This window comes from Leptinotarsa decemlineata, unplaced genomic scaffold (genome assembly GCF_025532065.1).
Source record: "Leptinotarsa decemlineata unplaced genomic scaffold, Ldec_3_MD MMD2_tig00026354_RagTag_RagTag, whole genome shotgun sequence".
Classification (NCBI taxonomy): Eukaryota; Metazoa; Arthropoda; class Insecta; order Coleoptera; family Chrysomelidae; genus Leptinotarsa; species Leptinotarsa decemlineata.
This window is the reverse complement of record NW_027412702.1, coordinates 11,361,004-11,433,092: the sequence shown is the minus strand read 5'-3', so window position 1 is coordinate 11,433,092 and position 72,089 is coordinate 11,361,004. Positions and strand designations below refer to the sequence as shown.

At 33.9% G+C, this 72,089-nt stretch overlaps 1 long non-coding RNA gene across 1 annotated transcript; it reads left to right on the top strand.

The window, feature by feature from the left end:
- The first annotated feature begins 45,428 nt into the window (after positions 1 to 45,428).
- LOC111509836 (uncharacterized) lies at positions 45,429 to 48,155 on the top strand. The gene is made up of 3 exons (XR_012467801.1): positions 45,429 to 46,314; positions 46,413 to 46,561; positions 48,028 to 48,155. It is a non-coding gene; the product is annotated as an uncharacterized lncRNA (long non-coding RNA).
- The last annotated feature ends 23,934 nt before the right edge of the window (positions 48,156 to 72,089 follow it).

Here is a 72,089-nt window from a genome sequence, read left to right as displayed (position 1 = left end):
CAAATCTTGCAACTGAATTTTGAAGCACTTACATTCAACCAAAGCCCCCTTCAGTCTCCCGAGTCATGCCGAGAATTGAAAATATCGTATAGTCATGAATTCGGATCCCACATTATCGAATGAAGAGGTTATTTTGAAGTTTTTGTCGAAATCATAAGACAGATTCTTGCAGAAAAGAACAAACAATGTCATGTGCTGTATGAAACTTTTTTGCTATTCAACTGGACGAAGAAATAATCATTTCTTTGACATGAAAAACACCCGATGAGTTTGATTTATAACATAGCCCTCCGGCTTTCAAATTTTCAATTACATAGTTTTTTTATTTCTAGTGAATCTACTGAATTCTTTTGCAGACGGTGGATTCCAATTTTCAGTGATGAGAAAAAGTTGATCATATCTCACATGCATAGTGAATTCTTTCAAACTGATTTCTTCAAATATCAGTTTTGTAGGGAAAATAATACAAAAAAAAAGTTGCATATGCGAAGACTGAAATAAAAATTGCTTCAAATATTGCGCCAATATGTCTGTCGGTCTGTTATAATCTGTTTTCTGTTAACCAGCTGTTGCCCCCCTAGGAAAGACAACTCTCAGAAGTCTAAACTTGTGTGTGCTAAGAATTAACGGGGTGTTACCTTTCAACCTGCGACTCCTAGCACAGCATCATATTTTCCTGGTACAGTTTGGTAGTTTCCACGATACAATCAAGGTACTACCATGGTTCTAATTTCATAATTCATGAATGTTTCCAAAAACAGAGGAGATTATGAAAGCTAAGCATTAGAAGCATACTCAATTCAATTTTTAGATTCATCGTCCATTCCATAATGTGAATTTCATTGATCAGAAAAACAACAATAAGGAAATATTGGTGGGGTAATTATTATTAAGAATTATTGGAGGGATGCTCAGGTTTGACAAATGTGCAAATGTCGATTGTTGGGTAAGATAAAATAATCCTCATGAATGGAGTGCGATATAATATAAAACTTGGCAGCCATTATGATTGTTGTATAACCATACCTTTATTTCTTCTTATGAATCTGCATAAAAATTTCGAGATTCTTGGAATAAGGTAAGTTATTCTCAAATGATGTAATTGAGGCTTCTCTCAAATACTCAATGCTCTCTCCTAATGAAATATCAAAACCAGAAATCTCTTCATTAGTACCCGTATAACGTGCTTGAACATTTTTCAGTTGCGACCACCTATTCAATTTTATTTTAGTAGGTAAAATACATTTTAAATCATTAAATCCTCGTTTATTTTCACCAGGGAAAACTTAGACCTTCAATTCATTGGATATTACAATTTGAGAAGGTAATTCAATATATTTTTATCATCAGAATCCACATTCAACCTATAGAAATACAATTCATTTTCTGTTCAAGAAACTTTTCAAATATCAGTTTTCAGTTTCTGGGTATATTCATCAACTAACCGTTTGAAACTCCCAATAAGGTCACTTCTTTCGAATTCCTCAACTATATTATCATTATTTCCGATAAGCTTTATTCAAGATTTGTTCTCAGTAAAGCTCCTGGTTTCGAAAGGTATTTAAATTTAGAAAGATTGGTGGTACGGTTTTTGTAACTCAGGAGACCTTAGCAAGACATTTTGATTTCATCCATCTGGCAAAGCAAGTGGATTGTATTCAATAATATCTTAATTATGAACATAGGTTATACCTATTCACCACCAAACTAGAAGATGAAGTTGCAGACATCCATTTCTTTCTCACTTCTTCATCAATTATAGAGGGATCAAACAATAATTTTTTTGATAATCTATCAAAAAATCGATGGCCAGAACTTCTCTCTCCTGACACTTTTTCAGTACTTCTAAATCCTTCCATGGTATTGCCTTAAATACAGAAGGCTATCTAGATAGTTACCAGTATCCCAAGATTTTGATTTTCTTTAAGTGTTCTAAGATCAATACATGAAATTCAACTTTTATGAACTATGTTATAGAGCAAATGATTACGCATTGAATCCGAGTAACTAACTACTACAAAAATGTACATATAAAGCCTTACGAACTAATCTATAATTAATTCAATATTGGCAATAAGAACAGTGACTGCCATTTTAAATGAAAGGGACGAAAATTTACTGATTCGGGGTACTAATAAATCTGGGTATATAAGAGAAAGATGCCTTGAAAACAGAAGTTTCAAAGTGAGGAATTGTAAAAGATTTTATGTAATAGAAAACAAAAATGCAATAATTGTATTTTTTATATCTTACCAATCTATGTCAGAAAATGAAGAAGACTATAAGCCTGACGCATGAATTTTGCATCAGCTGAAGTCAGGGTGGTTTAGTTGTGGGAAAACAAGGGATTCTCACAGCATGATCTCACGTTATTTTGTCAATTATAATTGGAGTCACAGACTAATATGAGCCAAATATCTTTCTCATAACTGAAGGATTTTTAAAAAACAGGTTAAATTGTGTTTGTATCTTTCTCGAGCTACCTTGCAACCGAGAAGTATGGCTTCTGATTTACTCGAATTCATCGTCAAAGAAAACTTTTTGGATGAGGAAATCAAAGTTTGAAGATTCGGATTCATGTATAGGATATTGACGTTAAGAAGAGAATGAATTCATTTTTGGTAATTTTGTATATCCAACATAACAACCTTAAAATTCCCAATGAAATGCGTTCAATAGCAATGAAACTAGCAAAATTTATTTTGTAAGTTGCTCAACTGATAGTAAAAGTTCAGACGTTGCCGAATATAAAAAAACTCGAAAACTGTCAGTCTATTCAATATTCCTAAAGCATTGTCGAAAAAGTCTGAACAAATTTGTATTTTACTAAGTAAGTTAAAGTAAGTAAAGTTAATAACAATAAAATAAATCAACAGTACAAACATATTTCAAAGTTCGAAATAGTGCACATGTTGGTAACTTGGTAACTTGTCATCTTATGATGGCATTCTCTTCTTAACGTGAATATCCTATAGTCTTTGAAAAACATGGAAAGTTGTGTGCCATCCGCGAAATAATGAACTGTGAAATAGCGTATATATTTATGAAACTGTCAAAAGTAGATAGTATACAAAAGGGGTCCGAGAATCGATCCTTGGGGTACCCCTCTTTTTATAGTCTCAGGATGAGACAAATTTAAAAATAGACTAAGCTTTTGCAGGTAGACATTGCCTGACTACTTCCACGACAGCAAAATCCTATGAAATGTAAACTAGCTAGTAGAATCCGGTGGTTAATTTTGTTGATGGCATTGGAGTAATCAACCAGCACGAGAGTACATAGTTCCTCATTATGTAGGGCAGCAAATCTGCCACACTCACTTTTAACAAAGCTGTTGGTGAAGCTGAATCCATGCGATAACTGGAAAATTCAGCAAGATGCGTGTACACTATTCATACATTCATCACAACAATCATTTCATGACATATACTTCTGAATCAGAGTTGTGGGCGGATGGAAAATTACTATCTCAATGAAGTCTGTCAGCACCGTCATCTTCTCAATACCAATTAAAATCTTCCTGTAATCCACTCACCTTTACAGGACAAAATCACACCCTCTCGCCTTCAAGCTGTCTACTTAGATTGATTTATTTCTTCATAATTTGTCACATTATGTTTATTTATTGGGTCATTAATTGTTAGATATATAGGAAAGATATTTACCATGTACTTTGTCCATATATAATGAGGCTAGAAAGTGATTTGCGTGCGTTATTTTCTAATGCACCGATAGGCTCATGGAACTGATTGCATATGCATTCGGTGAACGGAGAGAGTGAGAGATAAAATAAACGGTTCTATTACCGTGAGTCATGTATCGGATAACCTAAGGCTCTTCTACATGTTGTTTCAAAAACTTAGGGGAAAGAACCGTCCAGAGTGAAATATTAATTGACTAGTGGCGTACTGACATGATTTCATTGAAAAAAAAAAGATGGTGGAAATTCAAACATTCAGGAACTATTTAGGAATTACTAGCGACCCCACAATTTTCTCTGTCATAGTGTCAGATCAGATTTAATCAATAATGATGACCATTGGTAACATTCACTCAATCAAAAGTATGTCCAGAATGGCAAATTTAAATTTTGGAATAGGTAAGAACCCATATACCTGAAAACAACATTGAACTGATACAATTTCAAACTTTATTCATCACTCGTAACGCATCGTTTTTTGAAGCTCCTTGGATTTATCATCTCGCGCGATAGTTTTGATTTTTCAATTATCTACTACTAAGATATTAATTTGACTTGTTTGGTATGAAGGACGTGAAATGTTTCAAGTAGGTTAGGTTAGGTCCAAAGTGAGTGGGTCTATTCGACCCGCCACCACAACCCGCAACGGTTTATTGTGGCTCACACATATTCACACTCGACCAAATAAACCCAGCTTCTTAACGAAGCCGATTAGTTTGTCTGGTGAGTGGTCTTTCAGGTCAGATGGTAAGGGTACGGCTCTGCCGAACTCTCAAAACCTGATTTGTTCTCCAGCAGGATAGACACACAGTGTGTGAGTGGGTCTATTCGACCCGCCACCACAACCCGCAACGGTTTATTGTGGCTCACACATATTCACACTCGACCAAATAAACCCAGCTTCTTAACGAAGCCGATTAGTTTGTATGGTGAGTGGTCTTTCAGGTCAGATGGTAAGGGTACGGCTCTGCCGAACTCTCAAAACCTGATTTGTTTCCCAGCAGGATAGACACAAAGTATGTGCTCTGCTGTTTCATCATTTTCCAAACACAGGTGACACACACTGTCTTCCGACAGTCCGAGTCTCTGCATATGATGATTCAAATGACAGTGAACTGTAAGAAGGCCTGTTAGACATCGTAGTTCATCCCTACTGTAGTCCAACAAATGTTTGGTATCAGGCTTCGAAGGGTGAATAAACGTCTTGGAGTGAGCCAATCCTGAAAGATTCTGCCAGAAGTCCATAAATCTTCTTGCCATCCAGATGTTCAATATTTGTTTGGCAAAGCCTAAAGCCATGCCAATGACAGGTTCTGGTCCGATGAAGCTGCTTGTAGCACCCTCCTTTGCAAGGGAGTCAGTAGCCTCATTATCTCCAATGTTTCAGGTAACCAACATATTTATTTGACAGAGATCAATATCGAATGAAACTTGTATTTCACTATACAAAATATACTTCTGGCGTTCAGTACAGAAAATATTCCATTTACATAGAAAAAAATTGCAAGTACTCAAACCCATTCCTAATGGTACTCAAGTCGTCCACTTGAGTACCCACAGTACGTTGTGGCTTGTACTATATATTGAGTTAGAAAAATGTATTTCCGTGGAATTCCTTGGAAGTAGTTACATCGAATTGGTTTCTCTGTGAAGAATTGTTATTGATATATTTGTTTTTTCCCTAGCTAGTAATGCGTGCTAGTGAAATGTCAGATATAAATTCCTTTATAACATGACCCTCAAACTGATAGTAATGATACTTTGAGTACCGGGTATTTAAAACAAAACTAATCGATACTGAATACTTCAGTAAACATAAGAAAATACTCGATTATTTTGAGAAGATAAAATATATTTTTTTCACTACTAACCTGAGAAATTGCTATTATTTACTCCATTCCCCTAACGAGAACTAATATTTCTCACCCTTGGTAAATAATGATAATAAAAAAACACCTAGTGAATATTCAACGAAAGTCGTTTTTTGTGGAGGAAAAAATCAGTTTTCCATCGACCTTTTTTGGGTATTTGTTACCTTCCACAATCTGAAAAATATATTTGGCATGTGTCAAAATTTGACACATGCCAAATTTTTACATAAATAAAGCCAGTCTGATTAGAAACACGCTCCACTCTATTTGATATTCCGATATATTCAGCAAATTGTTAGAAAATTACTAATGCCAAAATTAAAATTGTTAATATATCAATGTTAGTAGTGAAAAAAATTCTATATATACCTCGGCTGAGAAAGCCGAGCTATATATAGCTCACTTCTCACCCTAGGTATATAGTATACTATTGTATTGGTAGTTAGGTACTCTTGAAATATATGGAGTATTGGGACTGGATAGATAGAGGCAACAGCTTTGGTACTTATAAGATTGAATCTTTCTCTTTGAAGATGATCACTTGGTGATCGAAACACGTGTCGAGGTGTTTAAAATAACGATTTGGTGTTGGGAAAAAACTCCAGTAATATTTAGCTTTGGTACTTGTCCAGTTATATATCTTGTTATCATTTTGAATATTGGTCCTGCTTCAAAATATTATCATTTATTCAGTCCCACTTAATTGCCCCTGCTCTCTTCCTGAATAAACAAAAGGCACTGAAAAAATTACTATAGAAAATTTTTGAACTAACAGAAATATGTATTCAAAAGTACAGAAGTCAAAGTGTATTTATTTTGAAACTAATTTGAGATGAGGCAAGTAAACCTTTGTGGAGAGATCTATTTGTGTATTGCCCATGTTTCGAAATGTAATAAGTTCCCTAGGGTTTTAACGTGAGAAAAAAGTACCTGATCATATATTATATTTGCAACTCTATATTGCATCAGTTTTCTGAAAATGAATGATTTTTCCATCCATACGAAACTCTGCCAACATTACAGCCCGATGTAGTTTGAAGAGTCAACTTAAGGGATTGTTTTAATTGTGGTGTGGTTCAAACAGTGTTACTTTTAAAAAACGTGAAAGCATCAAAGAGCTCTACTAGTAAACACGAGGAATTTGTTATTCAGAGGTTTAAGATATTCAGCCTTCTCTCTCGAAGAGGTTCTTGGGTGGAATGTTTCATATTTTCAAACACAACAGCGTCAATACTAGAAAAGATATTGAAGGGCTGAAAAGATATACTTTTTCTATTAAACAGTTTTTATGTACAAAGTCGAAAAGAAAACATTGTTTCGTTAATGTTTCAGGTTGAAAACCTTCATTTAACTCCAGTGGAAGTTTTGATTTATGTTCGTTTGCCATATTTTAGTTATAAGATGGAATTGGCCGATACTTGATGAAAATCCATAACTAACTATTCAAAAAACACTTTATTGTGAGATTCTCAATTGTATTTTTTGAATTCAAATTTTCGTCTAATATCGTTTATTTGTATACATATTTGCTTACTATGAATACTTTTCTACCTGTTTCCACACAGGGGAGCGCCTGTGTGGTCTTCGCTTCCTTCTGGAAATTGCAATCGTAACGAGAACCTGCACAATTATTAAAATGCAAACTTATTGCCTCCGCAGCCCATATAGTTTAACTCGATACGCAAATCAGAACGAAATTCCTCGAACCCGCGACTAATAACGCGTTCTTATATCTTAATACACGCGTAAAAATGATAATTTTATACCGACCATTAAGATACAATGAGCAAAGTAACCTATTACTGTCAATTCCAAACAATATTATTAATAAGGTCTATAATTTCGCAATACGCGTCGATTCGGTTAGGGCTCTAATCATTTATCATTAGTTGGATGTGGTTTCGCGATTAGGTTCGATTGCTTGTACAGAGAACGTGCAATAATTTCTACCACAAGAACTAGATATTTTCAAACAATAATGGTAACTGCTGTAATTTCCTTATTTATATCAAACTGAAAGGCTCCTCAAACATAAGGGTTGATCATAATTCGAAACAAAACAAAAGAAAAATTTGACAAACAATAACCGTTAACTTTTTTTCAAACACACAATCTGCTTCTTTATTATTATATATGCCACTATTATCTGCAGAATCACCAATGAGGAAGAAATAAATGTTACTCAATTAAATGATTCACTAAGTAAGGAAACAGACGAAAATTTTCATCAAAGTTAATCAGTTATATTTCTTTTTGTGAATTACATAGAACAACATGTAACAACTCACGACGAATTAACGATATCATCATTTTCAAGTCACATTTCACATATTAAACTAACATTGCGTGCCTTCTGGTGGTCCGAAGAGAGGAGAAGCCTGCCTTACGCTGACGTATGCGTGAGAGAAAGAGAAGCCCGACAAACTGGCGCCGTTACGCGTTAGGTAACGAAGCGGTTCACCCTTCCATAAGAAGGTATCAGAACAGAGTAAGAAATTAACTTTTATGAAGTTAATTTCTTCCATCCTTTCTTCAGATATTTCGCACATTTTTTGTCCGAAGGATATGAAAAAGAAAGTCAAAATGCATTTTTTTTTTCGAAAAATAATCTTTCCTCAGAAACATTTCCTTTCAATTCAAATGAAATCACCTGTTTCGAGATTTTTCGAGCTCTTCAACTTCTAGGCACTGTCTTCCTCCCTTCAGGAACTTGTAATGTTATCCAACGTTCTGGTTATCTTGCCCATTTACACCTTCTATAAGCAAAATTATCCAACCACCCCGGTACGAAATGCCCGTCGGCGTACCTGACTTGCTTTACTTTTCTTGCGGTTCGCTCTAAATCTTCCTATCTCTCACCCACTCGTCTGCAAGATTGAGACCGTTTATTTATCTAGCAAGCCTTGAACGGCGCCGCTTGCTCCAATCTGTAATTGATTTTCGACTTACAATAAACGTATTGTCTTTGAAACGTTCGATATGATCACCTGCCATCGAAATTAATTCGAAATTTAATTGCATCACGCCGATATTAATCCACTTTTTTTCGTCGGATCGTGTGATTGATGCTTCTGTTAGTTGTTCGTTAGAGATATTAGGGTTAATGGTTACCATTTAGATGTACAGTGGTTATATTTTTGTAACGAATTATTCAAGAAAATATACTGTTGAGAAAGGTTTAGCCTTCACATTTTGAAGTAGACGGTTTCACTTCATATACTTATTCAAAACAATTGAAAAGTTTGAATCACAAATGGATCAGATCTGATTGTATCTCATCTCAAAAATTATCAAACTCTTCACTACTTCTTAATTTCGAAGAACTCAGTACAATATTGCTTCAATATTAGGTTCACACGTGAAATTGAAAACAACGAAGAGTTACCATTATTGGATGCCTTGGTGATTGGTCTTGGTCTAGAATTTATTAATAATAATAATAATATGGGTATTTCCTTTAGCTACTACATATAAAACAAATTTGTCAAAAAAAGAACAACATTAAGACATTGGAAAACCGCCGAAGATCAGATGGTCTGTATATAGTGATAGACCGACCTCTATTATTATTCTTAAGCGTGTCTGTAGAAAAAATACCAATACTTTTACATACATTTCTTATAGCACACCATTGTCCACAGCACAAAATAGCAGGTATAAGATTTTCATGGGCTTGATACGTTTCCATTGAGTAAAGAAAGGTACGATATTGAGAGAAATGTTGCCAGGGACCTGGATACCTGTTGCTGAAAGCAACAGGTATCCATCAAATATTGTAGATAAATTAGTTAGGAAACGTAAATTCAGGGATAATCTTCGTGAATCTTAGACTTAAAATAAACATTGATTGATCAAAGTTCACTGTCTTTTCGCATACACTAACTACAATTTTGGAGAGTTGAACGTAGAAGTCGTCTTCAGAACGTCTCGCTTACTCCAACAAATGTTAGTTAGGTAACCTTAAAAACACGATGTTGGAAAATGAAAAATTGGGACTGTGACGAAAAATATATCGGTCAGACTAAGCGGGCTATTAAAACTCGTTTCAAAGAACATGTAGCAGAAGTCCGATTTCGGAGACCACAAAAATCCAGTGTCGCTCACACGCCATGAAAAAAAGCCATAGAATAAATAAGAACTGTCTGAAATTGTTGAGATGGGTACATGACACTAGATTTTTGGATGCTTTCGAAAGTCTGGGAATATCAAAGTGTGGCATGAGAAGTACGTACAGTACAAAGGTCTCATTCCAAACAGCCAAATGTTTATCTTTTTATGAATTGCTCTGTTAAAATTAGTGTGAAATCAGTGAAACCAGTTTCAGAGTTAGGAATTAGAGTACCCCATTTCCTGAAGACGCCAACTTGGTTGATGAAGGCGCGTCGGGAAGAGTGTTGCAGTTCTGGGGTTTGGAAACAGAGCTTGTTTTGAATTTACAGGATAGATTACTAGGAAGACACTTCCTCGAATTCTAGACACACTCCTCTCAAATTTGAAGTGTTTTTTCTATTTGAAGGACTTAACAGCTCAGTTCTCCAAACTCTCCTATTACTTCAAATTATTGTCACTCAAAGGTGGATTCGAGATGCCTCTGCGGGGGAAATACAGAGAACCCTTTTCCCTCACTAGAACAAAAATGTTATCCATCGACTCACGTTTCGCTAACCAAATAAACATCATCAGGAGATGACTGAAACTACTTCTTAATATTTCTTTATGCATCTAGACGAGTCATTTTCTCTTATAATAAGAGTGAAAAAATTATTTCGTAGTATTTTGTTATTGTTAGTATACTTATTTACTACCTGAGGAATACCATATCTTTACCTGTTTTCTACCTGAATTTACGTAAGAATTGGAACAATGGGCTATTACGAATTGGACCTTTATCACTGTTAATAGATCTCATTCCACAATTTTTGATTTCTAATCTTTCCAAGACATCTAAAAACTCAATATCATCTGCATGTATCAAAAATTTCAAGCATTCCTCACTTATTATGTGATCATTTTCTATGCTATGCTCAAAACTTGACTTATCTGGTCTATGAAAATCGAAAATGTTAAACATGTTTCTTGTAGTGCGAGCTATGACAGTCCGTATTGTTTGACCAATATATTCTTTACCGCATTCCTCACAGCTTATTTTGTGAATTCTAGACTTTTTCTTTTCTGTTGTCTTGTCTTTCGGGTTGCCCAACACTTGTTGAAGTGTACGAGCAGTCTGGAATGCCTCTGCCATTGTTAATTTTTCAAAAATTTTGATCCAAACGTTGTTGTATTTTGGTTCGTATGGAAGAACTATGAATTTTGATTGGATATACATCAAATGTTAAACCTTTATCGGAGTTTCTTATAACTAGAACATCCAAGAATGACAACTCTTCGCAATTTCCAATTTCATTCGTGAACTACATATTTCAGGATCTGCTATCTTTGTAATTATGCGAGGTATTAATTTGTCTAGTTGCATAAATCGTGAAATCTACGAATATTTCCCTTTCTTCAGAAACTGGATAGGTTTTTGCGGCCATCAATGTGGGAAACTTGCTCTTTGGACATCCAACAACCTTAATATCGACCAGTCACCTGAAATCTCTTCAGCATGTCATAACGACTACTAGAAGATGCATATTCCGGCGTGATTAGCTACCTGTCACTTGAGACTCCTGAGAGGATCAGGAGAGCATCTTATGAATAAATATAAGGGCTCTCTTTTGTAAAACAAATACCCCAATCACCATAAATTGTATCTAATGTATCTCCCCAGAAACAAATTCCATATCTTAGATGAGACTCTGTTAATGCGAAGTTGACAGCAAATGACACTGACAAACTCAAATCATGCAAAATAGTCTCGTTGCAGAATACTCAGATGACAGTAACTTTTCTAAACTCTTCGAGATATGTATGCAAAATGTTATGTACTCCCATATTCAGCATGGTTTCGTACAACAAAGATCATGTATGACAAATCTTGCATGTTTAAATCAATATCTCTGTACGTACCTGGACAAGCAAAAACAAGTCGATGTTGTTTATTTAGACTTTCAAAAAGCCTTCGATCAAATAGACCATCTCGTTCTTCTCAGCAAATTGACAAAATTGGGACTCTCTAACCAACTGCTTACTCTAATTGAATCATATCTAGTTAACAGAAAACATTTCGTCGAATATGAATCTGTCAAATCGGCCCAGTACGTAGTTACATCTGGGGTACCACAAGGTTCCAATCTGGGACCTCTTTTATTTTTTATTTTTATTAATGACTTGGCAACCTCTTTGAATATTCCTAGCCTACTATTTGCAGACGACCTGAAACTATATTATAAAATCGACGACATTACCGACTTCCAACGTGTACAACATGAATTCGATGTTATATCAAATTTTGGTGTGATAATAATCGGCTACAACTGAACGTACCCAAATGTAAAATAATATAATTTACAACAAAAAAACGAACTTTAATGTAAGACTATTCAATCAACAAAACTACAATCAGTGTACATGAGATAAAAGATCTTGGTATAACATACGACAGTAAATTAACATTTACAACACATATGAGGAATATGACTCCTGATGCAAATAGGATGCTTGAATTCATTTACAGAAATGGCAAAAACTTCAAAAGTATTGCCATTTTAAAATTGTTATATTTTGCGTGTGCCAGATCTAAGTTAGAGTATGGCTCTGTGTTATGGAATCCAGTTTACGACCACCAAAAAACATCAATTGAGAGCGTGCAATAGAAGTTCCTAAAATACTTATGTTGATGGTCAATACTCCACGAGGAGCATCGATCATAAATGGATATTGTTGACACGATTTGATATGACTTCTTTGGAAAATAGGAGATTTATCCTTGGTTCAATAAAATCTATGAACACTGCGATATTCATTTTGACTCTCTGAACGCTTCGGTATCTTGTATCCACAATCACTTTTAATAATACTATAAATAACTTTTGTGTCAATACTGTTAAATTGCATGATTTGTAACTTTTTGTATTATATACTCATTTTTCATTCCTCTTTTGAAATTCTACTTATACGAATATTTTATTTATACTTTGTTTTAGCATTTACTTATATACATTTCTATCATTCCAGTATTTTTAATATTTTTTCCATATATACTCTCTAATAATAGCATTTCCTGTAACTGGGTACTCCTGTTGGAAATAAATGGTATTTTTTTTATGACAAATTTTTATATGATTTCGATTTGCATCACACCACATTTTGCTGAGCGTAAATCAGCCTCAACATTTGTACTGATTCATTAACGCTTCTTGAGTACCATGCTATCGTGGTATCATCAGCAAATGAAGATAGATCATCCACTTTTCAGCCAAGGAAGTGGCTGGACTAGGAATTTTAGGACACCTACGGCCTGATGACAATTGCGGAATTAGCCAAACGTCACACCCATGCTCAAAATATCTGGCGATGACCAGGAAAAACCTGCGCTTAAAGGATTTCCGACTGGCCACTGTCAACTTAGTAAACACCTCCATATTATAGGGTTAGTGGACACACCTCTATGCCGAATGTGTGAACAGGAAGATGGAACTGTCAGGCATGTCTTATGCGAGTGTCCTGAATTATTGTCAATAAGAGAGTGTGTGTTCGGCGAGTCTTGGCCTACACCTGCCGATATAAAGGATATGTCTCCTAGTGACCTGTCCACCTTCCTGGAAAGGGCAGGATGGACGATGACCTAGGAGGACACCTCCTGCTGTGGGCCTACACTCACCCTCCCTACTCTACAGATACAGATACATCCATGTATATCTGTAACAACAATGGGCCGAGGAACAAACCCTGAGGAACTCCACCAAACTGGATTTGGAATGTCATTGTTGCCGAAACTATCTGAGTGTGACCTGACAAATATTATTGAAACCATTTCCAAGCAATATCCATGAAACCATATATTTTTAATTTTCACAACAAAATTTAAAATCCACTTCATTCTAAGGTATGTCTCCTTATTTGTTCGATTGGTTTGGTGGCGTCGTGAAGGAGGCTCTATTTCTGCAAATGGTGGTGAATGTTTTGGGATTTCGTCAATGCTTGCTTTGCTAATTATATTATTGTTGAGTTTAGCTTTATTTCAACTTGAATCCATGCGTGTTTAACGTTATTGGAATGTGGTCGACAATGTTTTCTATTGGATGTTGGAGGTTTAGACGTCCACTGTCTGATTCAGCAGATTTTTAACCTATAAGAAAGTGGTGAACTTTGTTAATATTTGGATGAAAATGGATGTCCGATCCTTTAATATTGAAAATTGATAATCGATGTATATGTAAAAAAGTTCATTACCAAGTCAAGGTAATTTTTCATGATATGAACGGTAACATTGTTTAGTACAATAATAATCATTAAATCGGAGAATGACCTAATATACATAATCAACGGTATGATGAAATATGCCGACAATAACATTTTTCGAAATATTTCTAGGATTATTGAAACATTACGCTCCGGATTACTAATAACCTCACGGCAAGATTATATTAACAATCAATAAGATCATTTCTGAAAAATTCTTAATTACATAAAACACCCCAAGGTGAATCGTAATAACCAACTCATTCGATAAAAAATCATCCTGAACGACGAGAATAGAACAACGGCGGCAACAATACTTACTTAATTATTTGAAACAATTACACAATAACGTGAAATAATTTCGAAAAAAATATCTTCAACCTTGTCCGAGTTAGAAATCGCCCGAAACGAAATGGCAGCCGGGTTTTTCGAAGTATCTCTATACACATTTATATATATATTTCCGACACACCCGCACTTGCGTGGTGGAGAAAGGCCTACTTCGTTCCGAGATAAAAGTTAATAATAAGTGGCAGAGAAAAGCTATTTATCACCAAGGAACAAGATCGAATATTCGGCCGCGGGCTGATTTGTTTCTTAGTCAAGGCTTGTTTATCTTTATCATTTCAACGGTAACTAGATATACATGATTGAAATACAACCTGAAATGAATTCGTTCCTTCAATTTCCAATTAGAGATCTGCGTTTCCGCAATGTACCTGAAATGAGTTCTGTGTGAGACCGTTCTGAACTGTTGCTGCGTTACTCACATCTAGATTTAGCGTGAGGAAGTGGATAAATCAAACATGTTTTTGTATAACTGTCATTAAAAGTGACATTTTTAATAGTTGTCATGAGTATTAAAAGATGATGTTTACAAAGTAGCGTATTAAAAGTATTTTTAACACGATTTCTTTTTTCGACCAGATAGCAATAAACAAAACAATTATTCAATTTTCAAGGGAGTTTTATTATGAACAATAGATATAGATACAATTAAATTCTGCTAGAAATATATTATATACATTAATTTCATTATTATTATTTATGAACATTAAAAAGAGTAATTATAAAAACTGCTGATTTTAATAACCTCTGGACTTGTTCAAACGTGAGAGTATTTGATATTTTGAGCCTATAACTGCGCAACCTCTGCTGCAGGCAACAAGTGATGCAATTGGACCCAGGTTTGTGTTTAATAAACCCTACAAAATACAAATTAAGCAGAACACAGAGTCAGATGCTACAAATGTAATAGGGATTTATACAGACGGCTCAAAAACCGAAGAAGGCTCAGGATGTGGAGTGTACTCCAGGTCACTAAGCCTAAGGATTAAGTGGGGAATGGGAAGAAATACCAGCGTGGTCCAAACAGAACTGGCTGGTATCTCAATCGTCACAAAAGAAATAAGCAAGAAAAGAATTTCTGGCAAAAACATAACAATCTGCACTGATAGCAGACAAGCACTATTAGCCTTGAACAGACACCGTGTTACTTCAGGGCTAGCACTAGAGTGCCACCAAGATTTAGCCAAAGCCTCGGTAGATAATAACATTATCCTGAGGTTGGTTAAAGGGCACGACAGGAGTAAAGGTAATCGCATTGCCGACTCTTTAGCCAAGGAAGCGGCTGGACTAAGAATTTTAGGACCAAGTGGCACCCACGGCCTGATGACTTCGATAATTGCGGAACTAGTCAAATGTTACACCCATGCTCAATCTTTAAAGAGATGGGATGAAATCAAAGGATGTAATCTTGCCAGGATCACCTTGGGCGACCCTGGGAAGCTGGCGCCGAAGAAATATCTGGCGATGACCAGGAAAAATCTACGCCTTGCAGTAGGATTTCTGACTGGCCACTGTCAGCTAAGGAAACACCTACATAATATGGGGCTAGTGGACACACCTCTATGCAGGATGTGTGAACAGGAAGATGAGACTGTCAGGCATGTCCTGTGCGAGTGTCCGGAGTTATCGTCAATGAGAGAGTGTGTGTTCGGCGAGTCTTGGCCTACACCTGCCGATATAAAGGAGATGTCTCCCAGCGACCTGTCCACCTTCCTGGAAAGGACAGGATGGACGACGACCTAGGAGGACAACTCCTCGGGGGGATGTACAATGGGTCACATGTGGCCTACTCTACAGATACAGATACAGAAGGTAGAGGTCGACATCCGATTGTTTATTTTCTGATGACAGATGAAAATATTTAAGTTCACCACCAGCGCAAATAGACGATCTGAGGCTTGAAAATACATAAATATAACGATGGAAATATATACAGATATATCAATGCATGATAACTAAAGTGATTATACTCTTCGGTAACAGGTGAGTAAATGTAACAATATATAGTACAATTTTATAATAGAAATACTTATACACATCACGTAAAATCGTCTCTTTCGATTTATAGGAATCCTACTAGTACTGCAATCTGTAGAAGACAGCATTTATGAAAGTTTTGTGTGCTCTACCTGATAGAGTACAATTATATGACATCTTAAAGGTAGGTAAAAAACATAATATATATTCTATAACACCACTAATTCCTTTTTTCCTTTCCAGAGATCGGTTAGGCATCATTACGGTTCACATATGAAAAACATAAACATGGTTATCTATATAATGTGAATTCATCCTTTGAATAAAAAAATATTAGTATAACTCGCTTTAGTTCATGATAAGGTACTGTAAGTTGAATATGTTTCAAGTTGACCAAGTGAAACATAAGCTACACCTTGAAATAGCATTTGATAAGGATGGAATAATGCATGTCAAAAAAAATACTATAACACCAGCTAAGAAAATTGGAATATGCGATGTCGTACTGCTGGGCCGATTTTTATGGTAAAAATTCAATTGAAGCTATTTTAGCAGCCTCTTCAATATCGTCATGCCAGACATTAAACACCGGCAAGAAATTTAAATGTGACTTTAAATAAAACGCGTGAGCTGTAAACAATACTGTTTGTTGGTATAACCAGGTGATTCGGCCACACCTGACACGGCCACTTCACAGCAAATGCGATAACATGAAAATAGTTAACTGACAAGAGATGTCAAAATGTGTTTTATAGACATATTAAATTTATCTATTTTATTATGAAAACAGGACAGTTGTACAAAACACTTTGTATGATATTCGTATTAAAAGTAAGTTTTATTTTGTTCATGAAATTGCTCAACTCGATACGCTCGTTTCGCAAAATTTTCACTCACAAAATAAAACCTCACTTTCAATAATCATATCATAAATAGCTATTTTTCATCTATTAATGAAAATTCTTCAAATATTTGTTTCAAAGGCTCTCAATTAGTTCACAGTTAATGTATTCTTTGACAGATATTTTTTGTGAAGCAGTCAAAGCTCTCTTTTGCGTGTATATAACCTTCCACAATCTGAAAAATATACAAAGCTGAATCAATAGAGAATTTGCTGAAATTCATTAAAGAGCAAACTGAAAAGTTTATCCCGAAAAGTTCACCACTGAACAGTTGAATTAGTCAGTAACTTGTATTCATAATTTTTTTTCTAACAGCTAATCAATGAAAATATGTCGACACTAAATTTTTTTAAAATATTTCTAGGATTACTGAAATATTATATTTCATTTAAATAGATTTTGATATGTGTCAAAGGAAATAATTAGGCTGTTTGCAATTGAGGCGTCGTTCCCAAGTGACATTTTTTTAAGGTTTGAAAACGGTAAAGGATTATTTCCCGAAACGTCAAACATTAGAAGAAAGCTAAATATCGAAATTTCATTTTTTTCTATTGAAAATTCAATTCGTAGGCAAAATTTATGTCAACATACTGACTAACTGGACTATTTAGTATTTCATTTTACGCAATAAGTTTTCTCTTAGTTGCACTTCGGAAGATTTAAGATACTCATATTCAAAATGTAATTTATAATGCTCATATTCCTTCTCGAATTAAATATATCACTACAATTCGGCCATCCTGCACCAAAAGGCAAAAAATATAATTAATCATTCAATTAATCTGTGTTGCCAACGCAACACAAGTCGATTAAATCCGTCAGTATGAAAAGGGGGTCCTCGGGATTCGATGAAGTCGACGAGGCCGTTCAATTGGCGAAGGCCAATATATATATATATTTATATATATATATATATATATATATATATATATATATATATATATATATATATATATATATATATATATATATATATATATATATATATATATATATATATATATATATATATATATATATATTAATATTAAATTTCACAAAAAGGATTTGAAGCTTTATATCTTCTATTTATTATCTGCGAGCGCTTTCGACAGTTGGTAGTACTGTCATCTTCTGGCACTCCTCAAGTTTTGAGGAGTGCCAGAAGATGACATACATTCAATGTATTAAACAAAACCATACACATTCCTAGAGAAGATCTAACACAAAGAAGAGTACCTGATGCAGTACAAATACAGGCAAATTTACCTAAAGTACCTGGAATACCTGTGTTGAGACGCTCTGACCGTATAAAGAGGCAGACGACAGGCAGGATGACAAGTTCAGTTTGAGGAGTGCCTAGAAGATGACAGTACTACCAGCTGTCGAAAGCGCTCGCAGATAATTAATAGAAGATATAAAGCTTCAATTCCTTTTTGCAGAATTTAATATTGAAATACTCAAAATAAAGGAAAATTAGTTGCATCAATCAAAAAAAAAAAAATATATATATATATATATATATATATATATATATATATATATATATATATATATATATATATATATATATATATATATCTATTTTTTCGGGGATTCGGTCTGATTAGAATAAATATTTACTCTTTTTAGCTGCCCGAGCTTTCGCTAATGTTTATTAGCTTTATCGAGGGCTGTAATATAAAAAGGACATGAAAAATATATATATATATAAAACATAATAACGGATAAAACAGAATACCTGTGCTATTTGAGAATATTCAATTTGAAAATTTCAATTTTGAAAGAAGTCTAAAAAGAGTAAATATTTATTCTAATCAGACCGAATCCCCGAAAAACTACTATTCTATACATACATACGGTCGTTACACTATCAATTATATATATATATATATATATATATATATATATATATATATATATATATATATATATATATATATATATATATATATATATATATATATATATATATATATATGGCCATAACCGATGAAAGTGGCGATCCCATTGGCATTGTATATTGTCTCCAACTGTCATTTCCATAAACCAGCAATCAAATATATTGCTTAGTTGACAACAGTCAATTCTGCTGACGAGCGGCAATATTTCGAAACTTAGGTGGTTCAGCTGCTGAATGAATGGGAACCATCCGCAAGATTGTTTTCAAGAATACTTGCCAAAAATGTCCGTAAGATATAATACGATATCCGTCGTGGTATAAACAGAGAAGTAGTTCTCCGGCACGCATTGCAAACTGGACGATTCATGTCGATACCGCCTGCTCCTTGAGCCTGTCTCATCTCAATTCGTCGGCCCGAGCAGAACACCTGAAGCGCATAAACATTCCACCGTTTACATCCTCATTAGGATCCCTTCAGCTTGTAAGAAAACACTTGCACCTTGTAGTCGTCTTTTTGTCGTCCATTCATGATGAAAAGTCGTCGAGTGGTTAGCGGAAGAACTAAAGCTCATCCTGTAGATGAATCGGCCCCGTCCATGCGAGATCACGCACTCCTTTTGATGCATACGTGATTACATCTATGGAAATATCGGTGGATGTCTACTCAGCTGGCTGGAATTTTTTTGTCGGCCGGGAGTTTTAGACAAAACGGAATTTTTTATCGGCTCGTCGGTCAGGGCATTTTTGTGGTGAAAGCATACGAATAAGATTCGATAATCATGGAAAACATACTTTTTTCCAATTGGCATTAAAAGCCAATTTTGGTGACATTTATTGATCATAGAATTGATATTTTTAAGGTCTAGGCATTAAAAATAACTTTTTCTTAAATGTTTAAAAAAAATTATTTGAGTGCTTACGCCCTGCCCTGCATAAGCATAAAAAATACTCTGATAAATTAATTACAAAACAAAGTTACTGATTGAATTAAAGGCAGGTACTTATAAAATGAACGACAAAATTCAGAATTCTTTTATTCTATATGACATTCTTTATTATTGAACATTGTTGTGGATATTTGTAGTACGTAATGTGCAAAGAATTTTCCAACATTACTCCACTAATAGTATAATTGATTTTTTCTACAGCCGTACTCTAACAATACACTTATATGACCATAATCCGTTTCATAATGATATCCATTATGATACAGATTTTTCATAACGATACAGATTATCAACCAATAGAAACCCATAATTTTTCAATCAAGAATCCTGTTCCTTTGTTTGTCCTAGATTCTAACCTAAGTAACTAATTGCTTTATTTGTCAAAATCAGTTTTCATATTACCTACCTATATTATCAAAATGTCTGAAAACAGCGATATAGAAGGAATACCATCGACTCCAATATTTTTAAAAGATCAGATTAATTACAGTTGTTATATTCAATATAAATATAATTAGAATCTTTATAGTTTTCATATATCCATGATAATACCATTAAGTTTGTGTTTTTTTAAAAAAATATGAGTCAATTACTGTAAATGTGTTCAATACAAATATAATATTTATAGTATTTCATTATTTATCGGGTTTAGAAAAAATAGCGTATGCAACTCTCATGTAATGGTTATTAATACACTCGCATATACCATACAAAACCCGCCTCCGGCTCGTTTCGTATCCCGGTTAATGCTCGTGTCTTAATAACCATCATTACATGATCGTTGCTTAATATACTATTATTAAGTACTGCTACAATTGACAGTATTGTTTATTGGGATCCGAGAAAAGTCTTTCATCAGCATTTCTTTTTGCAGCTTTGGATGTTGTAGATGATCTACAACTACCATGCCTTTCCACACGTGGTTATATCTGCCCCGGGTCCACTAACAGTATAACAGAACTTCTGGAAAAACAATTCCTGGTAAATTCTTTAGGGTTTGATAATTTTGCACATTTATGGATACCAAGCTGTTGTTTGTATGCTTTACCATAAGTGTATTAAACCCTGATTTTTAATCAACTTCATATTTTCTGTAGGAGTTTAAATAGTTCACTACAATAAATAAGGGTAATTTTTGTCTTTCTGTCAGGAAGACAACTTAATCTTTGGCCATTTTGTTTAACTCTTCACTCCTACATGCGTCCGCTAGGCCAAGAACTCAAACAATTTAAAATTTAAAAAAATAATCATTCGACAATAAGTTCAAAAAATCATCAATTTTAAATTCTCACCTTCATAGATATGTGTATATTATCAGGAGTTTTCTAAACATATTTCTGAAATTGTGATTTCCGCAGTACTCGATGTTTTTTGGCACAGTAGCCATTTGAGTGATGCTTCAATTTCTTCGATGATTCTGCAAAATATGCTAGTCAAATGTTTTCTGAAAATGAGCTGATTTTCTTGTTATTGTGTCACTTGATTATTTTTCTTATTTGAAGTTTTTGACATAAGGGTTGTTATGGAAAGGGGGTTGTTGATAACAGGTTGATTTTGACGTAAAAATGTGTTCTCCTGAAAAAAAAACATTGTGTCTATTCGACCCTCCTTTGCAACCCGCGAGGGTTTATTGTAGCTAATATCAATTTGAACTACATCAAGTAATTTCAGCTTCTTAACGAAGCTTCTTTCATTTAGTGAATGGCGAGATCAGATCAGATGGTGAGAGAAATCTGTCAGACACTGGAATCTTGATACACCAAGTAGCGACAGCACGCTGATCTTCTGACAATTTAAAGTCTCTTCATTTAGAACGACAGTGTTGAACGTATTATGCAAACTCTCACAGTTCAAATATTCAGTCTGTTCGGCAAAACCAAAAGCGATGCCAATGACAGGTTTCTGGTCCGGTGATACAGCTTGCAGCATCCTACCTTGCAAGGGATTCAGCACTTGCATTACCTCCCGAATCTGCGTAACTCGGAGCCCATATCAAGTCTGGGAATATTTTTATTGATTCATGTGTGCCTGAAATAAAGTCGTATAGGACCCTGGACTGATAGTTGATAATCTGCCCTGAGTCTGCGACTGTATACACTTGTACCAGAACCTGAGAGTGTTTTAGATTCACCTGTAATCCAACCGCTATCTACTCTTATTAGTTTCTCCTAACGGAGGATCAAAAACTCTCTATAAGGGATCAGTACTATATAAGGTAGGTCGTTATTGACTTTTGGAGGCATCAAGACGGAGGCATTCTCAGAATGCTTAAACCTGTTTTGTATGATTGGCAACATACACAGTTTTGTCTCTAGTGTCTCTAAAAAGATGTGAAGAGGAGGTCTGGAAAAACTTTTAAAGCTTCTGACTGTGTTATGTAATAGGTACCGGAAATAGCCAGCCAAACCTGTTTCTGTACACTGGATAACTTTCCAAGAGCTATTTGCTCTGGGACCTACTACCTGACTACCTACCAATTACTTTGTACTATTGGTCTGACAATTATCACATGCATCCAATGGATTTATTTAGACCTTGAGTCCCAAAATTTTCCCATACATTTCTCAACATGTCCATAGATATATTCTGGCTTCTGTAGAACCTTTTCCAGTTGAGAGCTCCAGTATTTTTTTCAGGGGTGATTCCTAGACATTTCACTTCAGTTGCAAATTCAATAACCTCACCTCTGTAGAAAAGTAGTGTTTATCATCTAGGTTCTTCCTCCTGGTGCACTATTCCAGTTCTGCTGCAATTTACAGACATCTGTTTGAAGGTGATTGACAATGTTTCATGATGAATTTCACTAGTTCGGACTTCCATTGTCTACTATATAAAATTATTTGAAATCCCTGAAACAACTAAAAAAGAATAATAGAATGAATAGCTGAAACTAACAATTATATTAAGCAAACATAAACCTGAAATGAAATAAGAGTGAAATAAACTACAAGTGAAAATATAACAATTGAATAATAATAATAATAAAGAAATGAAAAAAGAAAATAATAAAAAGTGTAGAGATTCCAAGTCACGTTAGTTCACAACGTTTCGATTGTTAGTATCTACATTCGTCTTCGGGTGATGACTGGACTGATTCCTCCGAGAGATGACTATTTATAGGTCGTTAAAATACTTTCACTTATCCCTGCTTTCCATTTTCCGCTTCACTGGTTCCGTGGGAGATGACCGTTTTGGCGGGAGTTGGCCATTTTTCGTTTGATGATGGGTTTCCATATGTTACGTATTTCTACGCTGGCCTGGCTGAATACGTTGTTGGGCAACATGTATGCGGCTTCCTTGAATTTTCTCCTAAACCAATGTTCCTCTCTGTGCAAGATCTCAGCTTGGGAGAACTCGATGTTGTGTTGATGGGTCCAAGCATGGTCTGCTATTCCTGATTTGCTGGTTTCCCCTCGCTGTGTGTGCTTCTTGTGCTCGGCAATGCGAACATTCAATGGCCTCTTAGTTTCATCAATATAGGATTTTCCGCACTCACAGGGTATCCGGTAAATGCAATTCTTGGAATCGCAGTCCGCGTTTGGGGGCCTGGTTTTCGTGAGGCTGCTACGGATAGTGTTACCGGATCTGAAACAGGTTCTGATGTTGTACTTGGAACCAATTCTTCTTATCCTCTCCGATAATCCTCTGATGTAGGGGAGTGCAAGCACTGGTTGTGACGGCTTGTTTCAGGGATTTCAAATCATTTTATATAGTAGACAATGGGAGTCCGAACTAGTGAAATTTACAGACATCTGCTCTGATCAACTGCCTGTAATATCCTTGGAAGGATATTACAGGCAATGCCTAGAACATCAAGCCAGAGAAAGCATGATACTATATGTTAGTATCGTTGAAGGCTGATGCAACATATGAATCTTTGTTATTTTAGTGCTATTACAGTGGCTTGTAGTGTTATTTCAAACCAAGCAGTTGTTCCATTTTATTCGTACAGTATAAAGAATCTGGAGAAAAATCATATCAAAACTTTGTTCTGGGAATAACTGTCAAAAAGGTCGCTTCAAACTTTTGATCCAAACCATAACCTTTACACGAAATTAATACGTTAACCTTCATTGTTACCACTCAACCCTTTTTATAAATAACTTCACGGCTCGAAAAACAACCATCTAACGTCAAAAATGAGCGACTGCGATTTAAACAATACAAAACGGAAAATTATAATAACAATCGCTACACCTTTCTCAGATAGAGCGCCATTAATATAGCCGTTGTAGATTTTATCGATGCAATTGAACAATTACAATCGCCCGTAATGAATTATTAATCACAGGCGGTTCATTCTCACGATACACTTACACTTTTTTTTCCGGAATGCGAACCTAACCTCAAACACAGTAAAAGGATTTACATATCTAATTCGGTTAAATATTTAGATTTATTAATTTCACAGTATGAGATCGGGCCCAGAGGGCTCTCGGCCCGAGAGAGAATCGACGTATTATGCGGGTTATGTAATGAATTTAGCAACAATAATTGATGAAGAGGGATTAGTCATTGTGCCTAATTTAAAAGGGTTCAAAATATTTGCATTAATATTGTGAGTCGGTGGCAAAAAAAGGTGCCCGCTGAGAGGAACACACCGCCGGAATGCTGAAAGAGGTAGGATGATTACGAGGCGAGAGGAATAAGTTGTTTGTACTTAGGATTGACTGCAAAGGAAGAAAGAGGTAACAATGGGAAGAAAACCGAAGTTATTTGTTGATTACTTCGAGGTCATTAATTTTGATATATAGTTCAAATAAATTTATGAGGTATTAAGTGATTTCAGTAACGGTCGTGAACAGAAAATATAATTGAAAGGGTTATATTTTTAGGAGTGATTAATTTTTGGGAAAGAAAGTTTTTGGATAGAGTAGTAGAAAGCCATAAACTTTCTTTCCAAAAAAAAATATAACTTCTTGACGTTTTAGTCGTTTTTACCCGACACTGAGGTCCGTTATTTGAAGATAATACTATATCAATATTTGAATTGAGAGGGGTATATTTTAAGAGAGGATAGTTTTTGGGGAAGAAAGGTTTTTGCTTTCTACTCTGGAAGTTGTACACATTTTTGGTACAATGATGGGGAAGTAGAAAGCCAAAACTTTTCTTTCCCAAAACATAGTTGGAAATCTATTGAAAACACTTCTCTTATTTCACAACAGAAATACTGGTTTGAATAGAAACGGGATATATATATATATATATATATATATATATATATATATATATATATATATATATATATATATATATATATATCAAAGAGATATTTCCCAGTAATACTGGCGTTAGCATCATCAGAAGATGATTAGTCACGTCAGAAGTTCCAATTCTGTCTATCAAACTAGATCGATACTGGTATTTGCCTGCAAAATTCTTTGTTGAAATCTTCTTCTCACAAAGTGAGATCAGCTCTGGTACCTCTGATGAATGGGGTGGATCAATAATGTGTATTCGGTTGAGAAGCAGGTCAGTTTGGTTTCTATGATGTATCCTTTCATACTGACCCATGATGGACTGGATAAACATATATTACATGAACAGTTATGTACTTAGAGTGACGTTTTCGAGATATATTCATGAGGGAGGGGGCAGAATATGCAGAATGTCACTATCAAATGAATCAATCATAAGCTTCATATGCAATGAAAACAGCATGAGAGGCGTAGTAAATGTAGATGAATTACAAAAACTACACCTCACGATTTGATCTTCACAAACTTTATTTGAAAACTAATATCACAATATGTTTCGCTAGCATAGTAGGTTTCTCAAGTGTAAGAATACTTCAAATTGTTCTTACATTAATATTCATATATCACAGGTAGCCATAATTTAGACTACCTCTAAAAAATTACCTGAACCTCTACCTAAGGTACCTGTTGAATTATGATTACCTAAATCATATTACCTCACATCTACATCAATAATAATTCTTTTTCGGATTTTAATAATGGTGATCTATTCAAATATAGTTGGCCATTCATTTGAATATTTGAATATCCATTGTTTACAAATGATTCAGTTTCAAACCTTTATTTTCTATGTGCAAAATTTCGAACTCTTCGTTAAAGATATGATTTTCTTCTAGAAGATGATTTGAATATTTTGAATTTGTTTTCTTATTTACATAGCTCGTTTGATGTTCCCGGATTCGATTCCTAAATGTTTTGCCAGTTTGACCAATACATACCTTAGGGCACGTTCCATACTTCAATTTATATACTCCTGATTTCTCGAATTTGCATGTCTTGTCTTTATTATTTTTAACAAACTTTCCCAATGTATTACTTGTTCTATATGATTGCATAGAGGTTCAGGTGATTTTTTGGAGGTAGTCTCAACCTGTGGTATATAAATATTAATATAATATAAATATTAATATAAATTATATAATATAAATATTAATATAACAATTTGAAGTATTCATATACTTAAGAAAGCTACTGTGCTAGCGAAACATGTTGTAATTATATTTTTCAAATAAAGTTTGTGGAGATCAAATCGTAAGGAGTAGTTTTTCAAAGTACTATGGATCTTCATCAAGTAACGGACGAATCAATCAGAAAAAAAAGTAGATGAATTGATATTTATAGCTATTATAAATTTCATATCAAAACTTACATTACAATAAATCCAATTTTTTATAAATAGTTCCCAAGTTATAGAAAAATTTGTTTCAGATCAACTTTTTACTTTTCTCGTTATTTATTTCCTATATAGTGAGGATGTGCCCCCCTGTACACGCCCCTGAAGCAAAAAATAATTTGTTGACTGATTCATCTATTTTGAATAAAATTTCACATTTCTGTGCTAGCTTCGAATCTTATATGAAGCTATGCAACGACACGTTTCGTGATAGATAATTATCACATCAGCTCATGAAACAATTCGAGAGGGCTATTGTCGCAAGATGGTGGATCTACTACAGTCGCTAGTTGGGAAAACAAGGTCATTCGTCAGAGACTCAGCTCACTTTATTCAGAAGATTCGCGATTTGAAAATGAATCCTAATGACGTGTTGGTAAGTTTTGAAGAATTATCTCTGTTTACATATGTTCCGGTTAGTGAAACCCTGCAACTCATCAGCGGGTTCTATCTTCAAGACCTCATTTGAACGTAGTTTAACATCAAGATACTTCTATGAGTAAAAGAATGAGTTACAATGGAAAGTCTACTAAGTTCAATAGTTGACAACTTCTACATGGAAAATTGGGACGACGAATTCTAGCACATTTGCCTACTGCTGGCTACGATATGTTGATGATATGCCATAGTTTGAGTCACGGGAAAGAGGAATTGGCAATATTCTCCCAATAATTGAAAAGTCGAAAAAGGAGATAAAAGAGCAGTCGGCCGTCCTACACCTAGTTCCATTATAAGTACAAACCCACAAGGACCATTTTCAGTTTGCGCATCGCATATGATAATGTTTGCTGCAGTGGCAGACGAAACGTCAGGAATGAAAACCTAAAGACCACGGCTTATAAACTCGGAAACATCTATCATCCATGTATGCATATATTTATTTTTCAATGAAACACCTTTCTGATGGCAAACCTTGGTTTGCCGTTGGAAAGATTTTCATTGAAACCAAGGTTTGCTGTTAGAAAGGTGTTAGTGGTTGTGAGCAAGCTGACGCCTACAAAAATCTTGCCTACCGGCAGTGGCGCAAAAATCTCAATGTCGAAAATCGAACTAGATTTGTTAATGCTCGCAACAGCTGCAAAATAATCTGTCTGTCTGTTTTTCCGTTAATCAGCTGTCGCCCCCATACGAACAACAACTTTTCAGAAGTTGAGAAACTTGTGCGAGCTAAGGACTAACGAGGTCTTACCTTTTAACGTGTGATTCCTAACACTGAGGATAAATGAACTTCACAATACGAGAGTTAGGGATGAACTGCTTGCCAATTCCAACAGGTCTAGATCCTTCTGGTCGGTAGGTAAAGCTATCAATCAGAACTTTACGAAATCCACAACTCCACCACTAACACAAGCGAATGGTTCAATTGCAACAATAGCTATAGAAAAAGCAAATCTACCAGCTGAATAATTTGCGTCCCACTCCACAGTCAATTTTCTGGGAAAGGCACCACCCACTTTTTCCACACTAGAATACACAATGCTGGAAATTACTTTTCAACAGCGTATAAGGCGAATTTTAAAACAGGTCAATATCAACAAGGCGTCAGGCCCTTATGAAGTGCCCGTCATCCTACTTGAAAAGTGCGCAAATAAACTCACACCAGTATTTTGCAGACTTCTCAACCTATGTTACAAGAAAGAGGTTTTTTCTACTTGTTGGAAGATTGCTCGCGATTAGCCTATTCCCAAAAATGGCAAGAAAAAGTTTCCAAATAACTATAAACCAGTCGCTTTGCTATATGTGGTATCATAAATCATGGAGACAGTCATAAACCACCATATCCTCAAATATTTGGAAGGCTTCAACATCTTGAGCGATCTCTCGAAAACTTTCAACATCAACACTGGTATTCCCCATGGATTCATATTGTCTACAACCCTCTTTTTGTTGTATATCAACGACTTATTGGAGAAAATTAGGAATCCACATTTGTCTCTTCATTTCATTTGGATTCCAGCACATCGGCTACGGAAGCACATCTTCACCGGTCGTGAAAGCCTATACACCATGATCAAACTTTTATTCATTTTCTCAATTTGGTACTCAAATATTCAATAATTTATCATCGAATTTCAATATAATTAATTTTAAACCCCATTAGTGAATTGAATATGAGTTTTATATAGATATTAGAAAGTAAAAGAAACCAATGTGGTATTTTTCTTTCGTCATTGTTTGTTTGTAGATAATATTTTACATTCATCAATTTTCAGTTTCAAGTATGTCGAACAAAAACATCATTCAAGATCAAGTCAGCGTGGACAACACAAAAGGGAAATGAATGGAAGAGATAACAGCGATCTGAAATATGGCTGGTGTCTTACATATAGTTTGATGGAAAGATATCGCACATTAGGAAACTCCGGTTATGTAATTAGAATTGTTCCCTCCAGGAGGACACACCCATTCAATGGTACACGAGCTTGCACGCACATGCAGGTTACTTTGCTGCGGAATGATATGGTAGAGTACACACTTTACTGGAAAAAAAATTGTAAAATTACGCTTCTAGCAAAATTCATTTCATCGATTATTACGAACCATATTCGCACAATCAATTGCGGAGTCGGTAGCGTCTGCATTTGGATTTCCATTATGATGCCTTTTGGTCGTGAACTGAATGTAACTGGTCGATACTTTATGAAAATCCTTGTCAAAACATACTATTATACTGTACTGTTACTTTCACTAAAAAAGGTTTACAAACTGTATCAGTAACTATTGGTCGATTTTATTAATGAATTCTGCATATACATATAATGTTTTCGATGTCATCCACTCCGTTCCATTTTTTCTCATCATATTTATATCTCGGTAGTCGTTTGTTTCTTTTTGCCTCTTTCTATCGAAGTCCATATATTAGTACCAGAACCATGTTTCGAAATTAATTGGTATGACCAACTTTTTGAAAACTCTTACTCTTCAATATTGCCAGTTTATTTTCTCTTTCGATTTAATCAAGTCTAGTTGTTTGATTGTTCTAAAGTGGTTATAATTCTCCGTTGCTTTTTAATTTTGTTCTAGCTTTACCTTCGCGCTATTAATCCTGACATTTACTCATTTTGAAGCTCTACTGCGAAATTTCAAGGTTAGAATTTATTATCTTCAATGACTTTTTACAAGATTTTTGAGTTATTTTTTGTTGCATTACTGGTTGGGTTCATTCTTAAATAATTATTAAATTGTGTTATGATTCCTATTTGTCAGTCTTCTGGTGTCTTTTTCTCTATGGCTTCATTCGTAATCGTCAGTAACTTCTGTTGACAGCGTTTTCCTTTCAATCATTTTTCATAGTATTCTCAACTCATTGTTTTGTGGTTCAACTCAGTACACCTCTAACTTCACTGTTGGAGAACTCTTCCATTTGGAGAACTGGGTTTATGTGGAATAAACTTCCTGAAAACCTTTTTCCAAATGGATTTAATCTCCATCGATTCAAATCCAATGTGAATCACTACTTTCGCACAGACACCGCTCTTAGAGCGTCATGAAGATTTTCCTGTAGTGCTTGTGTTTTGACTTAAAAAAACAATCAGATCATTTGTGTTTCCACCAATGTATCTTTTTTTTGTTTGTGTTTTAAATTATCATCGCCATACCACAGTTGTCTTTTGCTTTTACTTTCAATACTTTTTTATTTATTGATAATTGTATGGTTAGAGAAAACAAAATCTAGACTAGTAATCCGTGATAGGATGGAACTTGTAATACCACACGTTTCGTCTGCTACTGCGGCAGACACCATCAGCGGTATATGCGTTGATTATGAGGACGAAGGTTATATTTTGAAGTCTCAGCAACGGCTGATCGTAAGTCCGGTCATGTAACAGTATTTTCTTATACTGATAATTCTATGTGGTGGCGATTTTTCATTGACAACTTTGATTCCAAAATCTGTGCCTTCAAAATATTAAAACATCAGGAAAGAATTTCATATTTTTTGGGAAAGAAAGTTTTTGGCTTTCTACTACTCCATCTTGTTACAAAAAAGGATGAGGGAATCTTCCAAAGAAAGGAAGGAAGTAATCAATTTGAAAATAACTAACTCTATACATGGATATGAAGATCATGCAAAGAAGTAACTTTCAGACATAAACTGAAAGAAAGTCCTCCTAGAACAGCTACTTTCATATAAACATTGAATTACACGAAAGAAAAAATTCTTTCGAAACAAATACTTCTGTATATGAACACTGAATTATATAGAAGATACTTTTCTCTACTCTGTTTGTATTTCAAACATTCGTTGTGGAATAAATACAGATATCATTCACATGAGTTCTACTTTAAATGAATAGTAACAAACTGCACTTACATGGAACACTGTCATCATCACTGGTATACATCGATGTTTCGCCTTAAGACACTTGCCCCAAGGCTCTTCAGTACCAAATTGGATAACATTATAGAAAATACACACAATTCATTCATGGATTACGATTTTTAATGTCACGGAATAAGCTTGATCTGCTATAGAGTTACTTATTTTCAAATTGATTACTTTCTTCCTTTCTTTGGAAGATTCCCTCATCCTTTTTTGTATCAAGATGGAGTACTAGAAAGCCAAAAACTTTCTTTCCCAGAAATTAATTCCTCCTAAAAATATAACCCCTTCAAATAAAATTCCTCTTGGCTGGGATTAAAACAAATAGGTGAATGAATGTCATTACGATGTCATCGATGACATAAGCAGGTCAAGCTTATTCCGTGACATTAAAAATCTTAATTTATGAATGAATTGTGTGTATTTTCTATAATTTTATCCAATTTGGTACTGAAGAGCCTTGGGGCAAGTGTCTTAAGGCGAAACATAGATGTATACCAGTGAGGATGACAGTGTTCCATGTAAGTGCAATTTGTTACCATTCATTTAAAGTAGAACTCATGTGAATGATATCTGATTTTTATTCCACAACGAATGTTTGAAATACAAACCGAGTAGAGAAAAGTATCTTCTGTATAATTTAGTGTTCATATAGAAGTACTTGTTTTGAAAGAATTTTATCTTTCGTGTAATTCAATGTTTATATGAAAGTAGCTGTTTCAGGAGGACTTTCTTTCAGTTTATGTCTGAAAGTTACTTCTTTGCATGATCTTCATATCCATGTATAGAGTTAGTTATTTTCAAATTGATTACTTCCTTCCTTTCTTTGGAAGATTCCCTCATCCTTTTTTGTAACAAGATGGAGTAGTAGAAAGCCAAAAACTTTCTTTCCCAAAAATTAATCACTCCCAAAAATATAACCCCTTCATTTCAATTTCATAATAAACTAAATTGATGAAGATTCCAATTAGAATGGTTAGTGGAAGAAAAAAGTAAACACATTCATTTAGAAAAGGCAAGTAGATCACATTCGTTAGCAACTCAGTTTAATTTTTCCGGTGCATTCGAATAAATGAAGGTTCATTAAAATGTTTCATTGTTGATATAATGGTGAAGGCAGGTGTTTTTTTTATATTCAATAGTTATCAAATTTCTAGTCAACTGTGCCGCTCAATCGAAGTCAAATTACCTGCCACGCCCTCTACCTATGAATAAATGATATGTGTACCAGAAATCGATTAATTATGCATGACAATCGACTTGATTAAATTGCATTAATTATTGAGATGTTGAATATACAAGACCACAGTTCCGGAATCCTGTTGGTTCCACTACTGTATCTGGCCTTCTAGACCGCGATTTATTTTTAAATTGAGACAAGTCCTCGTTCTGACTGCGGGTCTACGATATCATTAAATATTACCCACAAACGGTATAGTAACTAGAAATAATAGCAAATTTATATTACGGCCGTGGATATCGTATAATTTACTCGCAACCAGGCATTACGGAAAATTAAATGGAAGTAATACGTTAATGTCAAATGGATTTGCCGGGTTTTTTTGCCGTCGTTGTGGTTTATTGACGATAGATGAAATGCAAACGTATAATTCTATTGATTTTAATTAAAAGATACGATCTTTCGACATTTGTAGATCGCTGGACTGCGAAATTATGGAAATTATTCCAGAAGCGCAGGTACAGGCCATAAGCGAATAAGAGACTGGATCGGAACTACACAATACACAAGAGTCAGTCAGTATAGGTAGCTCTATATGGATTCTAGTGTTTGCTCATTCAGTTCAGGAGAGCTTAATCTATGGAAGTTTGTGTTAGAAATATTTTTTTTCTTTCATAAGGTTGTGTGTTCAATCACCCAAGCCAACTGTTTACTGCCAATAACATACAGCATAGGGTTGTGTCATTTCTGAAAATTAAAATAATATAACATGCATTACTAAATTAATATTCAGTACTGTTTACTCCGGCTGTCCTTGTTCATCTTTCTCTGCCTGAACCACTGTGCATGCTGCTTTAGGCGAGTGCATTGGCTTGGGATGTGGGGGTTGAGCAAACCGGCCATCGGATGCCTGCTTCCACGTAGCCCCGCTGGATATGGGAATGACAGAATCACTTTTGGTTCTGTTATTCCCTAACTGAATGGCATCCCAACGTTTACTAACTCCTAAGGTGTGTGTATCTGTGCCGAAAGAATGGATGACACTGAGCCTATCAGCGGTGTCTACGGAACCTGCGAGATACCGAGCGCCCTCTCGTCGTAGCATCGCCTTGTCACGGCAATGCGGAGCTCTGCCGTGATTGACATTCTTTCCCTAGCTACACGTGGGACTATTATGGACAGAGTAAACTCAAACATTATTTCTGACGCTGTGTCTAGAGAGAATGTCGAGCTCACGACTCCAACTGCCCTCCCTGTAAATTTAGATCAGGAGCGAGATCTTCTCAACTCTCCCGATCCAATAACTGAACCTAAAAAAAAGGTTTGGTGGTGCAGCCAGGAAACGACTGAGTTGTCTCCTCATGAGCGGCGTACCTTAGGAAACCGCCTTGCACCAAATTCTTGAGCGGCGTACGCAGAATCTGTCTCACGTGGAGGAACAAACCCCCATGAGCAGGTTAGCAAAATGTTTGCTCTTAAGTGATGATTCACCAAAACCAGAAGCGAAAAAGCCCTAAACGGTTGAATCTAAGGCATCGTCAGGTGTAGCTGACGTGCAAAAACCCTCATATGGGAAGGTTGTCGCGTGTATCAAGGTGGGAATCTTGCACCATGACTATCCGACTACCTCATTAACGATGAAACAGCAGAGCATATACTTTGTACCTGCTCCGCTGGGGCCGAATCAGGTTTTTAGAGTTCGGCAGAGCCGTACACTTACCATCTGACCTGAAATACCACTCATCATACAAACTAATCGACTTCGTTAAGAATGTGAGTTCATTTTGGAATTGGCCGCGATGGTAGTGCGCCCGACTCACAATCGGATGGCCGTGGGTTCGATTCCCGCCTCGACCAGATATTTTTCTCGAGAGAATTTATCTGGTTGAAGCTGAAATGATTCTGCAACCGTGTTAGGAATCACACGTTAAAAGGTAAGACCTCGTTAGTCCTTAGCTCGCACAAGTTTCTTAACTTCTGAGAGTTGTCGTTCGTATGGGGGCGACAGCTGATTAACGGAAAAACGGTTTTTTTTTAAACAGATTCGATCGAATGTGAATAGGTGTGAGCTACAATAAACCCTTTCGGGATTGTCGAATAGACCCAATCACTTTGGACCTCCCCTAACCTATCTTCACTGTTTACTCCGATTTGGAACCGGCACTTAAAAGAACAATGATAACCAGTTGTCAAATTACAAGAGAAATGTTGAATTGTAATTTCATGGAGGAAAAGCTTCAGTGATGTTTTGGCGAAACATTTTTAAAAGGAGAATCCAGGCTTTTCTTACACGCCTCCCAGCAAACACCATTGAGTCGCAAACTATTGGCCCCTTGAAACTTTCCATCCATTGAAACATTGGCTTCTGCACACAATGCCCAGCAAATATCGTCATATTCTCATGACTATCTGTTTAAAAATGTGTTTAAAATCTGTTTTTCCGTTAATCAGCTGTCGCCCCCATACGAACGACAACCCTCAGAAGTTGAGAACTTGTGCGAGCTAAGTACTAACAAGGTCTTACCTTTTGACGTGTGATTCCTAACACGGTTGCAGAATCATTCCAGCTTCAACCAGTTAAATTCTCTCGAGAAAAATATCTGGTCGAGGCTGGAATCGAACCCACGGCCTTCCGATCGTGAGTCGGGCGCACTACCTCCGCGGCAAATTCCACAACAAACAACTATGTTCATGATCATGACTAAAACAGTTTTAATCATCTACTGACATGGTTAGCGAAACACACACGTCCAGAGACAGTATTTTTGTTCAGTGTGGGATGAGTCCTTTCGAAAGGTTATAATATTATTCCCACGAGTAAGCACAAAAATAGATACAAAAATCTCATTGAACTACTCTGTTTGTATGGTATTTTCTTCGTACTCTTCCTCCATTTCTATCGGGAGCACTCAAAATCCAAAATTTGATTCTTTTCTACTTCACTTGATGTAATCATTTGGTAGGAAACATTTGTTCTTGCTTATCCTGAAATTTGATTTTAAAACACTGATTCAACTGAAATAAAAAATTTATTATTATTCTTTGAAGTACAATTTCTTTGTGAAGAAGGCAATGTTTCTTATTGTTTTTTTGGGTGTTTAACCCAAACATACATTTTTAGTATGTTTTTTCAGTAAACCCTAACCGCTTAGGAAAATTTCAGATCATTCAATTGAGGATGAGTGCTTGAATATTCAGTTGGAAAATTTGACCCGAACTTATATACCTATTCATGAACGTGTTAGGAATCACACGTTAAAAGGTAAGACCTCGTTAGTCCTTAGCTCGCACAAGTTTCTCAACTTCTGAGAGTTGTCGTTCGTATGGGGGCGACAGCTGATCAACGGAAAAACAGATTTCAAACAGATTTTTTTACATACACACATACATACATATTTACAAAAACTTGCAATTTGAACTTTTAATTATGGATACATTTTGTCAAGCTTTCGTTTCCGAATAGTGACAAGAGTTTTGAAAAATAGAGAATACTCACAAGTGATTTGAGTTTGAAACATTGTAAAATTGATACTTATAAAAAGAGATTACAGATCCTAGACAGTGATGTTGATGATGTCTATTTCAAAATACTTATTGATTACAAAATGTTTTGAGTCAATTCACTTCTTTAGTCTATTTTTAGACTGTATGTTTTTTAATTGTATTGTTTCAACAAATTGTATGGTTTAAGTTTGTTTTTGTGTTCGACTTAAAATTTCGTGACTCCCTTTCATATATCACCTGCTGTCGTTAATGTGGAATATAAAATGGTAACCCGACATTATATCAACCAGATTCGTTATCTACCTGTAAAATATGATTCCATATAAAATATTGTTAGACAAGTGTCAAGTGAATGAAGATTAGATGAGGCTTTTCCAGAACATTCATAAATGAAGATTCCCAGTACACCTACTGTTTCGAATATTAAAAAAATAATAATTCTAGGCTATTTAGAGGGTACACAATTGAAAATGGTCTCATTTATGTGTTTTTGAAGTTTCTGAACTATATCTGTTTTTAGCACATTTAAATCAATTGTGTCAGTTACAAACCTGATAATTTTCCAAGAAATTTAATTTTTTCTGTAGTGTTACAAAGTTTATCATAGATAAATAGCATGAAAAATTAAAAATGCTATAAGATAGAAAATATAACAGTTTTTTTATCATTTCATAATTTTGGGCTTTTTAGATACCAAGAATCAATAAAAGTAAATGCATAGATTGAGGATAATATAATAAACGTCAGAGAAACTTATGGTTTCCTATGAATATTTTCCTACAGACAATTCACAATCATCAAGCAAGATTTTGGAAGTTAGTGATTTGCGCACTTGTATATTGTGTTGAAAACCGTCATAAATAATTTCTGTTCAAAACACAATATCTTCAATATTGCAACAAAACATTCGGACGCAGAGTCAAAAATCCATCAAACACCTTGAACAGACAATACGTTATCGACCTCCGAAAAGCCAGACCCGCGCCAACATTCCATATATCAGCAGCGGGTGTCACCCATCAAAACGATTTCACTTCAGTCATTCTGATACCGAAATAATAAAAGCCCGAAAAATCCCTGCCAAATCTCACCTGCTCCCTCGCACAAAAGCCAGACATCATCCCTTATCCCTTTCCACCCCTGCCTCATACACATGTGTGAGGGTATGCCTGTGCGAAAAGCGCCCTTAGTACAGGCTTACATAGGGCAAACGTGTCGATGCGACGGCACGCGTCTCGAGAATGACCGTTACAGGATGCATCCTAGTCGGCTATGGAACAATTGCACAGCTGCACGTGCCAGTGTGGGTACTTCAATGCAAGCTTTGATTTTGATTTGCTCTCGCATGGCTGGCTTGATCGATTTTTAAATTTGCTTGGTAACTAGACGCGTGATGAAACGAGAGAAAATAACGGACCATGCTTTGTGTTCTTGAATATCATTTCCGGACAGACGCTGAGAGGGTTACTTTACTCGTTATCAGAGATTGGAAGATTATGAATGTAGCAATATAGAAAAATTATTTTGACATATGATCACACTTTATAAACCATTTTTAAGTCCGATGATACATTTGACTAAAACTGTTTGATGATGATCTTTATTATGCATGGAATAAATTATGATTATAAAGCTTAAGCTCGTACAGTTAAATTTGCAATGTCTAGTAAATAATAAGAAGCCTTCAAATTATTCTCCAAGATTGTATGTAACAGGCTTTTTCTACCAAAAGCTACTTAAATGAATATTCTCCATTCAAAGAGGGTTTCTATCTTCTTAATTTTATCAGGTGAATGATTATACATTTTATAATTATTGTAAATAAATAACTATTCAATCCGAGTTATAAAAGGAAGAGGGATTTCAATTAAATTATTATTTCCGAATAAACTCTGAAATTTTGTAAAGTACACTTGAATGTCAATAAATTGTTTTTTGTATTGAAGGAAATACGATTAAATACACACCAGTTGAATACTTTTCTTACATTTTCTCCAACACGTTTTTCTAGATCTCCAACTGTAACAGACGATTGTTGTGCCATCAGCAAATAATATGAACCTACCTAAAATACTGATGTCAGATCATTCATATAAATTAAGAAGGGAACCGGACCCAGAACCGAGCTCCATGGAACTCCTCATTTGAGTTTTTCTATTCTTACATTACTTCTCCCTATTTGACTTCGATTCAATAAGTATGATTATATACAGTGATCACAAAAACCTCTCATACATAATATTGAATTTATTTTTGCAGTAATATTCCATCATCAAATGTTTTCTTTAGATCACAGAAAACTGCTGACACTACTTCGCTATCACTGATCCCTGAATAAATATGTCACGTAAAAGATTAAATGCGGCATGCCCAGAATTTTTTACATTGAAATGCAAATTGTCAGTTGTTTATGATTTTACGTTTCTGTAAAAAATCATTATTCTCAACTTTTCCGATTTTTCTATTATTTTTGTAATACTTGGAATGAGAGCTATTGATCGGTAGTTTTACGATTTTTCAGAATCATCTTCATGCAGTGAAATTATATTTGATGCTTTCAATTGCTGTGCAAATTTTCTGGTATTGAATGAATGATCTGTACGATTGACCTATCAACAACACCAACGCAGACCACAGCCAAAAAAACGGGAAAATAGCTTTCACACAGTATCAACTGTAGGTAGGTAACCAATGACTCTTATAGAGATTCCATCAATTGAAGATGATTTTCTATTTTCATAAAGTAAAAGTTTCATTCATTGATTATATTTGTATTGTGTTTTCAACGTTATCATTTTCAAATGACATTTATATTGAAAATATTAGGAAATTCACGAATTCCTGAATTGAAACAGATTACAGTTCTGTGAAAATGATAAATCGTTTCTTTTCAATAGCTAATTCATATATTGACAAGAAAGTGAAAACTGTAATTCTTCACGTAGAATATTTAATTGTGTAATTGACCACTTGCATGTCTCGCCTTTGGGTCAAATTTTCAGTTTGCCCTCAATTATAACTTAAACAGATTTTCTATTGTTTTAGATTTGTTCATTTTTCATTTTCATTTCATTTCATATGGAAAGGTAAATATACCAAATACAACAAGAAACAGCTTTTTCAGCAGTTGTTGTCGTCACAAATCATGTTTGAAATGTTACTACAAACTGATTGTCACTAACGTTGAATTATAAATTATTAATGAGAAATATATTTCCCACTAGTTTTTTCTATTTTCTGAGGGCATCCCCAAATTATTTTCCGAGTTGATTCATTTTGATTCAACTAAATGTATACAACAGCAGATGGCGCTATTTCGAAACACAAAGGTCTCATCAGTATTACTAGGCTGAGACACGGAACTTTCCTAAAAAGAACTAGCACCGGCCGATGTCGAAGCTCAGATTTGCATCTCCGCCTTGGGGAGACTCGTTTATCCTTGATATTCGTGAAGTGAGTCTTCTGTCGATCCCATAAATGGCGTATTTAATAAAGATCGGTTTCCAACAACCAAAAGTTGATTTTCGTGTTTTGTTAGGTGAGGCCTATCGAAAAATCATTTATAATCTTCGTTTGGAATCTTAAAAGACACCTTCGAAATTCTTTCAGTAGTTTTAATGTGTTCGAAAGTCAACAATAACAAATATTGACATCAATGTTATATCCACATCGATTCACTCGAAAAAATAACTTCATCGCTACAATTTTGAGCATTTTAAATAATTGTACCAATCTGAAAAAGATATTTAGGAAAAATACCAAAGTTGCACCATGGTTAACAAACTCTTTACTGAAAATGATTAACAAAAAAAATTTTTTATTCAAAACTAGTCTCAAATACCCTGACAGCTATTCTATTAAAAAACCGACTTTGAGAAACAAAGTCACCACTTTGAGAAAAACCACCAAGCAAATTTACTATAAGAACAAAATAGAATACAAAAAACAAGATACCAAACAACTATGGAATATTGTGAAAGAAATCACCGGCACTAAACCTAAATCAACCACAATTGGACCAATAAAAAATAATCAGGGAGTACTACTAACAAACAACAGAAACATAGCCAATGAATTCAACGATAATTTCGTAGATATTGGAAAGAAATTGGCAAATAAACTAGTAAAAAATAATAACCTCGTTTTTCATCCAAACATTTTACCAAACTCTTTTGTCTTAAGCCTAACTGATAAAAATGAAGTGAACGCTTTAATCTGTGACCTTAAAAACAAAAAGACGTTAGGAAAAGACGAAATTAAAGCAGAACTGCTAAAATCAATATCACATTATACACTAGATCCTTTAGTTTTCATTATTAATAAATGTAAGTTACTTGGTGTGTGGCCCGACTCATTCAAAACTGCAGTAGTGACTCCTATCCATAAAAAAGGATATAAAAATGGAATCACAAACTATAGACCAATCTTGCTTATCACCCATCTGTCAAAAATTTTCGAAAAATTGCTGAAAAAAAAGAATAAACTCATTTATAACCAAATACGAATTGATTTCAGATAGACAATTTGGCTTCAAAGAAAAAACCTCAACCGAAGACGCGAATCTTGAACTGACAGAATTGACACATGAATGAAGAAAGGAAAACCTTCTTCATGTCTTTAGAAAATAATGGTATCAGAGGGAACTGCCAAACGCTTTTTGAAAGTTATCTTCGAAATAGAATGCAAGTTGTGCGAATTGCCGATACAATTAGCAATCAAAAACAAATATAATGTGGAGTCCCACAAGGTACGGTACTGGGTCCTCTGCTTTTCAATTTATATCTGAATGAATTCTTCAATTTGGACAGCGTTGGGAAAATAATTGGATACGCAGACGATAATGCCTTATTCTATGAGGCAGACACTTCGCTTGATTTGAAAAAGAAAGTAGGAACACATTTCCACTTACTCAAAAAATGGTTTGACCAAAGGCTCCTGACAGTGAATCTGAAAACAACTAATGTTTTTCCTTTCAGCTGCAATCTATCCAATGATTGTCCATTTCAAACTCTTGATGTCGGCGAACACGGAAAAACAATAAAAATAGATTCTCTGAGAGAAATCAAAAACTTGGGCGTCTACATAGATAGAAACTTAAGGTGGGACTCTCATATAAAATATACTATAAAAAAACTGCAAACAATGCTTCACAACTTCCGTTCCTTGAAAAATTACTTACCCCACAAAGAACTTAATATATTATATAGTTCCCTTGTAGAGAGCCATTTGAGATATGGTATAACAGCATGGGGATCAGCTCTACGTGTACACCTCAATCCGTTAAAGGTATTACAAAAGAGATTCATGAAGTTGATCATGTCTAGAAATTCACGCTTCTCGTCAGATCTCCTGTATAAAGAGTGTGAAGTTATGGATATGAGACAATTATATTACTATTGTACAAACGTTAACGTGAAGTATCATTTCATCAAAAATAAAGCATCATCACGAAACCACGACTATAACACACGACATCGAGCCCTTTCACAAAGAGCATATTCTTTCATGGCAACTAAATTATATAATACGGTACCACACAAAATAAAACATTCTTATTCCCAACCAAAATTTAGAAAACAAATAAGAAAACACATTCTCGAAAAAGATAGACAATTTAAAAAAAATCTGTTAAAGTGAAATAAGTTAGTCCTAGTCAAATTTATCCCAAAGTTGTATCATACTGTATTGTAAGTAGCATATAATCTTATCCATGTTGCCTAAGATTTTATCTATCTGTACATTAATATTTTATTCTTATAGAACGTGTAATATTTGTCTAAGGTTTTATCTATTTTTCTTTATATTTGTCTAGTATTTAATCGGCCTACTTCATCTCAAGCCGGAATATAATTTGCTTAACTATAACACCAAGTTCACAAAATTCAATAAAATGTTTTGTAGTTTCTACTTCATGAAGGCCATACTTACTTTTATATAAATATTTATGTACTTACATATTCTTTATAACTTCTTGCGAAACAAGTGGTTTGGCAATAAGAGCTCTGCTCTTATTGCCAAACCACTTTGTTCACATATTTTGTTTTAATTGTACTCTAATCTGTATATGTTGTGAATAAAGTAATTATTATTATTATTATTAAACTGGAGAGCCACACACAAAAATGATCCGACAAGCCATAGTATCGAAGTTTGGTCAGCAAACCCTCATACCACACATGGTCAAAGGCCTTAGAAATATCAAACGCAACAGGTCTTGACTCCCCATGTTTCTCGATTGCGTTATTCCAAATATGGGTGACATATAATAAAAGATCGCCTGTTGATCTTTGTTTCCGAAAGCCATTTTGATGATCCCTCATTTGAATCGGCTCTGAATAATTTTATATTACCAACATAATTATTTGTTAGGTTTCCGAGACAAACTAATTGTAAACGATATTTGTTGAAAGAATCAAACGTGTGATTCCGTGTTAGGAATCACACGTTAAAAGGTAAGACCTCGTTAATCCTTAGCTCGCAACCCTCAGAAGTTTCGACTTCTGAGGGTTGTCATTCGTATGGGTGCGACAGCTGGTTAACGAAACAACATATTTTAAACAGATTTTTTTAAACAGATTTCAGGATAACTGGCTGGGATTCCATAATTATATAATTTCCAAATAAGTGTGCTATGATCCTGGCAGTCAAAAGCATGACAGAAAATACAAATGGGTGTCTTACCTTTGTCGACCTAATTCATTAAATTATTATGGAAATCATAAATTGCAGTGATTGTTGACTTACCATTCTGAAAACCATAATGACACCTGGAGAAGTGGAATATCTAATATTATGCACTTCTGGCAAAGTACGCAGATTCCCTCTGGTACGCCCATGACCCTCATTAGCAAAAAATATCATCGAAAATGAGATCTCAGAAAACGATTACCCGTCCAATTTCCACCGAAGAGGCGCCATCAACCATGCCGCATTAATAGATTCTCCTAATAAAATTTTTCGCAGCTCTCGCTAACTAATAACCCTTAAAACGATATGTGAACTATATTATTTTGGTATTTCGGAGCAGATGCGAGAGATAATAGGTTGATTAGCTATCGATCAGGTATCGACACCCCGCGGTTGCCAAACTACGGGGCGTCTACATCTGCCCGAATTCTGAAGCCGGACATTGTCTATTATTTAATAACTTCGTGGGTGGAAAACACGTGGTCAGTCCATGATATTATAACTGAATAGCGACCTGCCCGGCTTCGCACGGGTAACAGAGCATATATGCCTTAATTTTTTGTCATAGTGCCGCATCACCTCTCAACTAATAATAATGACCTTTGATGAAATTCATAAGGAATAACACAAGGAAAATATCACAATGTCACCGCTGCCAGATGAGGATATGCGACGGCAAACTGTAATAGGAAGTTTCGGTGCCTCAAATATGCGGAACATCATCGCACATACGAGCATCATCCCACGAACTAGGCTGAAGCGGACACTGCTTTGCACTGACGAGTGGCCATATAGCCCGAAACTGGTCTGCAAGTGTGTTCCAATAATTGAAAATCTATTGCGGCAGTTGTATGGCCAACAGCATATGCAGGAATAACTTCAGTGAAGAATTCTGCACTGACACCCGTCGGATATAATCCAACGCCCTTCGTGGTATTAGCCAGGGGAGTAATTGTTTTCCGATAAGTATCAGTCCATTAACCTACAGTGCAGGGAGTTGAGACTGGCCTTCAGATCAGTGGTTCTTAACCTTATGGTCATGCCGAACCATTTGACAAAATTTCTGTCAGGCCATAGACCACCAAGTTGGTTAATTAGTTTGTAGTTAATATAAAGTACATTACGATAACCACAAATAAATACAGTACAGTACAGTAAATAAATGGAATGGTTGTTCTAATTCATCTATAAATAAAAAACGCCTATTATTTAATGTAGGTACTTTAATCATTAGGAAAAAATCTGTGACTGTAACAAAAATTGCATTATAAATTAATGCGATTTTTGTGATTGCATAATCTTTACTAAATTCTGAATCCTTGGTTCAGTGTTACTCAAACTTAAACGCATATCAACAGTGGCATCCAACCGATTTCGGTGCTTGTTTAATAAATAATAAAGTTAGATAACGAATAGCAATGTCTCGAAGTTTTGGTGAAGAAATTGCCTTTTGGCTCCAAAATTTTTCATGATGAATTCATGATTCGAATGTATCCATTAGGTTGCTATCGTGTAGTATATCAATTACTTCTTCTTGAACTTCATCAGGTATCTCAGAAACGTTTACAATGAATGGATTGCGGATCAGTTTTTGATTACTTTTATCCTCGCGGTCGGGAAAATAGCGAATGAATTCAATTTTCAAGTTTTTCAAATGTAATATGTACTTTTGTATTTCTCCTTTAATTTCAGCACTCTGCCCATCAATAATTTGATTAAGCTTATCAAACACAGAAAAGTTATTACTTTCAACCTTGTTGATCCATAGCTCGATTTTAGCGATAAACGCACTGATTTTATCTTCATAAGCAAAAATATTGCTCATGCCTTGCAACTTCAAAGTTCCCGACCCTTGTAGTAGAAGGTTTAATTTATTCAGTTGCTCAAAAAAATCGACCAAATAAGAAAAATGTATTTGAAATTTGGACTCGCAGTAATGATCAAACAACTCTTTGTTTTCCTTGTTAGTTGAAATATTTTTACTTCCTCTCTTAATTCTTACAACCTCAACAACATGTTTCCTTTGGAAAGCCAACGCACGTCCGTGTGGAAAAGCAAAGTTTCATGTTCAGCGTTCATATCAGAACACAATTATTTGAAGAGACGAGTATTGGGTGCATTCTTTTCAATGAAATTTACTACTTTTAAAGCTACTTACATCGTCAAAGCAAAGCATTCTGGAAGCGTCTTGGCAGCTAGTGTTTAACGATGAATAACGCAGTGCGTCGTAATTGCAAACGGATTTTTGTTTTTTATCATTACTGTAAGACCAGAGCAAGAATCAAGGATAGCAGGAGAACCGTCCGTACAAAACCCCGCAAGCCGTTCCCACAAAGTCCATGTTTCTCCATATTGTCGCAACTCAGTTCTCGCTTGGCTGTTTACGAGAGGATTTTTATTTGCTGTTTCACCCATTCATCCCATTCATCCAAATAATAAAAGAACTCGTTTAAAACTTAATTAAATGTTTATTGTAAAAGAAACGGAAAAAATACTTTAAATAAACTCACACTCAAATGTTAATAAGAAAAAAATACATTAAGATAATCAAAAAACTTACATTATACTGCCACCCAGCAGGATTGAAGAAAAGGAGATGTGCTGCATTTTCTGAAGACCCAATCGATACGTAAACGAATGCTGTCTGTTGACTGTTAACTGTTAACTCTTATCTATTAACTATGGTCCATGATCTTGACCTCCCTCAATATTTATAAAGAATTATACGCTGACATTGCGACTTTGATCCGGTCACTGTACTGAGGTAAAATGCACAGCATGCAATCTGTGCCAAGTTTGCATATTTGGAGATTGTTTTATATTCCATATCCTGTGATCGGATCAATTTCGATGTCTATGAACTTGAAATATCAAAAGATGGAATTCTGAATACTGAGTGTTTTTGTGTTAAAATATTGAAGTGAGGTTGGAACATCTTTCGATTCATGTATTTACTCAAATGAATCTGAATCATTTCATGATTATTTTCTATATTTGACACATCTCCCCTCCACGTTAAAGCTGGCCCCCAGCTTTCTGGGTGGTAAGGAAAAACAAAAAAAAAACAAAAAAAAACAAATTAAAATCCAAATGAAAACTCACAATTCAATAAAAATATTTTGAATAATAAAAAAAAACAATGGGTTTAAAATATGATTATAAACATCAATTACAAACTACATGTCCTATAAAAGTTAGAAAAAACTATATTGTCCAATTGATTCTGCAACTATGAGTTCCCACACTTATATTGTCATAGTCCGGCACTGAACTTTGTCTGTCTTCGTGTCACTCCACCAATCTGTCCGCACAGCGTTCCGTGTCTTGGTTCTGACTTTGTTTTGGTTGACGGCTGCTCGGCTACCACAACTCAACTGGATGGAAACATTGGCAACGTAACAGTGGACTGAATTGGACTGTACTATAATTACGTATTACGTTGTGCTTTGCGTTTTCTCGTATTACCAGAACATGTTTTTCTGGTTTCTGTGAAATGTATCTGTCATTCTGTTCCATGCCTATTCTCTCAATTGTGTATAGAGAAGAAGATTTACGATTTGACATGACATATGACATACATATAATTTGATGAATATGTGAATATTTAGCGCCATTTTTCGTTCACTGAAGTGATTTTGATTTTACACTTTGAAATATATTTATATCTGTGTGTTCATCGTGTAATAGTGTGATCAAGTTATTAGCTGCCCAGGAATATAGAAATTACCCCTTCGAGAGCTTTTGGGAAACTTCAAACATCATCGTCTGTGGTTCTGTTGTGTCAGCATTTATGAAACTAGCGTTGTTTTCATAAATTACTTGCGAAATATTTTCTGTAGGCTGCTTGGGATTTGGATTATCCTGGTACTCAACGGTATGACGGTGATTCTGGATTGTTTTGAGTATTACAATTCTATTCACATATTATGTCTGTGGATACGGTCTGCCCACACGGGAACTGTTTATCAACTACTCAGAACAACTGGTAACGCAACAACGTAAGTATTTGTTTCTGGTTGAATATGGCACTAGTGACTGCGATATTCCTATAGTCCATTCATTTGAGCCATGATGATTCAACTTAATGTTTCCCTAGGTCATCGTGCTGTCTATGGTACGATCTGCTGAATGTCCTGGAGTGGAAAACCGTAACAGTGGTGATGGAGTAGTGGAGTAGTGACTGCCTCGAAGTGCCTTGGGGTGTGGTGTTGCCTCGATTGCATGAAACAAGAGAGAAATTCGGCAGTAAGTTCTTCCATGATATATTTTTATTCTTATAGCTAGGTTATGTTACTATTAAATTTGATAATAAAAAAAAAATCAACAGAAATCACTGCATTATATAGTTAACAATCATTTGACAGTTTAATCTAATTGGTTAGAGTACATATAATATACATTAAAGTTAATTTGATGATAAATAGCAAATAGCTTACAGACTTTCTTTTTCAACTTTGAAACATACTTTTTGATTTATGCTTGAGCATACTTTCAAAATCCATTGGTTCTTTATGACACACCCATTTCAACATCAATTTCTTTATGTACAATTTTTTTTTTACTGATTCCTTACAGTCTTTGTCACCTGCCTATTCAATTTTCACCTCATGTGATATACATTTCACTGAATAATAGGAAATTGAAAATAGCAATAGCAATTTATTTTCTTTTCAATGAAAATAAACAGCTATTGGAAATATTTATCGAAAACAACTACTTTCCTGGCTAGTACCAACGACGAATATTGAATTATATCTGATAAATATATATTAGAAAACACATGTAAATTGCATCTCTCAGATTTTGCATATATTATTATTATTCTCTTTATACTCTTTCACCTTTTTTCATAATTACCATGACGTAGTAACTTTCTACATCTTGAAACATCATATTTGTCTTTTCTTAAGACAACTTTCTGTGTCGTACTTTCTACAACATCGTACCTATTGTCTTTCCTCTGAAGACCTCATGTATGCGCATTTCATTTCATGCCTCATACAAAATTCATATTATTATCATCATCATTTCTCCTAAACACCTAGCACATTTTACACACCATTAAAATGAAAAATTTCATGCAGTTTTGGGAGCGTCCTCCACAGTCTGCCTTTTCATCTTGTGTGTATAGTCTACCTATATAAATGATTCTTCTTCAATACATAATCATCAATTCTCACCTTTTCAATATATCTATATGCTTCTTTTATTTCTCATAATATTACAAACTTCACTGTTTGTAGATCATCAGTCTGAGATGCTATTTCCTATTACTTTCCATATAAAATAAAAATAAAACCATGTGGTGACATTGAATTGTTTGTACTTCTTCTGGCAAGGGGTGTGTCAATAATGCATTCATTATTATTATGTTTCATTTCTTATGTGATTACTGCTTATTTTTCCTTAATTAATTGTATGTAAAATTGTATTTTTGAAAAACTAATTGCAACTGAAAAAATATTTTGTAACTGCATTTTTATTTAATTACTATTCTCTAATGTTTATATCCTAACTATTCTGGATTCTTTTTAATTTGAGTCAGAATATTCATTCATAAAACAATTCAGATTTCTGAAATTTTTTGTATAACACATACTTAACTAAATGAATTAATTTTTGTTTAATATTATATGTACTCTGAACATTTCTAACTACGAATTTTCATGAAGGATTACAAGCATTTATTAACAAATTTAATTTTGTTATAGGGGAGGCGCATAAGATTATGCAAAAAATACTGAGCAATAGTATTTGAGAACAAAATATTTTGTGAAAGAAAGGTAAGTATGTATGAAGTGTAACATTGCCATGTAAAACATGTTTTAATAAAATTTTTGAAGACCAGCATCTTTTATTACCTCTTGATATCAGTTTCGCAATAAATATTTATAGCAAATGAATTATTACTCTTCAAACTCAAAGAAAAAAGGTTTGAATATTTGGCGGTTATATTAAAATGAAACTATTTTCAGAATTTACTAAAATAGTAAATCTGAGGGATTTTTTAAAAATTTTACGTTGCGCTGTATCGAAAACAACATTACAAACCAATCAACAAGGGTTCATATTTATACCGTATGTCAAAAATGAGGATTTTTTCATGTTGGCGATCATGATGGCATTCCTTATCTTAACAGTTTTCAAAAAGGTAATAAAACTCAGAAATGGATTTTCTTGTGTCAATATTCTCATTGATTAAATTAAATGTATTGATTACTTAATGAGCTGACGTTGATGACTACTATAATTTTTTTTCGAGTCATTACCAATAAATTATTAAAGGATGATTGGGAACAAGGAATATCTTATGATACTATGATACACATTTCCAAGCTGATGAAACAGATATTGGTAGGTGTATCATTTATTTTTCAAAAAGTCAGATACATATGCAAAATTTCGAAATCATGTAATGGGTAATCGTACGGAGCTGGATGAACAAATATTCCATACGTTTAGCCAATCTCAACAGTACAGTTCCAAGCTGATGAAACAGATATTGGAAAATGTACCGCTCATACTTTCGAAATTTACAGACGATAAATGAAATTTTTTTTTTCAAATTATTCCATTGGCAATCTTAAGAAGCTGAATGAACAGATATTCTTTATGATTGCTCAACTTCAGTAATACTTTTCTTTCTAAGCTGATGAACAGTTATTAGAAAGTGTATTACTCATAATTTGAGGAGAAGGGAAACATGGAAAGTTGAATGAAATGATAGGTTGTATTTGGATTTAAAAAAAAATTGAAGCACAAGAACCAACTTATAACATATTCAAAACTAATCATCAAACTACCAAAAAAAACATTTATTTGAAGTATATTAAAAAGAAGGAAAAACTGTAATTTTACTGGATGAAACAGCTATTAAATTCTCTCATTATTGGAAAACAAAAGAAAAATACACTTTTCTGCTAATTATCACAACATATTTTCAAAACTTGAACAATTCAACTTTTTGTATCAGAAAATTAGGCCCATTATGAAGAATGAAGCCCCGAGAACGAGAGAGGCGCCTCCACCACGTGTCGCAACTCAGTTCTCGCTTGGCTGTTTACGAGAGGATTTTTATTTGCTGTTTCACCCATTCATCCCATTCATCCAAATAATAAAAGAACTCGTTTAAAACTTAATTAAATGTTTATTGTAAAAGAAACGGAAAAAATACTTTAAATAAACTCACACTCAAATGTTAATAAGAAAAAAATACATTAAGATAATCAAAAAACTTACATTATACTGCCACCCAGCAGGATTGAAGAAAAGGAGATGTGCTGCATTTTCTGAAGACCCAATCGATACGTAAACGAATGCTGTCTGTTGACTGTTAACTGTTAACTCTTATCTATTAACTATGGTCCATGATCTTGACCTCCCTCAATATTTATAAAGAATTATACGCTGACATTGCGACTTTGATCCGGTCACTGTACTGAGGTAAAATGCACAGCATGCAATCTGTGCCAAGTTTGCATATTTGGAGATTGTTTTATATTCCATATCCTGTGATCGGATCAATTTCGATGTCTATGAACTTGAAATATCAAAAGATGGAATTCTGAATACTGAGTGTTTTTGTGTTAAAATATTGAAGTGAGGTTGGAACATCTTTCGATTCATGTATTTACTCAAATGAATCTGAATCATTTCATGATTATTTTCTATATTTGACAATATATTGATTTATTGCATCCATAACATCTGCACCTTGCGACGTCGTTTCAATTTCTTTAGAACTCTTCTTGAGTAACTCTTCTTAAAACATTTTAGCGGCGGGTCGCATTGTATCGTGTCGACTCATCTAACATATTTTTTAGGATGGATCCGCGGACCGCTTGGGATGCTTCCAGAGACCAACAGTGGTCCGCGGATCACCGGTTAAGAACCACTGCTTCAGATGATTCGTTATTGGTTTTGCTGGAATGTTTCCATATGAAATTTACTCACTGATGATAGAACACTTCCTACTCTGAGACAGTCTAGCCGTTATTAAATAAATGTATTTGTCGATTTTCGGTTTATTGCTGGTTGGCATCTTCAGGGCTCATTAACCTGCTTCCAAACATCTCAATTGAGGCGAAGCATTTACTGAGTCATTAGAAATTATTTTGATTATTACCACTTTATAAGCACGTTGCTACAATTCTAATAATCTATGAACTGTTTGTTGGTACACACCTACGCCACACGTTGAATTGTTTCACATATACTTGACGTGCATTTTCTAAATGATAACTCATGCTCCCAGAATGTGTAACGCCCCGAGCCATCTAGATATATCGCAATGCATTAGCTTATCAAATAAAGTTTTATAAGCAATTACGAATTTGAGTTATGGCGTGTAGATAATGTGATAGAGAGGTAGATACGATCGCTTATAACTACCAAACAGGTACCAACGTACTTATCGATTACTTGTCCCATTGTGTAGAGGTCGCATTAATAGTTCATTAGAACTGTTAGTCTTGGAGATGTCTAATGAAATCATTTCAGCTTGATAATTTCGGAGTTTTAGAATTTTCAAAATTTTCAGTGTCTTTATCTTTATTCGGGTTTGAAGGCCGTCGTAGTTTGGAAATGCATCCCAACGTTTCGCCAGCACGAGTTTCTGGCTTCTTCAGAGGTTTATTCATCTTGATGATTCACCGATGACTGTGAATTGTTGAAATCTGTTCTGAAAAAAACTTTAAATCACATTCATTCATAGATTCAACAATGAATGCAATAGAAGATGAATAAAGTCAATTCTATACAAAATGACCCTATAAACAACATAACCAAGTCAACAACCACAAACTCAACAACCACCGACAGCATTCACAACTAACGTTATACCTTATATTACAGGACTATTTGAAAATATAAGACTAATTGGAAATAGATACTTTATTGAAACCTATTACAAAACAACAAATACACTGAGATATATACTCACAAATGCAAAACCCAAAACAGAGAAGAAACTTCAAAACCATTGAAAGTGCATGAGAATGAACATTGAGATAATATCAGGCATAGACAATTTACAGGATCTAAATTGTCAGAACACATTTTGAAATCAGACTATGAACAAGAAGTTGAACGAGACAAGACGAGAATGATTGCCAATGAACCCCACTCTAAGAGAAATGATCAGCGTATAGTCTTATATCTGGAGAGAAGTATATTCCAAATAGCTCCTTACAAATCAGAGGCGGAATTGCAACAGACTGATATCAGAAAACAATAATTGCTACATCGAATGTTGAAAATATTATCAAATCTTTGACATTCATCAAGTAGGTTTGAAAATAAAACGAATCAAAGAAAAAAACCACAAGATTCATTAGATTTTTTGCCAATACTGAAGACGAAGGCAAATTTTAGCCTCCAAAACTTCAAGATGAGATCTTTTTTGGTAGGTCAAATAAACAAGTACTGATAAATTCACTCCTGTAAGTATACAGTTGAAGGTGAAAAAACCACAAAAAAGTCGATAAATCAGGATAATTCACATGAATCAACCCTATTTTCGTTTTAAAGTTCCTTATTCTGAAAATTATACAATTATAATTAATCAATTCCTTTGAAGATTGTTGCCGCATATACTAATTATTATTATTATTACTTGCCACCATTATCTTGCTGACTGATAAAGGAAGTAAAAAATCGATTATATTATACTTGTTCCAGTGTACCCATTTTTTCGACTTATAAGGTATGGTGTACCTCAAGGTATCATGTTCAAACCAATGATCTTCGATATAATCACAAAAAACAACATGCCGCATACTGAAAACTCGTTTTTATCTTGTTTCACTTGATAAAATATATTTCTAAATCAGTCTCAATTATGCTGTAGAGAATCAATCGAGTTTTTTAGGTATTTAGTGAGCTCATCTTAGGGATGAAGTATATTTGATTTCTCAGCAGAATATCTTTCCTGAAATCATGTTCATCATCTGGTCGTTGTGTAGCATTGAAGAAATCCAGGCCTATTTCAAATCTAAGTGAAAAAACTCATTTTGTGACAATTTCAGTTCAGAAAAGCACCCATAATTTTCCATATCAAGAATTTTCACTGAAAAATATGTTGTTTGTGAATTTAAATTATATCGAAATTCGCAACTGCAATCATCCAGTCTGATAAAAATATTTCATTTTTCTCTTTATATTAGAAACTGGCCTCAGTTATTAGCTGAAATATAAATTTACTATTTCTACACCAATTCATTCAAATTTTTCATAGCTATTAAGATTTGTTTTATATTTCTTCAGTAATTCAATTACCTAATGAATTTTCTTGGTGGTTACATAAATAAAACATTGAAATAGATACCAATATCAAGTTATGTGAAATTAACAATATAATCATAAAATCACAGCTCAGCTGAAGTTTTCCTTCGTCAAAAAAATTTTAGTATTAAATTTACATTTCAATCTTCCCAAAGTTTATCTTTTTCATATGATAATCTCTTTCTTCAGGAAATAATTAGTATTTGATCGAATAATAGTATTCTTGTACAAGATTTATTTCAATGACCTGGTGGCCATTGTAAATTATCATGCAATGTTATTTCATTAAAATTTATTTTGTATGTTGTTTTCAATTGGAATCATTATCATTTCGAAATTTAAAAACACCTAGTATCGTCTTCCTACTTCAACTGTTAACTTTTCTTTTCTATTTTACAATATCTCTCGTAAAATTCATTACACCACGTACAAGCTAATAAACTCCGCTTTTCTTGTAATTTTTGTATTCATTTCTTTAGTTTTTGTATTTCTCAATAATTAGATTTGTAAGAGAATCTTTCAATAAACTATATATATATAGTTAACGAAAACGAAATTTCCAGCCTAATCAACAAAACAGTATTTTCAGAAAAAAGTTCCAACAAAATTTTTACGTGATTACTTGAATTGACATACCTTTTTTGTTTGTGAGTCGAATTGGAATGAATAAAACACTGAATGTTTAGCGAAACTCACCACAAAACATACTTGAAAACCGCACCCAGATAGGTGGAGTCGTTTTTGAGGTTACCAGTCACAAACACAGACAGAAGTTCTAAAAATCATTGTTTTGGGTTCTATTGCGACGAAAAAGACCCTCAATAATAGTTTCTCTCAGATATCTTTTTTGTACAGACAGTGATCAATTACCCTTTTTATAAGTAGCGATTATAGAGATCATGGTATCAGACTTTGAAGATTCTTTTTTCTATTGAAATTAATAATATGTTTTATAATTGAGTTATAATTGTAAACCACTAGAGACTTAATTATACTTTTTATTTGACAATGTATTTGTGACTAGTTTCATAAATATAACCCGGTTACAAATTTAATTGTTATTGAATCTAATATTCCGAATAAAACTTGAATCATTGCAATTTTGGAAACTACAACACATATAAATTTCACTCTCACCTAATCTTTAATTCCAAGAATCAAACATTCCCAATTTTTTTCTTGGCCATTTAATGTCTCTACACTCTATAGTCTTGATTTTCATTCATCACATCAGTCTAGTCGGTACTTCCTCATTCACGGCTTTCATCAATGAGGAACGTCGCTACAATCTCTCCTTTAGCGAGAGGTATCAAAAATCAGCTGTTGACATTTTTTCGAGACACAAAAGAGTCGAATCGTTGCCCGGCCAAGATCTGGTCCATCCAGGTCTGTTCCCGGAGGATCGCAGCTGCAAAATGGATTCCGACAGGTGACGTGGGACCCACAGGACCTGCACTTTTACAATAAAGAGCGTATGTGGTCATGTCAAAAGGGCATGTGCAACATATACCTCGGAATCGTAACGGATTTTCAACATATGGGACTTTTTGTGCACAAGAGTAGGTAGTTATTAGTGTTTGGGGATTATGGTTGAGGTTGATATTGACGTAGAAATATTGGTAATAACTGAATGAACTCATATTGTAGCAATACACATAATTTTCATTTTTGTGTGACTCATTTCGCAATAATAGAGAATTCAATACATCTACTTTTCAAGAAGATATGTGATGAAACTAACACGAAGCTCAATAGAAAACCATGATATTGAGTATTCAAGTAATACCTAAGGATGACATTTCAACAGTTTACAATATGAACTCTATAGCTTCTTCAAGCGAGTCCTGTACAGTACTGAAAAATACGCCTGAAGAAATTATTTTACAGTGAAATGAATTTCTTTTTTAAAAAGATGTAATGAAATCAATACAGAAATTGATGAAAATCAATTATATCAAATTATAAGTAGAGATTTCAATAATTCACAATACGTGAGTTCAGGTGAACTTGGTACAGTACTGAAAAATACGCGTGAAGAAACTTTTGAACAGTGAAATTAATCTACTTCTCAAGAAGATATGTGATGAATTTAACACAAAACTTGATGAAAATTAATGATATTGAGTATTAAGAGTAGATTTCAACAGTTCACAATCCGTAAACGATACGTTTTTCAGGTAGGTTTAGTACAGTACTGAAAAATACGCCTAAAAAAACTTCTGTACAGAAAAATTAATATACTTTTCAAGAAGATATGAGATTAAATTAATAAAAAACTTGATGAAAATCCATGGCATTAGGTATTTGAGTAATATTTCAAGGTGCGATTTCAACAGTTAACGATACGTGAACAATATCTTCTTCAGGCAAGTTTAGTACAGTACGGAAAAATATTCCTGAAAAAGCTTCTATAGAGTGAAATGAATCAAATTTTCAAGAAGATATGCGATGAAATTAACAGAGAACTTGATGGAAACTCATAGTATTAAGTATTTGAGTAATATTTCAAGTAAAAATTTCAACAGTTACGTGAACAATATCTTCTTCAGGCGAGTTTAGAATAGTACTGAAAAATACGCCTGATAGAACTTCTGTATAGTAAAATGAATCTACTTTTCAAGAAGATATGTGATGAAGTCAACAGAGAATTCGATGGGAATTCATGATATTAAGTATTTGAGTAATACTTCAAAGTGTGATTACAATAGTTCACAATACGTGCACATTACCTTCTTCAGAAGATTTTAGTGCAGTACTCTATAGTGGAATACGTGTTGTTTATCATAGATTTTCATCAAAAATTTATTTTCATTTATTATTTTTAAAATTAGAAGAAAAATTTTGAGAGGAATTGAAAACAAATTTTATTATCACATGTAAATGATGGCGTATCGAAAGGTGTGTTTTAAAAAAATAACAAAAATGGTGGGAAACCGAGAAAAAACAAGTGAAATAAAAAAAAGTAAATGATGTAACCGAATAGTGTTAGAGGAAAAACTAGAAAAGCGGACGTGGTAACTAACCCATTAAGAAGAAACAAGAAAAGACCGAAATTAATGGGTAAGGGAGATCAAACACTAAAAATATTAGAAGGGAATAGAGAAAATTCGAAAATTGTGACAAACTTCAACTTCCAGTTCAACAACGAAAGATAAAACGGCTCAGAAATAATGAAAGGAAAAGAAGGAATTGTGCAGAATCTGATATTGGACTTTTCATCGTGTTATTTTCATTGCTGTCTTCTCACGTTACTCCGATTTTTTTGTATAAACTAGTCAAAAAGATAAATGTATATACATTTGAAGAAGTTTAAATAAATGAATGAATTGCAGAAGAAATATGCAAATGAGAAATTAACTTGAAAAATCAATTTAGTCTAGTGATAGTAACAAGAAATGTAGCCATTACTCGTAAAAATTAAGTTTGTCAACGCCAATAGACAAAATGGCAATTTTTTGTGAGTACACCTTTTCATCACTTATGATAGAAATATCACAAAAGGAGATATTTTTGTGAAGGATGTATCGAATTAGAATAATATTATCAAATTTCAATGCAAGAAGTAACCAAAAAAGCATTTAAAAATATTTCCCATTTTTTCAATCCCATATAGTTGCGTGACATGAAGCTACTTGAGTTTCTTATCATTTTTCTTTCATCATCAGATGGCGACCTTTTGAAAAATAACAATTTCTTTGTAACTAACGTTACTGCAGTTTCGTCCTATATGGACATTTTACTTACTTATTGTACAATATGTATTGTATAAGTTTTTACTTACTTATTATACAATAAGTATTGTATAAGTTTGAAAATGTTCGTATAGGACGAAACTGCAGTAACGTTAGCTACAAATAAAAGTGGTAAAAAAACATAGAAAGTTTCATTTCTCATATCTTTCATTTAGGAACAAACAGAAAGTTTTCAACGAATTCACATAGTAAATGTTATAAAATGATAATGATAACTTTGGTTTGAATAATTTTTTCCAAAAATTCATCCACAGCGAATGTGGTTCGTTTCTCTTCTGAAGGGAAACTTGTTGACAACATTACAAATAAGTTACAAATTATTATTATTTTTCCAAGCCTGTTTATGGTAAGACGTGGTGTCGCAGTTTCAAATAATGTAGTCACACTCGAACAGAAACGGTTATTGTTTTCCACAGTCTAGTTACGAACAAGTTTTATATAGATTTGCATTGTTTTATTATCGAAATTTATTGAATGAAATTCACGGTATTGTTCTGCTACGTTTTTTGTTCGATTATTTGCTACATACTGAATATCGAAATGAGTGTAGGCTGCAGCTGTTGTATTATATAATTGCTTTGATGTTCGATGCATATGTAACGATCTTTGATTGTCTTTTGTCCTTGTCATTGGTGTTATTAAAACGTTACAGGCCATTGTGAGACTGGATTTGTATACCTGATAATATGCATATTGGGACTCCTTAACAGGTTCTCTTGGCATTGTGAAAAGTAGAACTATTCAAATATTCATAACTGAAACATTTCAATTGAATTCAAACTTCAATTAAATAAAAAAAGCTCTGATTTCCTTCACAAAAAAATACTGTTCAATATTTACTAAATTTCCTATTAAAAAACTTCTCTATATTTTTTCTATTAGTTTCTCGATGTTTTAAGCTTTTCACAATCTGAAAATTCTAGATCAACAGAGAATATGCTCAACTATAGGTAATATAGATTTTATTGATATATAATGAAATGAATTAACATATTCTAAATCGAGGCGTTTTATGTCAAAAATCTTCGGTTTTTGTTATAATTTATTTTATGAAAAATGAGGATTCAGACTATGTTTTTATACCACTTTCTATTTGTAACTGACATTACTGTAGTTTTGTCCTAGAAGAACATTCTCAAACGAATATACGATGATCTTCTATCACGTAGTATTTTATATGCAATATTAATAAATATTATTTGCTGACTGATTCAGAGGTTTATATTAGGTACGCAGTAACTTTACATATGAAAAATGAAATTACAAATGAAAGTTTACAAATTTTGAACCTGTTGAGCACGGTGTTCCACAAGGTTCGATACTTGGGCCCCTGTTCTTTGTTATTTATGTTAATGACATATGTAATTTCATGTCTTCCTATAAGTACATTCTCTATGCAAATGAAATAACTTTGATATATAGTGATCAATCATCTAACATTCCACAAGTAATGGAAGGAGTTGAAAATCAAGCCAACACTTGGTTTTTAGCAAATAAATTGAAGTTGAATAGTGACAAAACTCGAAATCGTGAGTTAACCACTGTAGGTTTGGCTAACAAAAGTGTAAAATTACTTGGAATTACTCTCGACAATACTTCATCTTGGCATCAACATACAGATCTTCTCGTAAATAAACTATCTAGTGCAATATATATCCTTCGTCAATTGCAAAACATAACAAGCGGTGAGATTCTAAAAATGGCGTACTTTGCATTATTCCACTAACACATCAGCTAGGATGTTGTTCTTTGGAGAAACTCTCCTAGTTCGATGAGAATTTTCAAACTACAGAAAAAACTGTAAAAATACTGGCAAGTGCAGGTTTCCGGGAGCACTGTAGACCATTATTCAAAAAATCACGTATCATGCCGTTGCCAACATTAAATATTTATCAGACGCTACTGGAAACCAGAAAAAATGCTCAGTTGCTAGAGAAACAGTCTGACATACATACACCAACACTTCACAAGAAATGCAGACAAGGTAAGAACATGCCGTTATCGTTTGACCAGATCAAAAATGAATTCTGTTAATTACAATCTTTTCAACTCTCTGCCAAATAACTTTAAAGAACTTAGTACCACCAAATTCAAAAGAGCCATCAAAGAAATGCTACTCAACCAATGTTTTTACTCAGTCTCGGAATACCACGATCATTTTAGGACAGTTCACGTCTACTCGAGATGAAACATACTCAACGATTGTACTGTGGTAGTCTGTAAATACCCCTATTATCATAGGTGTGTATTTATTTGTTTATATATGTATGTACGCAACCCCTGCGTTGCTCAATATTTTTACATTTTCACAATGTACTTCTTTGTTTTATATGTTTATTTAGGAAAGCCTACACACTTGACTTGCTACAAACATGAAAATGTCGATTCTATGAGAATTGCCTTTTCATCACTGTCTCTCCGTTCCGCTATATTTTCGGAGGCTTAAATTTTGTATGTAGATTTGTTCAATGTTGTAGATGTGCAATAAGAGAGGATTTTTGAATATTCCAATTGGGGCGCCCCCACTGGAGATTAAAGGGGCCGTTTACATATGGAAATTGCCTTTTTATCACTGTTTCTCCGTACCGCTATATTTTTGGAGGCTGAAATTTTGTATGTAGGTTCGTTTTATGTTGCAGACGATTAAAAAAAATATTTAAATATTCCAACTGAGGCACATTTAGTATCAGTATTGCACTCGTGTCGGAGTGGGTCGCTAATAATTAATATATACAAGTCTGAAACTCTTAAAATGCCTAATTCTCTATAGATATTTTTCGAAAAGTTCATAGTTTTTATTGCTCTTAACTGTAAGTTAGGTATTTGATCAGCTTCTGATGGACTACGTCATCAATTATTGTAACTTTTTCTATCGTTTCAAATCAAATTTTTTAGGACCTCGTTCTGTACAAGTGAAATATATTCAGTAGATTATTTTCATATTTATTTTGAGACCCAACGTATTACATAAAATTAGTTTTTCCTACATACACTATTAAATTACTAAGCGATTGGAAAGTATTTTAATATTGTCTATTTTCTTTCACGTTTTTATTAGAGATGGGGAGAAGTATGTTGTCAGCACCTAGAGTTGTTCTTTGACATGAAAAATCATTGACGTTTATCCAATATATAAGGGCCTCAGTATAGAACCTTGAGGTAGTCAAATTGAAACTGATTGAATGAAATTTCATGAAAATCGTATATTAGAAAAATATATAGGTACTTATGTCTTCAAGCAGTTGGGAATACTGTGCAGTCATTTTCAACATGAAGTGCGAATTAGGTCTAAGGTCAGACGATCTCATCGTAGCTCACAAACTAGAGAATACTGAGCAAAAAATCTAATAAATATGGGTTTCATCCGAACTCAACGCGCTGTCATCCTTTCTGGAAATACGACCACTAAATCAACTCCGAACTGTTCGACCACAATGAAAAACCTGTAAATATGCGAAGAAATGAGGGCCCATGGGTTTAACAACCGCTCTTACAGCCCGGAAAGGGGACGTGAATTTTCAAGGTTCCGGTTTATCTCGATTCTAACCGGCCCGTACCGGAATATCACCTGGTTAGTACCCTCCAGAGTAATAAAACAAAGAATATTTATTCTAACGGTTTTTTTCGAGCACCGGCACAATGAAAATGAGATGTAAAAGTGCCATCATGTAAATTTTATGCGCTATGCTGATTTCTAGACAATATCGTTAAAAAAATGTCGTAAAACTTGGGTAATATGATACAATTTTATTGCGTTCTCTCATAGTGTCTTAATGAGTGTCATCTGTGGTAAATACCTTGATAAATGGTTTTACAGATGTTATTATTAACCTTGAATACCATTATGACAAAAAAATCTTGATTGAATTTGAGCAATACTTCAATTGGAAAACCTTGTTCGAGGCCAAAATGAGATTTAATTAGGAATTGAAATCTGAGATCATCTTGTTTGTTGCCTAAGAATATTGACTAATTTTTTCCAAATGACTTTTTAAATTAATTTTTCATTATCTGATTCCTAGGAACCCGATGTTGCAAATTCTGTACAAATGATATAAACGGACCAGAGATGAATAAACAAAACCAAATAAATCAATAATGATGTTTGAAAACTCCTAACTCCACGTTAAGAAAGAACAAATAACAATTCATTCTGAATCAATGTTTTAAAGCGACAACAGTACCGTAATCTATATTTCTTCACGAATATATGACAGGTCCAAAAACTCAAGTGATTTTTGTTCAAGTTTGTGAATTTTTAAGTATACTTTATTAATTTTATATTGCAAAGTGACAATATCGAACATAAACCGTCTTGAAAGACGGTTTCAAAATTGTAAAAAAAAGGGTCGAAATGAATTTTTACACAAACCAGTGGTCGTTCCCATACTACCTTCCAACGAGGTCCTATGTTTCAATATGCGATTTCTAGCACGTACACTCGAAAAATGCAATAGAAAAAAATATTTTCAAGTGGCAATTCTAAATCGCACATTCAACAATTTTCTTTTAGCTCTACAGATACAAGTGGATTTCCTTGTTTAGGTCCTCAAAAAAATTTAAATTCGTTCCATTAGTTTCCGTTGCAAAGAAGGGAGACCCTCTTCTCGCCACAAGTTGGTCATCAATCAATGAATCTGTTGGTCAATAAATCTGCTTCATTCCCTGAACGTATGGTGGACACCGTCGTTCAATTTTTATCTTCATTTTTGTACGATCGAGTTATCACCAGCAAATTGCAAATAATTGGCATTTGAAATGTCCACAAATTGTATTTCTTCGATTCAACAAAATTTGTATGTTTTTTAATTTTTTTCTGAACACAACATATTTCATTTCCAATGTTCAAAAAAAATACTATACCCAATATACCTTTCTCTCAATTAATTGAATATAATCGAGATAAATTCGAGAAATTTTTGTATACTCAGTTGAGAATAGAAGTAAGTTCATTTGATTCATCAATATCACACCAAAACATTATGTCACCACACGTTCATGGATGTTCTGTTGTTATTTATTGTTGTTGTTGTTTATTGTTATTATTTATATTATAATAACAATTACTATTAGTTCATTATTTTAAATCGAGAATGATGCTCAAATAAACATTATAGTATTACAGATTGAAAAACTGATGTGCTTATAAAAAATTAATTTTTAGAAGACTGTGCAACTTACGTATATAATAACTAATTTCAACAATCTTTTTGATACTTGCAATCAATATCTCAATGAAGTCAAATTAAGTTCGAATTTTCAATTAATATCAACATTTAGCGAGGAAAAGGTATACATGTTATGAAATGTTGGTAACTTTTTTGCTTCAGTTGTTGGAAAATAGTTTCACATGTTTTTACTTTTGAATTGTCTTTCGATAAAACCATCAGCTACCAATGATGATTTTCATATCCATACATTTCCATTGTAGTCATGTTCTCATCTACTTACGCGAAAAAGGTACTTGTGGGGAATTCGAAGTGCCTAATTTTTTTTTCATGAAAATGTGCAAGTGATGGAGGAAAGTTCTTATAACATTCTGGGAACGGCTTCAGTGAAAAATTTGCTATTGAAGGACTCCGTTCCAGAAATAAAAACTTGTTTTCATCATTTATTGTATTGTGTATATTGAGTTTAATGATTTGTTTCATTTAGTTCGGTCCTTCTGAACTTGAGACTAACCTTTTTTGTGCGTATCGCTTTTGTTTCGAACACTAACATTGTCTATCTCGTGGTATTCTATAAATGTGGATCATCCATCTCAATTGTCTTCTTGCATAAACTTGTTGATCGGTACAATTTTCAGGATTCCTCTGAACATTGGTTTTTTCATCTTGTCTCTTTTAGTTATGCCTTACAATGTTCCAAGGAAACGCTTTTCTTTGGTCGGTAGCCAGGTCGTTCGACGTGGGTGCTTTGTTCACTCACTCGAATTGACTGCCGTGTTGGTCGGTGGTTCAAGCCCCAGTCTGAACGATCGATTTTCACTTGCTATCGTCCAACCCGTGTTAGGAATCACACGTTAAAAGGTAAGACCTCATTAATCCTTAGCTCGCACAAGTTTCGACTTCTGAGAGTTGTCGTTCGTAGGAGCGCGACAGCTGGTTAACACAAAAACACAGTTTTTTCAAGTACAGGATTCACTTTGGTGTATTAATGTTGGTCTGACTACGTTTCTAACAGCTTTCACATTCTTTGGTATTTTACTTTTCTCCAAGAAATGTTACTCTGAAAGAGTCGAGTGGTCTCATGCTACCTATCCAGTTCACTCATTGAAATGACTGAAAATTATTCAGGGGCTATTATGTAGGGCTAATCAAAACGGTAAGACATCCAGAATAGGCTAAAGTTGCCAATCTACAGTTTTACTGAAGCTATTTTTTGACACAAACAATCCCAATATCATTGCGAAGGTTTGAGAATCACTGGTATGGCAAGGGCATTATGGAAGTGCACAACAAGAAAGGGATTTTCTAGACATGTGTATGTGTGTGCGAAGGGAGCATCTGTCGGTAAGGCACATGCCCCAAGTCGGGTAGCAGGTAATTTTTCGTGAATTGAAAAATCGAAATAACGTCAAGACTATTGTGCAACATATCGAAGTTATCTTCGGGCCGAATGAAATATCGCCAGCGCTTGGCGCTAAAACCAACCGAAACATGTAGGATCGGAAATATTTTCGATTTCGGAAGGGAGGAAAAATCGATTTTTGCAGGCAGGTACTCGATGGTATGTATATCAAAGGGATTTATTTAACGTACAATGTATGATGTTCTTACAAGATTTTTTTTGTTTGACAATGCCTAGGTGAGATTACAAACCCCTATCCTTCTGTTATTAACATTCATAATTCGACGTTCGACTGGTTGGATGCACACTTCCATGGAATTATGCAGATTCGATTATTCAATAACAAGTGAATGATAGATGTTGAATGTAACAGTTGAGGGTTTGGTGTACTCACTTCAGCAATTACAATGAGAAATGATGTTTTAATGAGACTGGCAGATGAAGTGAAGCAGGAAATCATAATTCTGTTTTGTTAATGTTTTCATCAGTCATTACATAAGCGTTAACAACGATGGGTAGATCTTGATGGGAATCTGGATTTAAGAAATGAAGTTCTATGATCCCTACAGAATTAAGTATCTTTATGAGAAGCATTTTGTGAACTGGGGAAATAGTGGATATAAGTGAGAGATCAGTGCAACGAGTATTGAAGAAACATCGCTTGCATCCATACCACGTTCAGTTACATCAAGAACTACTGTATGCTGATTTCGAGAAAAGAGTGAGATTTTGCAATTGGGCCATGAACAAAATTCGTCGAAACGAATATTTTTTCAATAATATTTTATGGTCGGATGAATCGACATTCCATAAAAATGGATTTGTAAATCGACATAATTACCATTATTATGCGACAGAAAATCCTCACTTATTGAGACAGGTGGATTATCAACATAGGTGGTCGATAAATGTCTGGGGAGGCATCATTGGAGAATATGTAATTGGTCCATACTTTTTTGAGGGACATATGAATGGTGCAATGTATCTCAATTTCTTACGAAATGATTTACCAGGTTTGTTAGATGATATTCCTCTTGACCTCCGCAATAGAATGTGGTTACAACATGATGGTGCACCTGCTCACTATTCGGCAGAAATGAGAGATCATCTAAATGAAGTATTTCCCAATAAATGGATAGGACGGAATGGGCCTGTACGGTGGCCCGCTAGATCACCAGATTTGACGAAACTAGATTTTTTCTTATGGGGATACATAAAAAATATGGTTTACGTTGAGCCACCAACTTCTCCCGAAAATATGCGACTTAGAATAACGAATGCTTTTCGCAGCATTACACCAGCTGTCTTGCGCAGGGTAGAACAGTCTTTCAAACATAGACTTCAGCTCTGCATTCAAGAAAATGGAAGACATGTTGAACATATTTTATAAAAGTTTCATTATCAACCTTAATTAAACTCTCCCTTTTGTAGTTTTGTAATTTGCCAGTTGACAAATTTGAATATCTAGAACTCAAGCTCTGAATGAATATAATAACATGAAAAAAATAGTTATTTATAACGTTTCTTTCTTTTAACTTGTTTGGTTTGATATTGCACGATTTATGAGTGAAATTCTGCATCCAATGAAAAAATAATTTTCCATTTAGCAAAAAGTGATAGGTACTTACATTTATTTCGTTAAAAAATATTTGTTTGGACACCTTCTAATGTACAAAATTGAAACAAGATATCATTCGTATATTTTTATCAGTCGTCAAATGGATTTCGCTTTGAAAAAATGACCATTTTTCGAAAGAAATGCTCATTTAAGAAAAACTATTGAACTTAGCCATAGGGAATACTTAATGAAATTTGTAGAGGTTTCGTTGGCGCTTCTTATGGATCAATAATATACAGGGTGTTCCATTTAATATAAGGAAGATTTTGCAAATTTTCATTTACAATATTTGGCAAGCGGTTTTTCATACCCTGTATATCACAGGTCGATTTCAGATATATCGTTTGAGAGAGTTACCAATGTAGAATATTCGACCAAAAAAAAATTTCAACTGGACTTGGCACCACTTTATAATTTCAAATATTCTGAGTGACGAATATTGGAAAAAAAACCTGTCATGCTAGATATCTCGAAAACCGTCAATATTTTCGAAGTGCAGATATACATAAAGTTTATTTTATTTTCTATGAAGAAACCGAAAAAGCGATAAAAAATATAGGTTGCCATTTAAAAAGACACAGTTGGGATCCGCCCAGAAAAAATCGAACACCCTGTGTGACCGCCAATATTTTTATTTTGTCGAGCTCAAGCAATAAGGTAATATTATAGAAAATTAGATTCCTATCTGCTTCCTATATAGAGATATGGAACACCGCGCCACTGTTGCAGGACCCTGTATATATATATATATATTTATATATATATATATATATATATATATATATATATATACAGTAAAATAAATTAACGGGGTCTATCTGTCAAAAAATCAAAAATCGAAACTCTGCTTTACTTCTCTAAGCTTTCACTTCTGATGGGAAGCTTCTTCAGGGCCTATAACATAACATTACAATTCACACTTACAGTAAAAATGAGTAAAAAACAATGAATTGAACATATAAATCGACGAAAGAAAGTTAAACATTGATGGATTTTTTTGGTTTGACAAATGTCATACCTTCACATAAATGTCATTTTTCAATGGGCATAATGATTTGATAATTTTTGACTCTAAAGGGAGAGTTGATTCATACAATTTTCATTATTATCATTGTGTTTTTTAGTGTAGTTCCAATAAGTTACTGTATATACTGCTGAGATTATCAATGTCAGTTCTCTTATTCATACAATCAGAAGACTGATTTCAACCATTTCAAGGAAAAGGCGTTTGGAAATGTTTTTTCTGAATGTAAAACTCTGATATTGGAGTAATTTGGTTTATGTCCTGTTTCAATAGAATGTTGCGCTAATGCACATGATTTCCTATTAAGTTTATATCATTTTTATGTGAAGTTACTCTATCTTTAAGAATTCTAGATGTTGTTCCAATATAATCCAAATTACAATTGTTACAAGGAATGTTATAAATCACATTTGACTTTTTTGTAGTATCCGTTTCATTTTTCAATTTGGTATTCAAATTTTTGATAGTTTTAATATTTTGTTGGCATATTTTGATATTGTGTCCATTATGAAAAAGTTTTATGATATTTGAAGATAAATTTCCAAGATTAGGTATAGATTTATAAGAAACATTGATAGGCGAACTAATCTGTTGATTATATCGGAATTTGTATTACTGCCAGTATTGAAAATTATTTTAAAGAGAAGTTTTTTGGGATAGGAATTTTCGAATAATATGTCTCTAAGAAGTCCGAGATTTTTTTGCTTGAGGAAAGGGTGTACTAATTTTTCTATTATTTTTTTCAAACACAGTATTAAATTGATTTTAACTGATTTTTCATGAATAAAAAATTGTACATGATATATATTCCTGAATTAGTAGGTTTAATATACCAATCAGTGATCAAAGAATTATCAGTTTTACGGATAACTTTTGTATCAAGAAAAGGAAGGGTCTGATTATTTTCTATCTCGATAGTGAATTGCAATTTTCTATCATATCTCAATAAAATAATTTTCAATACTGGCAGTAATACAAATTCCGATATAATCAACAGAAATGTATATAATAATAGTTCACCTATCAATTTTTCTCATAAATCTATACCTAATCTTGGAAATGTATCTTCAAATATCATAAAACTTTTTTATAATGAACAAAATATCAAAATATGCCAAAAAAATATCAAAACTATCAAGAATTTGAATACCAATTTGAAATATGAAACGGATACTAGAAAAAAGTCAAATGTGATTTATAACATTCCTTGTAACAATTGTAATTTGGATTATAGTGGAGCAACATCTAGAATTCTTAAAGATAGAATAACTTCACATAAAAGTGATATAAAGCTTAATAGGAAATCATGTGCATTAGCGCAACATTCTATTGAAACAGGACATAAACCAAATTACTCCAATATCAAAATTTTACATTCAGAAAAAAACATTTCCAAACGCCTTTCCCTAGAAATGGTTGAAATCAATGTCTTCTGATTGTATGAATAAGAGAACTGACATTGATAATCTCAGCACAATGATAATAATGAAAATCAACTCTTCCTTTAGAGTCAAAGATTATCAAATCATCATGCCCATTGAAAAAGTACATTTATGTGAAGGTATGACATTTGTCAAACCAAAAAAATCCATTGATGTTTAACTTTCTTTCGTCGATTTATATGTTCAATTCATTGTTTTTTACTCATTTTTACTGTAAGTATGAATTGTAATGTTATTCATTTGAATACTGCCATCATCAGTGAGCTACAAGATGATGAATAGGATAATATTATTTGAATGATAAATTAGTTAATACTTACAATGTCAAGTGAGGTTGTTAGGCAAAATGTTGATAAAATATAAAATTGTTAAACGTCAAGTATTTAAAATACTCAAATCATTAATATTATGATTTCTAAGTATTATTATGAAATATGAAGAAAGAGGGAAAGTTATCTTGATTAGGTAACATTAAATGAGTTATTTTCTAAAATATTCTATTTACTTCTGATAGATAAAAATTGCGTAGGTGGTAGGTGAGTCGAGACTGGCCTGAATAAATTGTTCTTTCAGTTAATCTGTTCAAGTATGCCCACTGATTATATTTGAAGGTTTCCTTCCTCAAACCAGGAATTGAACCAATTTTGAATATGTGGTTGGTTAGTACCTTGTTTACCGGACGGAGCGATGACAAATTTGTTGTATGTCTGAAAGGAATTCGATTTTCAAATGCGTCTAAATATTTGAAAATTTTGACAAAATTCATAAAAATTTCAATATTCACATTATATTGAATACACGGCATATTCCATATGTTAGAGACTCAATATCACATCAAATTTTCCCAATTTTCCCGAAAATGTTAAGGCAACAAGAAAGCTTTTAAAAGACTAAGTGACTTTCTATTGGAAAAATGTTTTAACTCACTAGATGATATAAATTTGTTCTTGTTAAATGTATTTTCATGTATTTTTATTGTGACTTGTTTTTGTGATATTTTCGTAATGTTTTGTATGTATTTTATTTTATTTCTGATTGACTATTTCTATACATTTCATGTCAAAAAGAAAATGAATATTATTATTGTAAGTATCGGCAAGTTCCATCACATTCAAGGAAAGTAAGTTTAGTTGCAGAAGTTGTGATGACAGTTGTAATGTATGGTAATAGTTGTAGTTTCCGTTTCTAATTGTACATGTACAGAAAAATACATTTTCTTCAAACAAATAATTTAATAATAAATCTATAACTTTTTCGCTTTCCTTGAAATATAGTGAAGACTCGAAAACATTTTATGAAACACATTCGAGAAAATATTTTTAGGGGAGGCTAGTTTTTTAGGAAAAAGCTTTTGGCTATCTACTTCTGCATCGCTAAACGAAAAAATGTAGAAATTTCCGAAGAAAGATAACTACAATAAATCTCTTTTCAATTGAAGATATGTATAGCATGTAATGGAACCCAAAACGATGCTGATGAGGTGACAAGACAAGTATTCCTCTTTCATACATCACGTTGTGTAGCCGTTGTGTAGCGTTCCTATGAATGATATCCATTGCAATTCCATTACTAATGTTTGTAGCACGAACTAAATGCATAGATTCAAGTAATTTTTGTATAATTCAATGTTCATATGGAATTAGTTGTTTCGAAAGGATTTTTTTCTTTCGTGTCACTCCATATTCATGTGAATGTAGTTGTTTCGAAAGGTTTTTTCAGTTTGAATTTGAAATAAACTTCTGTATATGCATATCAGGAGATGCCTGAAACTATTTTATTCTGATTATGCTAACCTGGTTATCGAAACGCGCGTCGAGAAAGATCCTTTTTGTTCTGGCGAGGGAAAATGTTTTCAATAAATACAATCAAAATATATGTAGATTAAATATAAAAAACAGATTATTTGCTTATATAAATTTGAAGTTCACAAAGGTTTCTCGGATGTCATAATTGGAAGAACGGTGGTTTTTACTTATATTTTATAATAACAATTATTTAATACATAACAATAATTCATTGTTCTCATAACTTATAAGTATTTTTTCATCTTTCTGATGAATTTTCATTCTTGCGCCCTTCTGACTTGATTTCATCAGTTCGGACTTCCATTGTCTAATTTAATATAAATTGATTTGAAAACCCTGAAAAAAAAATTTAACAAAATCAATAAGATTAACCGAAAATAACAATTTTATTAAATAAAAACTGAAATTACAAAGAAATAGCATACAAGCAACAACCAAACAAACAAAAAATTGAAATATTGATAAAAGCTGAAAAATAACAAAAAAAATTAAAAAATATTATTAACGAAAAATTAAAAATATAAATTATAATATCTCAAACCAAGTTATGTCACGACGTTTCGATTGTTAGTATCCACAATCATTTTCAGGTGATAACTAGACTTATTCCTCCGAGATCTGACTAGTTATAGGTCATTCGAGTGCTTTCACCTATCCCCTCTTCACTTTTTTCGCTTCATTGGTTTTAGCGGGAGATAACCGTTTGGCAGGAATTGGTCGTTTTTTCGCTTGATTAGAGGTTTCCATATGTTACATATCTCTACGCTGGCTTGACTAAATGCGTTGTTGGACAACATATACGCGACTTCTTTGAATTTTCTCCTAAACCAGTGTTTCTCTTTGTGGATGATTTCAGCTTGAGCCCACTTGATGTTATGTTGATGAGTCCAAACATGCTCTGCTATTCCAGATTTGCTGGTTTCTCCTCGCTGTATGTGTTTCTTGTGATCAGCAATGCGAACTTTCAATGGCCTCTTAGTTTCACCAATGTATGATTCTCCGCACTCGCAGGGTATCCGGTAAATGCAATTCTTGGAATCGCAGTCCGCGTTTGACGACCTGGTTTTCGTGAAGCTGCTACGGATAGTGTTCCCAGATCTGAGGCAGGTCCTGATGTTATACTTGGATCCAATCCTTCTTATCCTTTCCGATAATCCTCTGATGTAGGGAATTTCAAGTACTGGTTGTGGCGGCTTCTCTTCCTTGTGGAGCTCTTGTTGTCTTCTAGCTAAAGCCTATTCTATCATCACACTGGATGCCTAGTTCTTTTTCGAGACCTTCCTTTGTATTACAGAGCCCGAAAGCACGGTCTAGTAGAGTCTTGATGATTCCTCTCCTAGTCGATTTATGGTGGTTGGATTTCTGGTTCAGATACTGTCCTGTGTGAGTGGGTTTTCGATATACAGATGTTTTCCATTTAGTGTCGATCCTCTTCACCGATACATCTATGAAAGGCAATTCGTCGTGGACTTCCTTCTCCAATGTGAAAGTGATGGAAGGACTTACGTTGTTGATGTGCTTCAGGAAAGTGTCTAGGTCTGCATTCCCATGATTCCATATTATGAAGGTGTCGTCTATGTATCTCAACCAGACTCGGGGCTTCTTGTGGCCTTCTTAAATGGCCAGAGTTTCGAATCAATTTATATTAAATTAGACAATGGAAATCCGAACTGATGAAATATTTTTTCTTATAGTTCACCAATATGTTTCTGTAGAGCAATATCTCCCATTTCTCATTCTTCTGCCACTAACCTCCACCTTCTCATTTTCCACCTTCCGCGAACCAAGTATATTGAATCAATAACCGAGAAACAATTTACTGAACAGCAATAAGTTCAGTCGATAACATCGATACCGACAAGTCCGGCAAACCCTCGTCTCCGACACCGTTCCAATCTTCACAATCTGGTAATCTCGATAAAACCGACGTCGATAATTAATTTTAAATATAGGTTATGTTTCCAGCGAGAGGCGCTGAGCGTGATTACCGAGAGATTTATCACATCCTTGTAATATCTATCCACGAGACTCGAAGTGGTGTAGTGATGATCACATATATAGGGTGGCCTAAACGGAGACATCAAAATTTTTCATTAGAATTTTCGGCCTTATCGGGTTGAATAATTTTCAATTTTTTCCATTTTCCAATTTAAAAAAAAATGTCTTCAAAATTTTATGAAGAATGGTTGAAATCGGTGTCTTGAGAATAATGGATCATATTTTCAAAATCTCCGTTAAAAAAAAAGAGCATACACCATATATTATGAAAAACAGGAAGGAGGGCATATTTACTCATGCACAAAAATTTCAATTTGTGGACCCAATTGAACTGCATACATATATTCAGATAATCTCTCAAGTATAATTTTCCTAATATATTAAACAAATATGCACTGTTAGAAGTTGAATTGATTTACGTTTTACTATATTTAATATATATCTCACATCAACATTTTAAATCTTTTTGGACGTACATTTCACTATGTTCATATATTTCACTTGTTAGTGATTTTGAACATCTATTTATGTTGCTTATCAATGATAATCATATATTTTGTCATAATTCCAAAAGTGAAAACAATTGCAGCATGATAATGTAGACAACAAGTGGCTTTGCGATATTGCTGAGTTGAATGTCACCCTCTATTCAATTGTAATTAAGTGAAATGTATTCCTACCCTACAATATTACTCAAACACTCTTTAGGCTATGCGTTTATGTATTTATTTGAATTTTTAATTTGATATACACAATACTTATCTCCTTTCGAATAAAACTTATTACGAGTATAGTTTTTCATCAGTCGTGACAGTATCTAAATTGGTCTTGCAAATGACAAAACAAGCATGAATATTATTTCAAAAACAAACAACCACCTCTGGAAACTTCAGCTTCGGTAGTGTTAGAGGCCTATTTCAAGAAATAATAGCCTATTAGGTATCACTTGTTTCAGTTATTATGTAAGCTTAGGGTTCCTTCCGCAAACTTGAAAAAAATCTAGGAACTATGAAATATATTTAACGTTAGAATGTGAAACTTTCGAAATTGATGAGAATTTTTACCTCACTATAGTTTAAAAGAGCTCATTATTTCATGCATAAAAATAATTTATAAGGATCACGTAACAAACAAACTGGAAAGAAAATAGTATTTAAAATAATAATGAATATTAACACCAAAATATGCATAACTCGAAAACTATGAAAAAAACGTACAATTCAAATTAATCGAGTTCCAGGCACACTACTGTTTGTGTCGGATCTGTCCTGCACTGATGAGAG